The 52,740-nt window shown below is 30.1% G+C and overlaps 7 protein-coding genes and 1 long non-coding RNA gene across 11 annotated transcripts; 5 read left to right on the top strand and 3 right to left on the bottom strand.

Moving 5' to 3' along the window:
* Positions 1-10,726: 10,726 nt before the first annotated feature.
* LOC126670606 (cytochrome c oxidase subunit 6b-2) lies at positions 10,727-13,733 on the bottom strand. The gene is made up of 4 exons (XM_050364374.2): positions 13,633-13,733; positions 12,249-12,337; positions 12,064-12,145; positions 10,727-10,996 (listed from the first exon to the last, which is right to left on the bottom strand). Exons 1-4 carry the CDS (start codon positions 13,642-13,644, stop codon positions 10,943-10,945), a joined length of 237 nt encoding a protein of 78 aa, XP_050220331.1. The 5' UTR covers positions 13,645-13,733; the 3' UTR covers positions 10,727-10,942.
* Positions 13,734-15,489: 1,756 nt separating this feature from the next.
* LOC126669611 (protein FLX-like 4) lies at positions 15,490-19,201 on the bottom strand. Of its 4 annotated transcripts, none has more exons than XM_050363116.2 (5): positions 19,089-19,201; positions 17,657-18,228; positions 16,780-16,919; positions 16,427-16,691; positions 15,490-15,790 (listed from the first exon to the last, which is right to left on the bottom strand). In XM_050363116.2, the coding sequence occupies exons 2-4, from the start codon at positions 18,166-18,168 to the stop codon at positions 16,453-16,455; spliced, it is 891 nt and encodes a 296-aa protein (XP_050219073.1). In that variant the 5' UTR covers positions 18,169-18,228; positions 19,089-19,201; the 3' UTR covers positions 15,490-15,790; positions 16,427-16,452. The 4 variants fall into 4 exon arrangements, with proteins under 4 accessions (XP_050219073.1, XP_050219072.1, XP_050219074.1 ...); XM_050363115.2 differs by lacking the exon at positions 15,490-15,790 and adding an exon at positions 15,828-16,144; XM_050363117.2 differs by lacking the exon at positions 15,490-15,790 and adding an exon at positions 15,828-16,126.
* Positions 19,202-21,084: 1,883 nt separating this feature from the next.
* Positions 21,085-22,347, top strand: LOC126669752 (tetraspanin-15-like). The gene is made up of 2 exons (XM_050363299.2): positions 21,085-21,720; positions 21,907-22,347. The coding sequence occupies exons 1-2, from the start codon at positions 21,127-21,129 to the stop codon at positions 22,219-22,221; spliced, it is 909 nt and encodes a 302-aa protein (XP_050219256.1). The 5' UTR covers positions 21,085-21,126; the 3' UTR covers positions 22,222-22,347.
* A 1,430-nt stretch (positions 22,348-23,777) lies between these two features.
* Positions 23,778-24,479, bottom strand: LOC126669605 (uncharacterized). Its single transcript, XR_007638516.2, has 3 exons — positions 24,188-24,479; positions 24,003-24,067; positions 23,778-23,904 (listed from the first exon to the last, which is right to left on the bottom strand). It is a non-coding gene; the product is annotated as an uncharacterized LOC126669605 (long non-coding RNA).
* Positions 24,480-27,573: 3,094 nt separating this feature from the next.
* LOC130015163 (glycine-rich protein 5-like) lies at positions 27,574-28,147 on the top strand. Its single transcript, XM_056104817.1, has one exon. The coding sequence runs from the start codon at positions 27,610-27,612 to the stop codon at positions 28,108-28,110; it is 501 nt and encodes a 166-aa protein (XP_055960792.1). The 5' UTR covers positions 27,574-27,609; the 3' UTR covers positions 28,111-28,147.
* A 4,143-nt stretch (positions 28,148-32,290) lies between these two features.
* Positions 32,291-33,081, top strand: LOC126666914 (glycine-rich cell wall structural protein 2). Its single transcript, XM_050359831.2, has one exon. It carries the CDS (start codon positions 32,374-32,376, stop codon positions 32,872-32,874), a length of 501 nt encoding a protein of 166 aa, XP_050215788.1. The 5' UTR covers positions 32,291-32,373; the 3' UTR covers positions 32,875-33,081.
* Positions 33,082-37,201: 4,120 nt separating this feature from the next.
* Positions 37,202-37,922, top strand: LOC126669361 (cell wall protein IFF6-like). Its single transcript, XM_050362812.2, has one exon. It carries the CDS (start codon positions 37,307-37,309, stop codon positions 37,721-37,723), a length of 417 nt encoding a protein of 138 aa, XP_050218769.1. The 5' UTR covers positions 37,202-37,306; the 3' UTR covers positions 37,724-37,922.
* A 9,787-nt stretch (positions 37,923-47,709) lies between these two features.
* On the top strand, positions 47,710-48,395 carry LOC126669259 (glycine-rich cell wall structural protein 2-like). Its single transcript, XM_050362677.1, has one exon. It carries the CDS (start codon positions 47,814-47,816, stop codon positions 48,144-48,146), a length of 333 nt encoding a protein of 110 aa, XP_050218634.1. The 5' UTR covers positions 47,710-47,813; the 3' UTR covers positions 48,147-48,395.
* The last annotated feature ends 4,345 nt before the right edge of the window (positions 48,396-52,740 follow it).

Below are 52,740 nucleotides of genomic sequence, written 5' to 3'. Positions count from 1 at the left end.
TGATTCATAGCAGTATTAATTTAGTGATAATTAACGATTTTTTTTTCACCATCTGGATGGACTCATAGTGATAACCCTACTGAGGATCCTCTTTGTTCTAGGTCGGGGAAATCAAAGAATTCAAACAAGAAATTGATGAACTGAAAAGGTGAAAGAAAAAAATCAAATATATTTCTCTATAGTTTTTATACTTATCATTTTATTTTTATTTAATTAATTTGTTTATTCTACCTAATCAAATTAGCAATTAATTGTGTGTTTCTGTTTTTGATGTACAAAGCAATTTTTATTCTTTTAGTTTCCTTTTTTTTTCCTATCTGGATTCTTGATACTTTTTTCCATTGATTTTTAGGATATTTAATTTTTTACTATTTTCAAGTTCAACACTCCTATTCTCTATGTCAGTATCCTTGATTCTCTGATTTCTTAAAGGTATAATGTTTTTTAATCAATAATGGCTGCATCAAATCATGACTATAACATACACTTATTTGTCAATTGATATGTAGAAATTGTTTTCCGTTTTATTTAAAATTCGATTAATCAATTTCTGTTAGGTGCATTATATCAATTCTTAACTGCTCTTACTTTACATTTTTATTGTTTTTGAATGGTCCTTGATGTTCAAAGTTGTTTAATTTGAGATCCAAGAGCTAAAGTCCAATTATATTTTGCTCTGGTCAAACTTTGATAAAGGGTGGTATGTTTTTATTTTGAGGTTTTTTTAGCCTTTCTTTGTTTAATTTGATTCTTTTGGTGTTTAATCTCTCGCTTATGGAAATGATGATAATTGCTTTGGTCTGTTCATTTATATTTTTATGAGATTCTTTTACTTTGTTGTTTTGACTGATCCATGTTTAACTTTCAGCCGTTTAAGTTATATGCTAAGACCATGTTGTCAATTTTTCTGTTTTTTTTTAAATGTTTTTTTTCTTTTCGCTATGTTTTGTAGCTGTAGGCTATAGTTTGATGATATTAGATTTTGAAATGTCTCATTTGTCATTGATATCATAATTTGAAATATAGACACTTTCGGTTCACTACTTATTAATTACAGTATTTCATTTCATGTATAGGACTATTAATTTTGTAATTTGTGGGCAGATGGAACTGAAGCTTTCTGAAATAAAATACAAGATTGGAAGAGGTAGACACATGAAAATACTTTACATTGGACTGTATCTTACTGAAAAAAAAATAAAAACTGGATATGGATATAGTGAAGCTTGAACATCTAATACCTGTGTTGGAGTATCCAAATCAAATTAACCGTAACTGGACAATGGATGAAATTTCGTTATGTGCAAGTGTGAACTTGCATGGTCTCGGTTCCTAATTAATTAGTAGCTGAAAGTTCAATAATTAGTTGAAATATTTTGGAAATTATTTGTTTTTGTAGCCTTTTTGGGGTTTTTTTTTTAATAATTGTTAGAAATTGACAAGTGTTTTCTTACTAAAATGTCTTCCTGTTAGGCTTGATTTACATTGTTGGTCAAATATTTTTATTCATTTATAACAAAAAAAATCATTTAGGCTTACTAATCTAAAAAATTATCTATAAATGATTATACTCCTAAATTATTTTCATTACAAAATTTGAGTGCAAATTTTACACTAAGATAGTACAATTTTTAAAATCTAATATGGTTGACATTATTTTTTTATTTTTTTAAAATTATTTTTATATTTTTTATACAGTAGTGGATCATTGATCACTTTGTTTATTGACTTATTATTTTAATAATTTTTATTAAACTAACATAAAGAATTTAATAATTAATATTCATATTTGGAATTTTATGTATTTAACGTTATTACTTTTTATCTAACAAATTTAACATAATTCAAAATATTTAACGGTTATATAACGGTAAGGAAACTTAACGGTAATAAAACGGTTCTCTTTTTTACTATATATACTCACTTTACTATTTCTCTCCACTACACAATTTATTTCATTTTTTTTATATAAATTTTATATAGTCTTTAGAAACAATATGAAATTGTTATTAGTTTTAAATATTATAATTATTATTTTAATGTTAATTACTATGTTTAATATGTCATTAAAAGAATTCTATTTCTTATTAGTTTTTTTTGTATTTACTATTCTACCTTTATTAGTTATTGCAATATTTATAGATTACGTATTATAAATATAAAATATAATAATATATTTTTATTTTTATTACTCCCTCCATTCCATATTGTTTGACGTTTTAGTGTTGGATACGCAAATTAAGGAAGCAATTAATAGACTAGAAATTTCCTAAACTACCCTTAAGCCCATACGTTGTTTGCATTTGTTGTTTCTCTTTTGTTGCTCTCTCTGCAACAATTTTGCCAAAATCAAAACCAGTGAAAAGCAATCAAAACCAGTAAAAACGAATAGATTAAAACCAGCATTTTTTTGGATTCAAGTGCATCTGTTCAAAGCAGCCCAGATCTGAGCTGTTCTTCCTTGAAGAACAGCCCAGAGCTGTTCTTCTTTGAAGAACAGCCGCCATGGGCTGTTCTTCCTTAGAAAGAACAGTCCATGGAGGTTGTTCTTCCTCCTTAGGAAGAACAGCTGACCTGTTCTTCCTCCTTAGAAAGAACAGTCCACGGCGGCTGTTCTTCCTAAGGAGGAAAAACAGCCTAGCCGAGCTGTTCTTCCTTGAGAAGAACAGCCACCGTCGGAAAATTTTTCCGGCGGTCGGTTGGTGGTGGCTTTTTTTAAAAAAATCTAAAAGATATTTTGTTTCGGTTTAAAATCGAAGGATATATAATTTTTTTTAATTAGATTTAAATTTTAAATAATATAAAATTAAATTAAATTGATTTTACTGAGTAAAAGTGGGAAAATATGGTCCGATTTAAAATTAATTTTCTATTTAAAAATTAATTTTTAAATTTTTTTAATGATATTTTTAATTGATTTATATTTAATGTGAAATTTATTAACTTTTGAAATTTTAGGGAAGATGGTTTTATTGTTGAAATTTTAATGTTAGGTACTATTTAAAATATTTGTTGAAATATAAAGTATTGATTTGAACTTTTTCCTGTGAAAAGATGTCAATTTAATACCTTAAGGGTGCAATTGAAAGACGAAAGGTGAAAATTTGGGTAAAATTGAAGATTTTACAACGTGTGGGTGCAAACGAATTGGGGCTAAAAGGTGAGGTTTTTTTCCAGAGGATAAGCCTAAAAATAATATGAGTTAAACATTTGCGGCAGCGGAATGTATTTTAACTGCAATTAACACTTTTATTAAAACTATTTGTGTTTTCAATATTCGGAAAGTGGTAAATGATCACTATAGCATTTGAGTTACCTTTAAATGAAAAAATTAGTTTCGTCCGAAGCAACGCGAGGGTTTTGTACTAGTATAAATGAAAAGATAAATTTAACTATTAAAAAATATAGTCATTGCATATATATACTGCAATACTATGCCTATAATTACAAATTGTACAATTTTTATTACTTTTATATATTTTCATAAGTAATGCATATAAATTAGGGTAAAATAGATAAACGTATAGTTGAAATACATTATTATAAAAATATATAAATCCCAATAATTTTTTCATTTAAAATGTCAATTAATTAAGAAAGGATGGAGTATTTAACATTTGAGGTGATGTTTTATATACAAATGCATTTACATTTAAAATTTATTTTATTAAAAAAAGTACTCCCTCCATTCCGAATTAATAAGCCATCTTATTATTTTTTGCATTTTAAATTAGACTACCTTCTATTAATAATAAATAGTTTAGAAAATTAAAAGTCTTTTATATACCTAATAGATATGTATATTTATCCTTAAATAAATTAATTATTTCATATTTTTCAATATAAAACAAACATTTTTTAAATCAAAAATAAATAGGACTACTTAATTATTAAATCTATTTTTAAATATATAAGATAGTAAAATAATATAAGTTAAAAGCCAAATAAAAATTATTTTAATTAAATTAATTATTTTTTAAATATTTTTATATTTGTCTAAACCGTCTTGAAATAGAAAGAGTATTAGTTGTACAATAATACTAATAACAAAACAATATTGATAAAACAAATTTTAAATACATAGAGTCAAACATAAAAAGTAACCATGAAGAAGTCAATGTCGCCATGCAGTTTGATCATTGATGCTACAAAATACACTCCATGTGGAGTATAAACACTGTCCGAGATTAAACTTTAGTGCATGTGATTAAAAGTAAATAAATGGTTTTTAAATTTTATTAAGTATTACTTAAATGATTCAGATTATTACAAGTGAGTTTATGAGAAATTGCTTCTTTAGTACATCTTCGACGTAGGGCGACAGTCGTTGACATCGTAATTTTTTTTTGGCAAAGTAGTAATTGTATTAATTTCGGTAAATAGAAGTACATAATGTTTGTGAGAACTAGATAACAGAAATTACAATAATAACTCCTAAAAAGGAGGCTTTAAGGACTTTTTAGCCACTTCATGGGCCGTCCAAGTACACATTCGCTTAACATATGAAAGTAAGCGAACGGTATAAAATTAGGGCTAATTACCCAATATACCTAAATTTGGGCCAAGTTTACTTTTATACTGACCCAACTTATTGTTTACTTTTCACACCACCCAAAATAAGAATTATAACCTAATTGCTTTGAATTATAACTTTCTTACCGTTTTTTCTTTTTCCCTTTGATTTTGGCGGTTTCTTCTTCTTCTTCTCCGTGATTCTCGTTCTGCTCCTCCACGATCTCTGCGATCAAAGTTCTGGTGCTCCACGTTCTTACTCGCTTTCTTCCATTATCACATTCGTTTAAGTTTTCATCTCCATTATCTCATACATTTCAGTTATCTTCTTCATTATCTCCGCCATTCCGCCTTCGCCATTCCGTTTTTGCTGTTCCATCTCCGTCGTTTCGCCTCCGTCGTTCCACCTTTGTCGCCGCGCCATCTTTCTTTTCTCTTTTTGATTTTAGATCTGAATTTTTTTGTTCTTTATGTTTTCATTTTCAGATCTGTAATTTGATTATCTTTTACTGTTTATTCACCATTAAACATGTATAAAGAGTATTTTTAAAGAATTTCATACTTATTTCATGATATGTAGAATAATTTTATGATTTTATGTAATAAAATTCTGTTAACTCTGCATTTTTTTGTGTTTTGTTGTATTTCTGCGTTTTTTTATTCTGCAGAACGATTTGTAGATGATGATTGATTGCTGAATTACTGTAATGTTACAGTGTTGTTGATTTTATGTTGACTTTATGTTGATATCAACTAATTTTTTTTATTTTAACATTGACAAACAAGATAATATCGTCTATGAAATAAATGCCTCCTGTAAGTTTGCGGAATAGATGTTTATTAGAAAAGCAGCAGGATGGAATGTGGAGTGCACATATTTGTTTGAATGATTGATCTCTTTGTGTTTTTTTCTCGGTAAACGTTCTGAAATTCCCTACATAAACATATGTTATTGGTATTCAGCCATTTTTATATAACTTTCATTTTCTAGAGTGTTATTTTATTAGAATATACTAAATTCATTTCGGCATTTTTGAAATTTGGTTGGTTTTTTTGCTCCTTATATTATGTTCTACGTACAAACTTTTTATAAAATCAATGTTGAATTTTATTGATGTACAATTATTTAAGCTATATTAATCAAAATCAACGCAAAATCAACTCGATGTCAACCTAAAATCAACCTAAAATTAACATGCACATATCCCTATAATTAATTGAAGATCAACAGAAAATCAACATAAAATCAACATGTGTATACTATTTGTCATTAAAATTAATCAAATATCAACTCAAAATCAACACAAAATCAATATAAAATCAACATGTGTACATTATTTATTGTTGACATTTTTGTAGTTTTAATATCAACACAATATCAACATAATATCAACAACATTTAATAAACTGGATAGTATTAATTTTGTAAATCTTTTTAACACTAATTTTTATTTTTAATATTTATTTACCTTTATTTTGCTAATAATTAATCAAAATTTATTATTTATTATATATTTTATTTTTTATATATATCAATATAAAATCAACATTAAATTAATCAAAGATCAATAAATTATTTTTTCAATCTAAAATACCAACACAAAATCAACATAATATCAACATAAATTCAAATTTGTAATATAATAATAATTCAGAATCATTATTTATATTTTTTACCTATATCAAAATCAACACCATGTCAACACTATATCAACATAAGATCAACATTGTAACATTACAATAATTTAACATCATTATTGTCTTCTTCACCGATGCTAAAATCAACAAAATATCAACCGAAAATCAACACCATATCAACATTGTAACATTACAATAATGCAACATCATTATATGTCTTCTTCCCCGATGCTACCATATCATTATCTAGTCTCAATTTAATTTAATTTAATTTTTTTAGTTTATTTCACAGACAATGTTATCTTAGTTGTCAATGTAAAAATAAAAAAAATCAGTTGATATCAACATAAAGTCAACATAAAGTCAACAACACTGTAACATTACAATAATTCAGCAATTAATCATCATCTACAAAACGTTCTGCAGAATTAAAAAAAACGCAGAAACACAAGAAAAATGCAGAAATAACAGAATTTTATTCCATAAAATCACAAAATTATTCTACATTACATGAAATGAGTATTAGATTCTTTAAAGATAATCTTTATACATGTTTAATGGTTGAAAACAACAGTAAAAAATAAATAAATTACAGATCTGAAAATGAAAAAAAAAGAACAGCAAATTTCAGATCTAAAATCAAAAAGAGAAAAGAAAGATGGCGCGGCGAGATAAAGGTGGAACGACGGAGGCGAAACGACGAAGATGGAACAGCAAAAACGGAACGGCGGAGGCGGATTGGTGCGAAGAACAAATCTGAAATTTGTGTGAAAGGTGAATTGAAAGAGAAAGGAAAGAGAAATTTGAGGAGAGAGAAAATAATTGTAATTATGAAGATTTGTGTTATTAGGGTTTTATTTATATGGATGGTATAAAAGTAATAATTTCTCCCTTATATGGTAGTTTTAAAATGTCAAATATGTGTTGGTATAAAAGTAAATCAAACATGAATGTTGGTTATTTGAGTAAGAAGCCCATAAAATTATGACTTCTATTATTGACGGAATATCTTTCTCGACTTATTCCAGTGTCTTTGCAACTTCGGGTGATATTATTCCTGAAAGACAATGAGAACTAAAATAAGTGACAAAACTCAAAATTTTCATACAAATCATACCAACAACTGTTACTATATTATAGCTACATCAGAACTTATCTTGAACTTTGCTGTAGAGGCCTTCATCAACGTACTTTAACCTCACACGGAGTACAATATCCTCACAAGGAGTATGAAACCTCACAAGGAGTACTTTAACCTCACAAGGAGTACTTTAACTTCACAACTTGATATGACAATTTTATGTATAATTAATGAGATTTAAATAGAGTAAAAATTAATATATAATTACACAAATATTTAAAAATAATATATAGTAGGTAATTTAAATAATAAACTTTATTATAATGGATTTGATTTCAATTGAGTTTTCAATAGTAATAATCGTGACATTTAGACTGATTCACTACACCCATAAGGGGAAACTGCGGATGGAAGAGATTTATGTGATATGGAAGTTTTAAATTTAGAATCAAATCAAATTTGTTTGAAACAAATTTTCAAGAAAGTTTGACATAAATTCTCAATGAAATAGAAATATATATAAAATTATAAATAACTTTTAATATAAATAAATAAAAAAACCAACAATTAATCAAATTTTGGAATTGAACTCACGATTGCAACAATTAAATGAGGAATTGGATCCACACTAACCCATTATACTTGGTGCTGAATTTGAAGACCTTTAACTAATTGATCTTGTAGAACAAATGTAAATAATCCAAACACTGATATATTATTGTTGCTATAATTTATTTAGGCTTCTAAAAATAAAAATCTGCCTAAAACAATAGAAGATAAAATTGAGATTACAGAATAATATAAAATAATTCTAATTTTAAATAAAATTAATGCACTTTCCCTAATATTGACTGGACGAGTAAAAACTGATAAAAAAGAAAAATTCATAAGGAGTACTTTAACCTTACAAAAAGTATAATATTTCTTTGTTGGTTGGTAATTATATTTTAATGAAAAAACATTAATCATTTATTTAATAAAATAAATATTTTGTAATATTCAATTCATAGTTGCAAATATGATATAATAATCAAAAAGTATAAAAGTTATATTGATTAAGCAACTAATAATAAATTAAAAGAGACATGTTATAATTTTAATTAGTCATGAATACTAAAAATACTATTGAATTTTACTAAAAATAAAATGAAAGGTCTTTTGAGAATATATAAAAATATCTTACATCTGTTTTTTTTTTCTATTACATCTTTAAATTAATTAAATCAAGAGAAGAATAAAATACATAATGCTCTAGTAATACTCAAATAGCAAACAAGTTCACAAGTAGTTTTTACAACTATAATATTGCAAGACAGAGGAAAATATAATAAACAAAATAAATATGTTAAAAAGTATCTATTGATAGTTAGATATTAATGCAATTAGTGAATGGACATGGCATAAATTTGGGTCATGAATTAAGATTTTAGAAAAAAACAATTGCATTTTGAATTTTGTCTTTTAACCAACATTTTTTAATTGTTAACAGGGACAAACACATAATTAATAACCAATTAAGCAACCATACCTTAATACTTTGCGTAAAACGGTGTCACGGCGGCAGAGCAAGGAACGGGACAACAACAAGCGAGTTAATGCAAAGCATGAAATGATAAATGTTTCTAATTAATCTATAGGCCTTTTGAAATCAAAGAAATCCCGTGAAAACATTTCAGTTTGGAAGTGTGTGAAAAGTATAGTTTAATCATTTAAGGAGAGTTCCACAAACAATCTAGTAACTAGAAAATTCAATTAAATTTCAACACTTCCATTACATAACACAAATGATGTATGAAACCCACATGCTTCACATGGATAAAAATCTCGTCACAATAACCAAAAACAAATAGACCATGAAACTGTAATGCATAAACTTCCCTATTTCATTAATGTCTCTAGTGTGTAGGAGTATAGAATGAATTTTATGGAAAATCTATTTTAATTATCGACAATAGAAAACCAGGTTTGTTTGTTTATTTTTTAAGTTTCAGTTCATATGTGAAAAACTGAAAATTTTAAGTTCAATCAATAATGAAATTCAAACAATTGAAGTAGGATTAATAGAAACAAAACTTGCTATATATCATCGTTAATTGTTGAACTTGATGAGATTTTGATTATATCATGTGATATCATTGAAAACCGTTGTTAATCGCCGAATCTGTTTTAATCAATTGTAAACCTTACCTGCTTCCACCTTTTTGATGGTGCATTTTGCGAGTATCCTTCAAAACTTATTCTTGTCATAGTTTATAGAAGATTGGAGTTGACATCGTAATTAGATGAGGAAAAAAAAACTCTTGATACCATGAAAATTTATTGTACTGTTATATAATCAATAAGGCCTAATCACTCAAAAACCTCTCACCTTTAAACTTTTTTTCAATTCCACCCCGACGTTGAAAATTTGTCAATTTTATCCACTTTTGAATTTTTCGTTTTCAATTGTACCCCAATATTTTATTTTTTGTTAATTTTTTTACATAAATGATGAAATCATTCAATTAATTAAGTCTAAACATGAAATTAAATTCTTTTTTATTTAAAAAAGTACAAATAAGTCCTTTATTTTTAAAAACTAACTAAAAACCATAATCAAATTAACACTAATTTAAATTCTTAATTAATTTAACTAAATTTAAATAAATTTTAAAAATATACAATTAATATATGCGAGACATGGAGAATGTTTTAAACAAATTTCCAAATGCAAAAGACGTTAATTTAATTTTCCAGGGTACAATTGAAACACAAAAATGCAAAATAGAGTAAAATTGACAAATTTTCAACATCAGGGTATGATTGAAAAGGGACTAAAAGGTCGGGATTTTTTAAAACATTAGGCCCAATCAATAATGAACAAGTTACATATATTTGTGCAAGTGTTGTAGATAACTAACACTGAGTATAAGATGCTGACTATACATCTAAAAGACGACTAATTATCACGACAAACATTAATCTTTATCATTAGTTATTGTTATTAATTATTGGGTTAATTACATATAAAATCACCACCTTTACACGAAATTGCAAAAATAACACGACTTTTAAAACGTGGCAATTCAGAGCACCACCTTTCATTTCTTTTCAAAAATAACACGAGCATGTTTTTTGATAAAATTTTGCTGACTTGTACACTCAATGGGAGTGCCACGTGTCATGCCACGTCAACAAAAATGCCACTAAAAATGTGCCCGTGTTATTTTTGAAAAGAAATGAAAAGTGGTGTCCTGAATTGACACGTTTTAAAGGTCATGTTATTTTTGCAATTTCGTGTAAACGTGGTGATTTTATATGTAATTAATCCTTAATTATTTAATCTAGTTTTTATATTTCTAACCAAACAGAACAATTAATATTCCGTTTCAATTTTATTTTTTCGGAAAATATTCTATTTATTCAACTTTTTTATTGAATCGACCTAAAAGATGCACAACCAAAATATTAGAAAACATGTGAAGCACAAACATAGGTTAAACCTGAAGGCCACAGTGAAAGACAATATGAAGACATGAAATAAAAAGAATTACCAAAAAAAGGACAGAAACCAGAACATTGGTCAATAAATCCAGCACTTCATGAACTCAAAAAAATTCCCAGTGGTTCATTTATTAATTCATGGCCAAGTGATAACCACAATGAGCTAAACAAACAACAAAACAGAGCAATGTTGCCAGAGACATTCACTCCAATTCTTACTGCATTTTATCAAAGAGGACCTGGAAATGTTCCGCTCTCTCTCTGCTCATTCCACTTATCAACCTGCATCGAATTTAAAACAGCTAAGATTAGAATTCAAAAGTAACGGTACAAATCATCAAATTTTTAGTCAACTAACCAGAATGCCAATTTATTTAAGATGACTGGTTTGTTCAAATTCTCTACCCTCCATTAAGGGTTACATTAGCGGAAAGAAACGTAGATTGCTATCAAATCTTGGAAAAATTTGTTTACCGATTGATGTGGAAGAAAATTAGAAGGATAATGATTTGGAGGGTATGTTCACACAAGAAAAACTGTGCAAACGTACTCTCCAGCCATTAATTAACAATTTTTTTGATTCAACGGTTGGAAAGTGCGTTTGCACGTTTTTTTTCTCCAAACATACTCACAAATCATAATTATTGTTCTGCATTATGAGCTCAAGTAATTAACCGATCTCCCAAACATAGGATAAATGTAATAAGGATAATCATTTTAAGGAGGAAGCCTTCTAAACATAAGCATAAAGCTACTCATTATCTAACATAAATGTAAACAAAATGCACGAGAGATGTCTCATATTATGAGGGAGTTCTCAAATTCCAATTTTCCAGAGAAACAATGATACGGGAATCCTGATTCAGGTAATTAGACACCTGTGATTTTCTGGAAAGGATTATGGAGGATGGATGATATCCTACTACCACTAGAAGGCTTTTTGATACCTTTTTGTGGAGATTAATGAGGACACATGAGAGCTCAGTCTTGAAAAAATTGAGCTATTGTTGTGAAAAAGCATCATCGCAATCCCAAACCTACTTCATTATACATATACATACTCATACACATATAACGGTACAAACAAATGCATGGTAATCTTCTATAAAAATATATTTTTCTACTTTCAGAAAAGAAAGCTGAAAATGTTTCATCCTATTTTTTATTTTGGAGTTGAACAAATGAACAGATATGTTGCATTCCTCTTAACATATAGCAAAATGAGATATGAAACTCAAAACATGGAGAAAATAGGAATTGAAAAAATAAGTAAACAGTTAAAATATTAATTGCAATAGAGTGCATCCAAAGCTAAAAGCTAAGACTCAAAAATAGCATGGTTAACTCACCCATTCACCGGGGCAAAGAGAGCGATAATGTTTCGCAAATCGTTCGCATTCATTAGATTCTTCACCCTTTGCTGCCAAGCACCTGCAAATGATAATTCAAATTTAGAAAGGTGTTTTTTCCACTTTAACAATTTTCATTTGGAGGAGGTGAGGGGAACAATGCAATTCAACCAACAAAACTTTACCTGTGAAACTCAATGTACCGGGTAAAACAATGTCGACTTTGATTTGTTGTAGGAAATCGAAAATCCGCAGGGGCAGTTTTCAGTTCAATCTACCAGAAATATCAGTTCAGAAGTTTAACATTTAACAAAAACTGAGACAACAATAATCAGCTTAACATTTACTTGCTTTAAAATCAAGATCATCCAGAGATTATCCAGGTAACTATACCAGTTCTCCCACTGCCCCATGAGCTTTTTCTTTTTTCCAATGAGCATAAATTTCTTAACCAGATTCTCAAGGGCCAAGGCTAATCCCTCAAGAGATAAATCGAAACAGATGTATAACAGACAATGACCGAATTTAAATCTTTAAAGCCCTTTTAAACTGGTTTGCAAGGACAAGGTGTAACACAAGGCCTTCATCATCAAAAATAATTAAAACAATACTATATGCCATGAACAAGCAAAGTAAATAGTAACCAATACATACTACAAACAAAAAGAATCATTCTCAAAATTCTGAACCTTAGTACATAGATAAAGTTGCCTGTGTCTTTAAGTGCCGCCCTTAAAGGCTGAAAGTAAATTTAGCCGTGCATACTGCATACTGCGGTAGGAAAAGTCAATTCCAAATTTATCACTCCCTAAACAAGGGAATGCTATCAGAGGCAAGCTAAGCTCGGTAAGGAAAGACGAAATCTATGTGCCTCGACTATGTCCAAGTAAGTGACTTTACCATAACACTTGCCTAATCTAATTATTGCTTAGCGGGTTTATTCATTTTCTTCAAAGTACTCAAAGCCAAATGAATCTCGAGGCCAATACAGCAAGCAATGCGTCACCAACATCAACTACAAAATGTTTATACATAGCATCTATCCATTACTTTTCAAAAGAGAAACATAACAAAAGACAATATCACAATGCCTGTTCGCAAATCGTGATGCATATACGATGGCAATAAAAAATTCAACGGAAATCTTCATTTCGAGTCGACACGTACAGATTAATCGAAGCCTTTAGTTGTCAATTTGCTGTAAAAGAGTTATATATCTAACAGGTTATGTCATACTGAAAACCGTACATTTCGAGGTCGATATAAGGCCAGAAAATTCAATATGCAATATGCAGCAGCATATTAAATCAATGATTCAGGACTGTGAAATTGGATTAGTAACTGATTAACAATAATAATACTGTAACAGGAGCATATACATGAAATAAATAATTGATTTGAAATTCAATTTCACAATAAGAAATTTAAAAATCCCTAAAACAATGATTATTATTGCATGGAGGTAATGAAAATAATCTGAGATATACAAAACTTTTTGATTTATAATTAATTATCGCGGAAATCAAATAAAAAAGGAAAGGTGAGAAGATCAAAAGGTTTAAAATTTACCTCGTCGGCCATGGCTGTTTTAGCGATCGGAGAAACCAGGAAATGTGACTTTGTGCGCGTGCGTTTTGAAACTTCAAAGGAGAATATTTACTCTGACTTAAGTGGCAATTTACCCTTTCAATTTATAATTAATGGGCAATTAACATATAAATTAATTTTGTCGGCAAATTAGTCATGAACTAGTTGATTATGGACAATTAATCCTATTTTGGCAATTTGTCCCCTTAATTTGTAAACTAATTGATTCCTAAATTAAAAATTTGCCCCTGAACTTGTAAGTTAATTTGCCAAAATGGGGTTAATTGTCCATAACTACCAAGTTCGGGACTAATTTGCCCATAAAGTTAATTTATGTGTTAATTGCTCATTGCTTACAAGTTGAGGGAGCAAATTGCCACTTAAATCTATTTACTCTTGTACAAAACACTTATTTTTTCCGATTGATGTAAATATTATTTTATTTTGCTTATTTTCTACCTCCTAAATGAAGAGAGAAAATTTGTTAATTACTACTTTTTAAAAATATTATATTGCAAGTTATCGGAAACTGTTTGAAACGTTTTGAGCCGTTGGAAACTGTTTGAAACTATTTTTTTAAAAACTGTTTAAAACTTTTTTTTTAAAACCATTGAAAACTGTTTGAAATTTGTTGGAAACTATTTTTAGAGAAAGGTGTTTCGAAAAACCATTTATGTATAAACCTTTTTTTAAATCAGTTGCAAAACCGTGTTTCAGAAAAACTTTTCAAACGATTTGAGACTGTTTTAATATATTTTTAATTAGAAAGAGATAAACTAATTGTTTACCATTTTTTTGAGAAAGTGATGGTCGTTGTATTTGAATTTAAAGCAGAACTTAAAGTGATTTAATTATGAACTTAAAATTTAAGCGAAGTAATGATAGAATTACAATAATCAATTCCCGAGTTGTTATGAACTGAAAATTTTTATATATAAATTAATGAGCTCGATTTGCTGAATTGTTAGTTAGTTTTCTTTGAATGAGCTGAAAGAAAAGAAAAAGAAGTTTGTTTTCTAACATCTCATTGGATAGGTTCATGAGTTCTTTATAAACTGGGTCTAGGTAAGTATTTCCCCTGGAGTATGTATGGAGTATTAAAAAAAAGCAGCTAGTCGGAAAGTAAACGGGTGATGCGACTTGTGTACGAAAATCAAATTGGAGAATTGAGATTAAAAAATGCAAGTATTGCTCCTCTTTAAGTATTTCCTAAATATATGTTAAGCGTATCCAATTTTATATTATCGTGTTCATACCAGACTATGATTTTTAATGGATTTGTAGTAATATGAGAGGAAATAATTTTTAAATTAAATGCAATAATATTTGATCAACTGATAAAATTGTAATTGCCATCTAATATTCCCATTTATATAGAGTAAATTTTAATTGATTAACCATCAATGCCCAACTAATTCTGTCAATCATTTCGGTTAATCATTGTACATTAATCTGAATTTTAAAAGAAGTGTTGATTTATAATTATATACAAATTTAGAGGACAAAAAAAAGTCTAAATTCTATAGAAAGTATAAAAATACCTTAAATTTTTTTAGGTGCTAATTTGGACGATTTGGTTAATTTAATATTTCATACCAAAAATCAAACCGAACATAATCAAAAAATTTACAAAATCATTAACTATAACCGAACAAAATTACTAAAAACTGAACTAGAGTAAAATTTTACTTTGGTTCGATCGATATTTGTTTATGCCCATATACTGCACTTTCCTACCCCTTTAGTACCTTCATCACATATCTAGAAGAAGCACCATTTATTAATGGCAAAAAAAGACAATGAATATTTGGGAACAAACTATAAGAATTGAAGAAGAAGTAATAAAAAAGAAATCAATAAAATCTATAAGATTAAAACTAAGAGCGTCATTAAGCATGAGTTATGACAACAAAAAGAATATGTAGACCACCAATGCTCATGTTGTAAAGTCAGACCCAATGAGATAAGTTTATCAGCAACTCGATTGCTCTCTCGATAAATATGGCTAACATGGTACTGGAGAGCTGACAAACGATTGAGACAATGCTGCCACGCGAACTCGCCAAGGAACACAACAAGTTCTTGTCCGAAGAAGATGAAGCACATAAGCCAAATCAAACTCGATCTAAAAAGAAGATAACTGAAGGTCGAAAGCCCTATGAACCGCAAAAAGGACAACAAAGGTTTATGCTTCAAACGAAAAAATTTACTCCCTACTAGAGTACCAAATGAAGCTAACGCAAGTCCTCTACTGTCTCTGATTCTGATAACACCAACAACTGCAGCAGTACCAGGAGAATTGAAGAATCGAGAGCCACGCCTAGCGTTGTGCTCATGTTTGGAGATTTAATTAATCCCGTCACAACTCTCTTATCTGAACTATGTCTTTAAGGTTTTATACCATAATTTTATGTATCTTGTACTACTCATGCTTCAAGCAATGCAGTTAAACTTCTTGTTTAACAAAAAATTAAGGCTGGAAACATAGGCAACCCTAAGTAAAGATGAATAGTTAATCAAAATAACGTATAAAGAAGAAGAAATAAAGGACGGAATGCACAGAAAAAGTTACACTTGGACTTGATTTGCACAGTCTTCTGTTTCCTTATATTATTTCCCATCTTATAAATTTTACTATTTCTTTTTATGCAAAATAACAGCAAGTGTTGATAATCTTCAGGGATACCAATAATGAGAAGAATGCCACTAACCTATTATTTTACACAAAGCATTAACCTCAGGTCATCAACCATATGCAAACTAAAGATGGGCTAACCTCTAATGGAAGAAGCGAGTGATGGATCATGAAGTCCCTTCCCAGGTAGCAACACCATCATCACTAGGGAAAACTGCACCGTCAATCCCGCCGATGACTGCTGCATCATTACCACTACTATATAAAATCGTTCCATCAATTGTTGGTCCATTACTAGTCTGAACAAGAGGCATTCCATATGCTTCTACATTGGCAGCGCTGCCAGGTAAACTGTGCTGGTCGGGAAAATCAGGAGTTGCATATCCACCACCAGCATATTTCTTTGCTGCCAAAAAGCCAGGGCAAGCATTAATGGAAGAGAATAATTATAATCAAGATTTGGAAGAAAAAAAAAGTAGAGCAACTAGATTTACCATGGGCTTTCTTTTCAGCTATCAGGACTTCGGCATATAATTTCTCCATTTCTCTTGCCATCCCAATTAGATTCTGTTCCATGGCTTGCAAATGCTCCACCTTTTCTATGTTTAAACCTTTCTCAGACTCAAACATAACTCTTTTGGCGCGAACGATGCATTGAAATTATTTCATCAAAATCCAAGTCAGAATTTCTGAACAAACTGCCTACTTTGCCCATTACAAAATGCAAAAGTTGGACAAAGGAATATCATTTTCTGCTTAAATCAGCACTATTTTTGCAGTTTATAAGCAATTCAAGCATCAGCTAAAAGATCAGTAAGAAAGAGCGATGGAAATAAGAATTACATGGCACTATAATCCCCTAAATACTTGTCATACTTGTGAAGCCCCTAGCCCCATCTTCCACCAGCAGAAACAAAAAATAAAAAAATCTCACAACTTTTGTTTCTGCATCGCAACTTTTGTATGCATGTACTACGCATGCCATATCACGGTAGTCAGAACTAGTTTATATTTATAACAGGAATATGTGCTAAGTACGCCATATCATGGCAGTACGTACAAGTTTATTATTAGAGCATTTTGGTTCATACTTGCCATAAAAAAATTAAAATCTAATAAATAAACAGACATATTGAAGGAATTAGAACAATATAGTGTTATAACAAATCTGACAACAAGTTACTCTCAAATTTAAATGGTGATTGTGACCAGTCTCAACAGTACATAAAGGAGCAAATTTCTGAATAATTATTAATTCGTGTATCAGAATGGAGCATAATGAAGGGAACAATGGAGGGATTTACGTGCAGCTCTAAGGTTTGAGTGACAACAAAGATAATAATGAAAAGCTCAGGTTAGTGCATGACTTACCGCACCCGCTTGTATTCAAGCCTCAGACTGTCAAGCTCAGCTTGCAAATCTGGTAGACTTTTAGATTCACCTCGATATTTCTCCAACTCCTGAGAGGCTTGTTGGATTTGTCTAGTTAGCTCTTGCCCAGCTTTGACCAGGCTTTGCGCTTCCATATGAGCCTGTCTAAGTTCCTTCTTCACATTCTCACCAAGCCTAATTTCTGATTCCAATTTTGCAATCTTATCCAATAAAACCCTCATCTGGATATCACTTTCAGTCTGTATGCTTCTAATGTGTGCTTTGAGCTCTTCCACTTCTTGTTGCGCATCAGCATGATCCTGTCTCAATGCCAAATGTGCAGCAGCCAATCTACGATTATCCCCTGTTAGTTGTTCAATTTCACCTGCCTGTGCAGCAATTTTATTATCGAAAAAATCTGGAGGAGGAAGTCGATCCAACTGCCGTTGGCTGAGAGAATATTGACCTTGCCGTATAGAACGTTCTGATGGAATATGCCTTCTTCCAGCCATCAACTTGACAATTCGATGAAGCAAGGAAAAATATCAAGCTAGGCTTTAATGTTCAGAATCCTGTTTTAAGCATGAAAAGGAATCACATCTATGAGGCAATTAATTAACTACATGTAACGGGAGAAAAGTACGAAAGATATGGACTGTCACCACTTTACCATTTAACACCAAACGTTTTAATTCCAAAAGATACGGCTTGACATTACACATTTCCTTTAACCATAAATAAATGCAAAATCTTTTGAACAAGCATTATTCAATGATCATTTGATCACACATGTAGTACAAGCTTTTAATAAACCGCTAGAAATTCACCTAAAAGGATCCATATAAGGCTACAAAATTTCAGTAAGTGCACTTGAACCCATGAGAATACAAAGGCAAATCATACTATTGTTACTATTTAACTATAAATCCCCTAATTTCTCAAGTTTCTAATTCTACTATGTTACATAGTTATATTATATAATAGTTCTATTAGTTTCAATAATTAACCGATAAACTAGAAAAACACTATCGGAATCAGCATCTACAAACATACACTTGCAAACATCAAAAAATTTATAGCTTTATATTAATTATTTTTAACTTTTAACATGGTTTTCAACTCAATGTTATACTCACAATCAAGTGAACTAGGTTGTCTTCATATGATATTCATAGCCTAACAAAGCATTTCAAAACCTAACACTAATAACCAACATTTAATTTCTAACAATAATTGTTTAAAAAAGCTTAAAAGTAAAAATTACATAAACCAAATTAAGCAATTAGAAGTTCAAAACCAAAAAAAAAACATAATCAGAGATATATATCTAAGAGAATTATTGCATAAGTAAAGCTCTTTGATTTTCAATTCAGTTCACAAATTAAATGAAAGGATATTAAAAGAGACAAAAATAAAAAAAATTGAAGCTTACCTCGTCCGCCATTCACCATCGCTGTTTTAGCGATCGAGTCCAGACGGAGAAACTAAGAAGCGGGTGCGTGGGCTTTAGGATTAGGACTTGTTTGGTATCACAAAAATAAGATTAATTTATCTCTACGATTTTCAAATTTTACTAATTTGATTCTATCTTTTAAATCTCTACCACATATATTTAAACTTAAATGTATCAAAAAAACACAAATTTTTATGTATATTTAGTATTTAATATGAATTTTTAATTTTTAACATGAATTTTTTAATTTTTTTTTATCAGCTGAACTTTTTAATTTTCAATTATGTATCACATTTGTATTTTTTTTTATTAAAAATGGTGCCTTTTTTATATCCAAAGCGGTGCGGTTTTATATTTAAAACACGCCGTTTTACACCTAAAATGGTTTTGGTGTCATTATTGTAAAATTTGAAAATTCATATATTTGTATGTCAAAATTAAAAGTTCATATTAAATACGAAAAACATATGAAAATTGGTCATTTTTTGTGCATTTAAGCCATATATTTACGAGTCATGGCTAATTTAGAGATATCATGGCACAAATATGTATGCGTTATATAGGATAAATTTTGTATATATATATATATTTGATAAAAATAAAAGAATAATAAACTAAAATTTGAAAATTAAAAACTCATGATATTAAAATACTAAAATTGTAAATAAATAAGCTCTTTTTTTTTCTCTAAAAAGAAAAAGCAAAATAACATTAACATTGTTAAAGCCAGTAAATTAAACACCTCTTACAGACAATGTGAATTACATTAGAGCATCTTCATTATACATATTATAGTTTATGTTATTCTTAGCAAAAAATATAGTAAAATATTATATATAGCACAAATTTTAAATTTTAACTCTAACACATGATGTTATATTTAATGACAGATTTTTAATTTTATATTAATCTTATATATACAAGAAACAGAAAATATTTATTAATAATTTTAATTTTAATTTAATTTCTAAATTTTATTAATAATTACTAATTAAATATTAAAATATATTTTTAATAAAAAATAATATTATTTTTAAATTTAAATATACTATAATAAAAATAAAATAACGTATGAGAAAATTTATAAATTATTTTAATATTCCGTATATAATATATGTTAATTAATTATTTATCAGAATTACTATTTTTTAATAGTAATAATTAATTATTTTATAATTCATTTATTAATATTATTTATTTATTTATCATTTAATTTATATTAATAATAAAAAAATTATAAAATATTTTATCAAACAAAAATCAATAATATTTATTTTTGTTATAATTTATCAATTTTAAAAAAAATTGTTGGTACAATTAATGCTAAATAAAATTATCATTAATGGCATTTTTATAATAGTGGAGTACTTTTTTTTTTTTTTTTATAATTTGGGGAGGGGGGAGCGCTTGTGGGAGGAATCGAACCCACAATCTAGCAGTTTGCTACTTAGCGCTTATACCATTTGAGCTATAGCTCATTGGAGTACTCTTATATAGTCATATAAGGTAGATAATTTTCGTTGTCTTTGAATGATATTTCGCCCATGTACATAACAAGATAAACTCAAAGACTTCCAAAGCACATGTACATAACAAGATAAACTCAAAGACTTCCAAAATTTTATTTGCTTGTTAACCACTATAATGTTTAAGTCAGTCAAGTTCTATTATAAAATATAGTTGAGTGTAAATAAATGTTTAGAGCTTAGAAATATATCACTTGTTCTATAGAAATGTTTGGGTTGATCTCCAAAACCGTACACTCCTAGTTTTGAGCTCATCTACCCTAATAAAAAGCCATTGCTTATTCTTCCTAATATCTCTCAAATAAACATTGACTCTAACACTTAATTACCAGTACATCTAAATCTACTAATTTAATACTTTTTCTTCACAACCCATTCCTAAATTTACTACTAATTAAGTAAACACGTGACACTTTTTACACTATATAAAAACCTTCCTCTTTAACCCATTCTTTTATTCTTCTAATCTCATCATATCCCTTCAATGAAAAATGGCACACAACACTAAACTAAACCCTAACCCTAATCCTAACTCTAACCGTATCGAAACCCTAGCCATAACACTTACAGAAGAAGAAACGAAAGCTAATAAATCCGTATCAAAATTCAAATCAATCAAAATAAAAGATGTTGCATGGTTAATATCAATAGTAACTATCATTCTTTCTCTTCCAATTTTAGCCTCAGCCGTATCGTTACTTTACATGCAAGATTACGACTGTGAGAAGCTTTTAAGCTTACCCAAAGTTCAAACAGGGATAGCCGTCGGCTTGTTATTCGTATTCTTGATTAGTAATGGTGCCGTTTATGCGAGCCGTAAAATTCCGGTACCGGGATTTTTTATAGCTATGGTGTCTTTGCTTTTTATATTTACTATGGGGCTTGCACTCGTGGGATCTGATAAAATGGAGAGTAAAAGAGTAATGGCTACACCAAGGTGGTTTAAAGATAAAGTTGGTGATGAATATTATTGGACAAATATTAAATCTTGTATCTATAGCAAAGGTTTTTGTGATGATCTGGCTTATAGATCAGTAAATGTTAAAGCATATCAGTTCAGTTTAAAGAAATTATCATCTATTGAGGTACTTAAATTCTTCCTTTTATTATTTTTTTAGCATCACATAAAGTAATGGTTGTTTTTTTTCGCATATCTAATGTCGCGGAAAATTTAAATGTTTAGCGTAACTTATCAATGCATATATATATTTCGCGATTTCTTATTTATATTTACTGATTAAACGTATTTTTAAAATGGTGTTTGAATGAAGGATGGATGCTGCAAGCCCCCAGATTCATGCAGAATGGAGTATACAAATGCAACATATTGGACAAAAGGTGACAATAGGATATTTGAAGAAAGATCTCATAATAAAATATATAATGGAGACTGTGAAATATGGAATAACAGCAGAAACATGTTATGCTATGAATGTGAGTCTTGCAGACAAGGTTTTGTTCACATTCTTGAAACCAAATGGAAGAAATTAGGAGTTTTCCTCATTGTTATGCCATTATTTCTCATCATTGCTCATATTTTATTGTTCATTGTTGTCATGTGGAAGCGCTATTTAACACAAAGTTGATGATCAAGATTTTTGTACTTCTGTTAAATCATTTGTATTTCTTGTTTTTTGATAATTTGTTTTTTTTTATATGTAATAAAGAATATAAGGTATTTTTCCCATTATTCTTTGAGATTATCCTTTTCATTTCTTAATTTACATTTGGCATATATACACCCCATCTAATTTCTTGTCTTGTTTAATTACTTAAATCAATAACAAAGAATTTTCTTTTTCTCAGTAACTTATTCATCTAATCTTAAAGTTGGTAGTATTTGATTTTTTTTATGATTTTCATTTGATTTATAAAATATTTAAATTTAAAATTAAATACGGGTGTACTTTTCACTCTTAAAGTCTAATGAGCATTTACGTACAAATTGTATTTGAAATGATGAAATTATAGTGGCAGTTTCATTTAACAAATTTAACTTTTTTTTTCAAAAGATAAAACTTCCATTAATAATAATAATGTTAATTATAAAGATGAAAGATTTCTCAACAAACTAAGTGATAATGAGAGCTAAGTATATAGTTATTGAGTTCTAACCACCAAGCAGGTCACCCAAAAAGGATTAGACTTGATTTTATTAACATGCTCGCACAGTTTTTGAAATGTTCTACTAGAGCCAATAATCCCTGAACGTTCCACAATTTCGGAGGTTCTGCATCGCAAGAACCACTGTTTAAGTAACATCCACATAAACACCTTCCTCATTAGTCCTTTCTAAAACTCGAACATCAGAAGAAATATCAGTATTATTTTTAACTTTTCAATATATTAGTTATTTAACCTTTTCAATATAGAAATAATATACGATGTTAGGATAGTAAGATCAAATTTTCTACAGGCGTAAAAAATTCTCCCAGTTTAGACAATCAAGTGTGCTCTTTTGTGAGACATATTTTGGTGATTAAACTTTTTCTAAATGATAAGTCTTTTACTAATTTTATTTTTTCTTTAAATAGAAAATAATAATGTTATCAATACAACAATATTAATCTATTTACCAATGAGCTATAACTCAAATGTTCTAAATGTTGAGCATCAAACTGCAGGGTCATGGTTTAAATCCTTTCACAAACGTTCCGTTTCTTAATTATTAAAAATAAAAAACACTATTAGTCTATTTATAAAACAATTTTTAAAAAAAATTAGCTTCAATCCAAAAGAGAGACTTAAAATTTCCATTACGGATTTTCCACTATGGTTAGTGGAGCTAGATGAAATTGAGTAACATATTTGAAAATGTGTCAAAATTAGCCTTAAAAACCTCATATGTCAAAAAGATAAAATTGCACAACTCTGACTAGGGGTGAGCACGATTCGGTTCGGTTCGGTGTGCGAACTGCTAGAACCGAACCAAACCACCCCTATTAAAATAAAAACCAAACTCCACTGAAACGGTTCGCGGTTATTTCGGTTCGGTTAACCGAAATTTCGGTTTTAAACGGTTTGGTTCGGTCGGTTCTCATATAAAAAAAATTAAATAGAAACACATAAAATAGGGATGGTTTTCATGGTTCGATCGTTCGGTTCACCATTGAAAAAAAACATAAAAATCTAAATACAGATCTACATAAAAAGAGATAAAAATTAATATTAACATATGATTTAAATACATTACTAATTTCTCATATTATTTTACATTCTATTCAAAATATCAAAAACTAAAACAATATGAGAGTGGCCAAATGAAGATCCTGCAAAAATTTGAAACAAGAAATTAATTAAGATAAGTAATTGAAACGAGAAATAACCGAAAATCAAAATAAAAATCAATAAAATTTCAAATCTATACCTTGAAATGTTAAGAATTTAACTAAAACTTCCATATAATCCAGTGTTTTTGCTGAAATATCAAATCTCGTATCAAAAAACATAGCATAAAAGTTAGATCCATGGTAAAAACCCAATATTGATATAAAAAAAAGACATAAACAACAGTACATAAACTGATGCGATCTTAAAATAGTCAAAACTCACCGTAAAATGTAAAACATTAGCACGCTCGATGAGAAACGAAAAGTAGAGAAAAAGATAAGAATTAGCACGCTTGATAAGGAAGATAGATGGAAGGAGGAGCAAAAATAAGAGCAACAGAATATAAAAGAGGCAAATAAAAAAGAAAATAAAAGGGAAAGAGAGGAATTAGGGTTTGGGTAAGGGAAAGGGATGATGCGGCAGGGTAATGAATAGGGTTTCAGTGTTAAAAGGAGTATTTATAGTAGTGTGCATAAATGATAAAAACGGCGTAGTATTGATATTTCGGTTTTTCGGTTCGGTTCGGTTAACCGAGACCTATAACCAAACCAAAACCGAAAACCGCAAATTTTGAAAATCTTAAACCAAATCAAACCGTTTTAACCACTTTAACCACTCCACTCTCAATTTCGGTTCGGTTTAGTTCGGTTTTTCGATTTGGTTCGGTTTTTGCTCACCCCTAACTCTGACATTCCATTTTCTAATACTTTTTTTTCTTCTGAAATTTATTTATTATCAAGGAATCATTATCAATTGTGGAATTTAAAACAAAGTTAGTCGGAATTAAATTTTATTTTACTATTTAACTTTTTTTGGTAGGTCGAACTTAAACTTCTTAGCTCTAATTTTACTATAAATTTTATCTTATTTTTCTAAAAGAATTGCAAAAAAATTCGAAAACGAATAATTTAAAAAAATTCCGACTACAGTCCAGACTAAAAAACCTATCCAAAATTCACATAATTCTACCCCTCTACATCACTATATACATATGCATGTTCCTCTATATTTTCCTACTATATATAAGGAGCCAGGCTCTTGCGAGTTCATTCTTTTTACAAGGATTTATTTTCGCATGATCCCGTTATTAGTTTCTCTCTTGAAAGTCTACCTATTCGGTCATTATCAGTTGAGCAGGCTGATTTTATTTCGGTCCACTTCTCCGAGGAGGAAATTCATGCCACTTTATTAAGCTGTGATAGCAACAAAGCGCCGGGTCCGGATGGATTTAATTATTTCTTTTATAAGAAGGCTTGGAAATTATTTAAACATGACATCGTCACTCTTTTTCAGGAATTCTTTACTTCAGCTACTTTTCCTGTGGGCTTGAACACTGCCTTTTTAGTTTTGATTCCAAAGTTTCAGGGAGCTTCAGACATCAAGGATTTCAGACCAATAAGTTTGATTAACGGGATTGTCAAATTGATCTCAAAAGTTCTTGCAAACAGACTGTCACCAATTCTGCCGTTGGTAATCTCAGAAAATCAGTTTGGTTTCATCAAAGGACGGAGTATTCATGACTGCCATATGATTGCTACGGAAATTATTCATCTTGTGAAACGTCGAAGAGAACAAGTTTTCTTAATCAAACTGGATTTCAGGAAAGCTTTCGACACAGTCTCTTGGAATTTCATCTTGTCCACTCTCCGAAGAATGAATTTCAGTTCAAAATGGATCAATTGGGTTTCCTCTATTTTTGATTCTGCTCAACTTTCGGTGCTTCTTAATGGTTGTCCGACTGATAATTTCTTTATGGGCAAGGGTGTTCGTCAAGGGGATCCGATATCTCCTATGCTATTTGTTCTGGCAGTAGAAAATTTGAGGGCAATTTTTTCAAAAGCAACCGATTTGGGGCTGCTTAATGGGGTTCATGTTGACGGTTTTCAAGATCCAGTTTCTATCCTGCAGTTTGCGGACGACACGCTCCTTTTTGTTCCGAATGATTTGCTTATGATTCAGAACTTACTTCGTATCTTGAGATGTTTCGAGTTGATTTCAGGACTCAAAGTTAATTTCCAAAAGTCCTCTATTATAGGTATAAATATTGATCCCATCACTGTTTCGAGAGCGTCTGATATTTTGAATTGCAAAGTGGAACAACTTCCAATCACTTATCTGGGACTTCCGTTGATGGATAGATCGATGGGCATCAGAGTTTGGGACCCGGTGGTTAATAATTTTACCTCTCAGCTATCGTTATGGCGAGGTAATCTTTTGTCGCCTGCAGGTAGACTTACTCTTATTAAGTCTGTGCTATGCAGCTTACCGGTGTATTATCTTGGTTCTTTTTACATTCCACAATCTGTGGGGAATACTCTTGAGCGTATTATGCGGAGATTTTTGTGGAACGGTAATGTGGACAGTCAAGGCTATAGTAAAGTAGCATGGAATGATGTGTGTACTCCATTCATTGCAGGTGGTCTCAACATTACACCTCTATGTACCAAGAATATTAGCTTACTTTTGAAATGGTTGTGGAAATTGATGAACTGCGACAAGAATTCGCTCTGGTTTGTGGTTGTTTCGGCTAGCTCCACACTATCTTCTTGGTTTGATATTGAGTCGGCCAATGTCATTCGTTTTTCTCACATTTGGAAAGGAATTTACAAGTCTTGCGTGAAAGATAGGGCTGTTTGGAATTTGTTTTTAAATTCAGTCCAGTTAACTGTTGGTGATGGTCAATGTGCACGATTTTGGAAGGATCGCTGGTTGTCGGAGCCTCTTCATTTATTATTTCCGGACCTGTTCATTTTATGCAGAAAACGTGATGATTTTGTGGCCTCTTTCTATGATCAACAGCTTCAGAATTTCTGCCAATTTTCTTGGTACAGGCGGTTGCGAATCGGAGAACAAGAAAGGTTGGCTTCTTTGTTGAACTTGCTGCCACAATCCTTCAATTTACAGCAGATTCCAGACGCATTTTCTTGGCACAGAGACAAGCAATACACGGCAGCAGCTATGGTAACAGAAATTACCTCTATTCGGACGGCTTCTCGACCTCAGGTTTCATTCCTTGCTCAGTTTATATGGAAGGAAACTTTACCTCCACGGGTTCAATTTTTCGTTTGGCTTCTAGCCAGAGACCGTATTTCATCAAAGGCAGTATTGGTTCGACGTGGTATTCTTCAAGTTGAGCAGTCTTCCTGCACTCTTTGCGACAACAACGAAACAGGGATTCACATTGTGCTTCACTGCAGCTTTGCTTGGTCCTTCTGGTCTCTAATTATGCTTAAGTGCAACACATATTGGGTTGCTCCGTTTTCTCTTGAAAATTTCTTCTTGTTTTGGAATTCATTGGCAATTGGCAGGCATCGTATCTTGTGGCGGATTATTTGGTACTTTGGAGTTTGGCATCTTTGGAAGGCTAGAAATAAACGGGTATTTAAGGATGAAGTGGAAAATCTCCATAGTCTAGTTTTCACGACTATTTGCAAAGCGGTGGATTTCTATCGAGCTAGGAATCATAGTTTCCCTTATAGTGCGAATGATGTATTTCGTTCTATCGATTTTTTCTGTAATTCTTAGTTGATCTGTGACTTTTTTGCCTTCCACTTATTTTGTGGATGTGCTAATACACCTACCATTTATCTAAAAAAAATATATAAGAATTTCACATACTTACTTTAGCTTGAAACATCTTCAAAATGGCAGCCTTTAGATCCGCAGTTATAATTGCTTTGCTTCTCGCAATTTCAATAACAGTCTCTGAATCCAGAGTTCAAAGAAAGGACCTCAGTCTTGACCTTGGTGGCATAGGACTTGGTGTTGGAGCAGGTTTAGGCATTGGTTTAGGTGGCGGCGGCAGTGGTTCAGGAGCTGGTTCCGGTTCAGGTTCCTCCGGCTCGAGTTCGAGCTCAAGTTCAGCTTCATCTTCCTCTAGCTCAAGTTCAGGATCAGGTGCAGGTTCTGAAGCTGGCTCATCTGCAGGGTCACGAGCCGGGTCAGGATCTGGTGGAAGTCAAGGACTTGGGTCTGGTCAAGGACTTGGGTCTGGTCAAGGACAGGGTCGTGGTTCTGGAGGCGGAGGGGGTGGGGGCGCTGGCGGGGGAAGGGGATCAGGCGGTGGAAATGAACCAGGGCAAGGTGAAGGGTATGGTGAAGGGTATGGACATGGTGAAGGCTATGGCGGAGGTGATGGCAACTAGTGAAAGATTAGTGAATATTAATTAATCGGCCTAATGGTGAAAAAATTTAAACCTTTATGATTTGATGTACTTTAATCTACATTTTTAAATTTTTATAATAATAACCAAATTGTATTTTTTCGTTGCAATTATAGCTTAATAGTCTAATTGAATACAACAAGTTTGGCCACTGATTTGGCTATAATTACAACGGAAATACAAATTGACTATTATTAAAAAATTAATTTTTTTAATTAAATTACAATTAGTTGTACATAATTAATTCTTTTTACCATTAGACTCATTAATTACCACTCACTGTATTGACAAAGAATAAAAGTTTATAATTTTTTTTATTAATGTACTCTAATTTATTGTATCGAAATGAATAAGATCGGTGTTTTAAAAATCGAACGGGTGGCTGAACCGGTAAAGGTACCGGTTCACTCGGTTCAAACCAGTTTAATGAAATTTTTAAAATTAAAAGTAGCAACGAATTAAGTTATTAGCGACATATTTTTTCGTCACTAATTCTCTTCACCCGGTTTGAAACCCGCTCCGCTCATAATAACGGTCCATCCGATTCAATCCGGTCCAAACCGGTTCAATCAGATTTTTGGTTTTTTGTTTATTAAACTGGACTAATGACCAGATTTTGATTCGACCAGTCCGACCAACTGGTCCTATACAGGTTTTAAAACAGTGAGTTATGTGCTTGCGATGGTCCCTCTTTTTTTTTATAATTACCGAAGAAAGGGAACGTTTGTAGTTATTTTTTGCAAAGCACAATAACTATTAAAATAACAGGCATTTTATCAATGGGGGTTGGTTTAAGTGGGAAGCGGCTTGTTTTTAAGTAAGGTTTCGGATTTGAGTCTTGTAAATGCAGAAAATCCTCATTGACAGACTAAGCCACTATGCCAAGTGTCCAATACGGGTCGATCCGGATTAATCAGGGCGAAACCCTAAAAACCGGATGGGCTAAAAAAAATAAGAGGCACTTTGATACATGGTTAAACGAGTGTTGGCTTTTTCTAAACAACCTAGAAGCTTTTGCTACTACATGAGGTTACCTACTGCTGACTCAGAGAACTAAACCTACCATTATTCCACATCGTATCCAAGCAAACTCTATACCTAAAGTTCCATTTTCACAATTACGAATTTAAAGGAAATTTAAAATTAATTAGAGAAGTAAAACAAATAATTGGATTTGAATTGAAATTTAGCGTTTAAAGAAAACGATTTTAATAAAATACTGATGAAAGTTCTACCATTGGAATTATAGTCCATCTTTGCCTGTAGTGATCTAACAAATTATTACACTTATGTATGCTTTTGCAGTCTCAACAATATGCTTATTTGCTCATTTTTCTAAATAAATTTGATTGTTAAAATTAACCGTTTCAAAAACAAAAAAGCCAACTGTTTAGATCTAATTTTAATGTAATTATTTTATTTGGAGTGGCTCCCCTCAAGTCTTTAATTACTTCATTCCCTCCATTTGACCGTTAGATAATTAACACCACATTAAAATTTATCCAACGGTCCAAATCTTACGTAATAACTAGAGATTAAAATAATTACTATTACCCATTTTCATCTCTACTAAAAAAATTAGCACTCTAGGTAGCACGGAAACGGAAACGAGAAACGGAAACGATACGAAACGGACACGGGGAAACGAAAGTTTTTCAAAATGAAGGACACGAAACGTGGGGGAAACGTGTAAATAACAAAAATGTAGGGATATATTTATAAAAATATTATTTAAATATTTATGATAATTTATAAAATAATTCATTTTAATATACTAAATATTTAAAATTTTATAAATATATAAAAAAATATAATATAATTCAACACAAATAAGTATATTTGATGTATTGTGGGCAATGCGAATATAAAATTTATGTGTAACTAGTTAGATTTTTTTTATTTGTGGGTAATAATTTTAATTTTTTTTACAAATTTTAATTTTTATTATTTACAGAAACGGCCCGAAACGTTTCGTACGGGTGTCCAAGAGTTTCCGGTTTCCGAACGTTTCTGAAACGGGAAACGCAATTTTGTCGAAATTTCCGTGCTTCTTAGCTCCACTATATATGAATTCATGATAAAATTTCTCACCAACATTTTCCTTGCTATCTAATTATCTGGGCAACTAAGAAACAGATTGTCGACTAGGCAAAAAAATCGCTGAAATTTTGTAATTTTGCCTATGCTGCTTTCATCTTTACTACCCAAAATACAAGGCTCAACAGTTTCTCTAAACCAAGCAATGAAACCAAACTCTGCCACCAAGCAAAGAAATTAAAATCTGCTGCCTTGATATAAAGAAATTTCAAGGATTAGTTTTTTCAAGAAGGAAAAGAAATACTTTAAACATCTAAACATACAATTCAAATAATTATAAAATAAAATTTGACTTTTGAAGAAGAATGGAAAAAAAAAAAATTAGGCCAGAATATGAAACACAAGCCAATAATAAAAAATTCACTTCTTCAACTTGATTGGAATTTTGGCATTATAAATGAATCTCGACAATATATATTTCAGTGCTTAATTCCAGTAGAGATGGAAATATATTGTAGCAATTTTTTTATCTATAATTTTTAAATAATAATTACACTTTTAAATTTTAATATGATATGCTACTTATCTAATAGTGGTGAAATATAATTTTTGTAGTAGAGATAAAAATGAACAGTAATAATTATTTTAATCTCTAATTATTATGTTTAGACCGTTGGATAGAATTTTAATGTGGTGTCAGTTATCTAATAGTGGAATGGAGGAAAATGGAGGAAGTAGGGACTTGAGGGGAGCCGCTCCCATTTTATTTTGACTGTAGATTTTTAAAAATAAATTTGAATACTTACTAATTTTAAATAACAACCTTATAATTTTATATTCAAATTATTCTGTATCAATATAATAACTAGAAATCAAATGATTAATTTTCCGGAAGCTAATTTTTCAGGAAATATTTCATGAGTTGCTTGTTTCATTTTTTATATTTTAAAAAGTATAAGATTTTAACATAATTTATTAATATTAAAGACTTAAAATATCCTACTTGAGTAACATTTATTTACGCTTGCTAATATTAATTATTAAAATATTAATTGTTATTCAATTTAATATATAAAATTGAAATATGTCAAATAATTATGATTCAATCATTTGTCACAAGCTGGAGTTTAAATAAAAATTACATGCTCGAAACTAAAATTTAAATTGAGAGTTAGATATATTTGTTTTAATTTATAAAATTGATAAACCAATATATCAAAATAATTTTATATTTTTTATAAATAATACTCCAATAGAGTCATTCGTCTATTCGAGCATTTGTGGTGTAGTTCAATATTTCTCTTCTTTCCATTCTCAGTTCCGTAATCTAAGAATGATGTATTTAAATGTATAAATTATTTTATTAAATAACATTGACTTTTTTCACCTTTTTGAATTACTCTCCGCTTTTTATGGTTGATCTTATATAATAAAACAGAAGATCAAAATCGCCAAGCAATATAACAATGAATAATTATGTGAATTTCAGATTCATTTCCTCTGCAAATGAACATATGGACTGATTAATACCCCCTCACTGAGACCACATTAGAAGAAATATAAAAATTGTTATTTTGAATTTGTTGATTTTTTTTAGTACCATCCTTAACATTAAGACTTATTTAGAGTTTTGCCAAACATGAAAAGTTTGTTTGAATATTTTTTTGAGGGGAGAAAAGATTAATTTACAAAACTAGATACAACTAAAATTAAATATAGTGATTGAATAAAATTGATGATTTTAAAAGATAAGAATGTAATCGTAAAAAATGCAGAGGTCGTTTATTTCCGGAACGTTAGAATTTCAGTAAATTTTTTAAAATTATAGATATGAATTTTTATTTTGCCTTTGTCATTAAAAAATGTTGATCTATTTACAACAATTATTTTTCCAAAAATAGCGTCAACCACAAGATAGCCTTCAAACCATTATGGTTTTTCCACTATGGTTAGTGGAGATGAAATTGGGTACCATATTTGGACAAGTGTCAAAATTAGCCCTCAAAACCTCATACACATGCAGCTTCCTCTTACTATAGTTGGGCAACTCTGACATTCCATTTAATAATAATTAATAATCACTATATACACATGCTGATTTATATTTCCTAGCTATAAATAAGGAGCCAAGCTCTTGCATTTCTTGTATAAATCCATCTTCACTACAAAGTTTTCACAAATTTATATTCTGATTAAAACATCTTCAAAATGGCAGCCTCTAAATCTGCAGTTATTATTGCTTTGCTTCTCGCAATTTCAATAACAGTGTCCGAATCCAGAGTTCAAAGAAAAGACCTCAGTCTTGACCTTGGTGGCATAGGACTTGGTGTTGGGGCAGGTTTAGGCATTGGTTTAGGCGGCGGCGGCAGTGGTTCAGGAGCTGGAGCCGGTTCAGGTTCTTCTGGCTCGAGTTCGAGCTCAAGCTCAGCTTCATCCTCCTCTAGCTCGGGTTCAGGATCAGGTGCAGGTTCTGAAGCTGGCTCATCTGCAGGGTCACGGGCCGGATCAGGATCTGGTGGAAGTCAAGGACGTGGGTCTGGTCAAGGACGGGGTGGTGGTTCTGGAGGCGGTGGCGGTGGGGGAAGTGGAGGTGGCGGTGGGGGTGGCGGGGGAAGGGGATCAGGAGGAGGAAATGGATCAGGGCAAGGTGAAGGGTACGGTGAAGGATATGGACATGGTGAAGGCTATGGGAGAGGTGATGGCAACTGAGTGTATTAGCATGAAATTAGAAATAAAAGTGATATTAGTGAAAGAATAGTGATCAGAATTAATTAATCACCACTCGCTGTATTATAAAAATAATAATAGAAGTTTGTAATTTTGTCTAGTTAATGTACTTTAATTTTGTTGTATCAACATTAAGATTTATGCTTGTGATGATCTAATAAATTATTACAATTGCTTTTGTAGTCTCAATATACTTATAGTTTGATAATTTTTCTAAATAATTTTGATTGTACAATTAAAATCAAATGTTTTTTTTTCTTTTTTTTCACTGAATTTAGTTTTTTTCCCTGATGGATCAACAACTTGTTTTTGTAAATTTAAATCACACTATAAATGATAAAGACTACATAATCAATCATATATTATTATGTGCACGGAGAGCTTAATATTGATAAAGACTTGTTGGGTGTTAAGTCGATGGATATGGACAGAGTCTACCTTGGGTTACCTTTCATGAAAAGTGCTCTTTTTGGCATTGCGTAAAGGAAAAATCTGGAATAGAATTCAAGCTTAAAAGCATCAGCCCCTTCCAGTTGCAGGTAAAGAATTGCTTATTAATTCAGTCCTTCAAAGTCAAACCATCCCCAATTACTATTTCAGTGTTTTTTTTATTCCTGCTAGCATTTGTGGTGATATTGAAAAATATTAGAATGCTTTTTGGTGGGGTACTAAGAAGAATGTGGAGTCTAGAGGAATTAATTGGAGTGATTGGGATAAACTTTGCGTTCCTCATAAGTTTGGTGGGATAGGTTTTCGAAAACTTAGAAATTTTAACCTTGTTATGTTAAGTAAATAGGGTTTGAGATTTCTAAATTTCAAAAATTCTCTTGTTTATAATTTTTTTGAAGCAAAGTACTTTTATAACTCAGATTTTTTGAATGCGAATTTGGATTCAAATCCTAGTTACGTTTGAAGGAGTTTTATGGCAGTTCAAGATAGTGTTAGGAAAAGGACTAGGTGGAGAGTAGGTAGAAGGGATTGATTAGAATCGGAATCGATCAATGGCTTCCAGACGATAACTTCGGCATGGTTGAGTCAAATCTGCCAGATAATATTAGAATTGTTAAGGTTGAGTCCCTTATTATAACTAATAATGGCTTTAGAGATTGGAATGAGTCAAATCTTTAAAACCTGTTTTGTAATCATGACAGAGAGCTTATTAAGAAGATAACCTTGTTAGTCAATGCTTCCTTTAGTGACAAATTAATTTGGCAGCTTGAGATTAAAGGAGTGTTCACAGTCAAGAGTGCGTATAGACTGTCCTTTGGAGATAGAAGTGATGAAGGCGTAGGAGATTATTCGCTTTGGAACTACAAAATCCCAGAATGTAAAGTCTTTTTATGTAGAGGAACGCGAAATTGGTTACCTACTTTAGATGCTTTGAAAGCCAAAAAATGTGATGTTTCTAGCATGTGTCTCTTGTGTAAGAACGAAGCCGAATTTGTGCCCCATTTGTTTGCTAATTGTTCTTTTGTGTCTACTTGTATGTTGCTGATTGGGATTCCGAATCATAACCAGGTCTGGACTTGTCTGCTTGAAGTGTTTAGTTGGCTTATCAGATTTAAGAATGAGGATAAATTGTGTTTATGGATTATGTTGTTATGGAGTATGTGGATGGCTAGGAATAACATGTAGTGGAATAATGTAGAAGAATCCTCTAAGAAAGTGGTTAACAGAGCTAGTAGTATTCTTTATCAATGACAGTGTGTGCAAAGGGCCCCGTTGACAGATGTGTTGAATAAAAACTTCGAAGGTGGTTCAGCTATTTGGGAGCCTCCTCTACTAGCTTGGAAAAAGCTTAATGTCGATGCAACCTGTTTCAGTTCAGGGTCAGGTACTGGGTGTGGTCTGCTGCTATGTCGAACTCCATAGTGGATCACCTTTCTCCGGTGGTGGCAGAAGTTTGGGCGCTTAAGGAGGGGTTATCTTAGATCAAAGAGTGGGGGGAGCAGAAGATGGTTGTTGAAGTGGATTATTTGCAGATAGTCCAGATTCTGCATTTTGAGTTTAGTCCGACTTCGGTTCTTCTCTGTTTGTTATTTGATTGTTCTAGTTTATTGAAAACCTTGCATAATGTTAAGGTTATTTTTGTCTACCGTTCTGCGAATCGTGTTGCTCATTTTCTTGCTAGAGCCACGTATTCTAAGCCAGGACGAAGGCTTTGGTTGGATGAACCTCCGTAATTCTTGCATGATGTTCTGTTAGCTGATCTTTATTAATATAATCCTTATTTGATTGTCAAAAAAAAAGTCTAATAATGAAAAAGGCGATATGTCCTCATATATATTCTAGTGCTAAAAATATAATAACTAAATATAAATAATTCAAATTTGATTTAACCTCCTCTTATAATCAGAAAGGAGATATAACTTTATGCACTTTGCATGTTTATTGATTACTTACAATGTACTAATAAATAAATGAATTAGTTTATTTTATTAATGATATTTTTTTAATTTTAAAATGCAGGTGAGTTGGTGAAGCGCTCTTCTGACTTAATTGAAGTCACAGAATATTCATATATACAGCTGTTTAAAATTTAGGATGAGAGTTTTTTTTATGATGGATAAAAGTTTTATTAAAAGTCATAAGAAATGGAAAAATTACACTAGTCAAAGAATTTAGGCTACTTAAGATTATAATTTCAAAGGAGGAAATCGAAAACAAACTAAAAAAAAAAATACAATCCGAATTTTTATACAAATTTATATCCAAATAAACCAATTTTTTTTATATTTATAAAAGAAAACAACACTATACAAACATTTAAAAATCACGCTTTCAGAATTGGATTCCTGTTGCTGAGATCAAACCGGTAGAAAAACGGTGTGAATTGAAATTTTTTAGTCAACTGGAGGTATTTTTCGATCTTGTGAACGTCTTCAGATTTGTCATTTTGGTCTCTAAACTTTCTTTTTTCTCCTTCGGATCCTCACTTGCAAAAGCTAAAAGACCGAGTGATGAAGCAATGGCAGATTAAAGAATAATAGAAGTTTCTGGAGTGGGAAATGGAATACCAGGTGGCCACTTTGTAGAGTTGAAGGTGAAATGGAGTGGACATGAAATTGGAAACTAATGATTCATTGTGAGCATGCATCCCAAAAATGAGTCGGCAGCCTGAATAGCAAACACGTGTCCAGCTATATATATATATATGAGCAGGAATGTCACCCCATATTAGCCACAAGTCTCCACTTCCATTTCCACTTCAATCACAAACCTAAAGTCAAAACATAGTGCTCCACTTCTTAAACAACAAGTACTAGGTTAATATTTGTAGTAATATTAAAATAATAATTAAAATTTCATCCAACAGTAATACTATCTCTTTAATGAACACTTTTTACAGTCTAACTATAAAGATTTGTTATTCAATTAAGTGGATAGCTAAGGATTAATAAAATAACTAATGAACTCTTAAGTTCTGGTAGATGGTCGCTCTTTTTCTTATTGATGAATAAATTAAATATATTTACTCATATTTAAAATTTAATATAAAATAATTCCAACGCAAACGATTATCTAAAAATCTCTTCATTTTACATTGCTTTTCTTTTCTTTTTGACGGATTAGTCTTTTTTACTCTTTACTAGCTCAAACTTGAGACTAAAAAGAATATTTTACTCATTAATCCTATAGAAATAGATAATTTTCCTTTTGATGTTTTAAAATATATACACATTTACTATTTTAATTTTAATATTTAAGTTAAATGTTTTGCTCCATTCTACCACAAAAATAGATGAAATTAACCTCACATATATAAAACTTAAAATTAAAAAAATACTAATTAAATTAATTAAGTTTATATTATTATTTGATTTGAATAACTCACTTGTTATTAGTGCTAAGTCGTATTTTATTTATTAAAATTTTACGTATGTTAAAAAACAAATTAAAATACCAATATAATATAAATATTATTTATTATATTTATAAAAAACCAATAATTATTAACCGATGAGGTATAACTCAAATGGTATAAGTATTATGCAGTAAACTGCTAGGTCGTGGGTTCAATTTCTCCTACAAGCGCTACCTTCCCTGGTTATAATTTTTTTTAATATTTAAAACGAATTTAAAAAAAATAAATTTATTTTAAGTTCTTATATTGATAAAAAACGATAATTCATAATGAATAATAACTAGTTGAAATAAATGAAGATAATATTAATATTTAAAATTAATCATTTAAAATTAAATAATAATTTTACCTATATATTAAAACGCCTAAAACAAAGACTTTAATATTTGATGGATGATAAGGAGTAGGTAGAATCAACAAGTATAAATAGCTCATATCACTCCATAATATTTCTCCATCTAAAACATTTGATCTTCTGATATTTAGTTAAAACATCAACTAGCAGCATTTTACATTCAGATTCTCTTTTTTTTTCTTCCTAGAGAAAAGATGGCCGCATTTAAGTCTCTGGTATTCATTGCTTTGGTGGTTATGATTTCAGCTATACATCAATCTGAGAGCAGAATTGCAAGAAAGGATTTGGGAGTGGATCTAGGAGGCGGTCTAGGACTTGGGCTTGGAGTAGGCGCAGGACTAGGGTTAGGTGGGAGTGGAAGCGGCTCAGGAGCTGGAGCTGGATCCGGTTCAGGTTCAGGTTCAGCAGGTTCTGGTTCCAGCTCTGAATCAAGTTCCTCGTCAAGGTCTTCAAGTTCTGGAGGCTCCTCTGGTGCAGGTTCTGAAGCAGGTTCATCAGCTGGTTCCTATGCTGGCTCTCGGGCTGGCTCAGGCTCAGGTTCCGGTGCAGGCTCAGAAGCAGGTTCATCTGCTGGCTCTCGAGCTAGGTCAGGCTCAGGAGGAGGCAATTAAGCGATGACCATGCAGAAATAAAATTAAAATATAATGTTGTGTTTAAATAAATAAATATAAATACATATTTTGTTTCGGTGAGTGTTTAGTGTATGAGAAAAAGGGTTAATGAGTTGTATGTTCTGTATTATTATGTTCATGGTGCTCTACTACCATGTAAGATATATATTGTTGAATATAAGCAATAAATTGGAATTGATTCTTGAAGTTACTATACTTTAGATTTATTTCAAATTTATGATCGTACTTCAATTCGGTTTAATTTAGTTATAAATTATGATTTAGTGACATCGGAAGGTTTTTAAGCATTTTCGGCCATGCATATATGGCAATCGATTTTTTATTATTCATGCTAGATTATACTTTCTAATTATTTATGTATACATATTATTAACAAAAAATCAAATCAATAATTTTTTTAGTGACCAAATTTTGTTGTTGGAATAAAATTATATTCTAATCATTAAAATACAATTATCAAAACGAAAAAACTAAAAAAAGTAACATGACCCTGTAAACCAATCAATTATAAAATTATCTTATTTTCATGAATTAATAACCCAATTATTTGAATCTGTTTCATTCTTGGGAGGCTGCTTTCTTCATATCAGTATTTTAAATTCAACACACAGAAACTTTTTAGTCTTTTCCTTCGTCTGAGTTCATTGAGTGTATTGAACCTCGGAATGCGAATTTCCCAGCCAAGGAACAATATGTTTGGATTACTAATTCAGGAATGCCTTTAGTTGCATTGAACGAGGCTTAAATCGATTAGCAACAGCCTGAAAAAAATGCCTCGTATTTTTGGAAAGATTATATCGGTTCGCCCAATGTTTTTTTTTTCTAGAAAAAGCATGGATTCTATTTCAGTTTTGAACTCAGCAGATTATTCTCATATTGATTGCTCTATTCTTTGGTTGTTAATGGCCTGAATTTTACAATCTTTGTGCACGAGTATGATATTCCAACTATTATGACGAATTATTCTTTATTGGGTAATTGATCTTGAAGATCACTGAACTTTCGAATTTTTTCATTTCAGTCACTAAACTATTTTTTTTTCCATTTTGATCACTGAACTTTCATTTTTTTTTATTTTAGTATTTTCAGGCCAAAAATTCTTAGGTGGCAGCCGGAATTATTTTTTTTTAACCTGAAAACTTACCATATATGCAATATTTGATCCAAAAAGTCATTTTCAAAGTGAAATTATGTATGTGTGATAAATTTTCAAGGTAAAACTTGTAAAATCCGGTTGTCACATGTCAACTTCCGGCTGCCATCTAAGCATTTTTGGCCTGAAATACTAAAATGAAAAAAAATGAAAGTTCAGTGATCAAAATGAAAAAAAAATAGTTTAATGACTGAAATGAAAAAAATCAAAAGTTCAGTGATCTTCAGGATTAATTACCCAATTATTCTTCTATAGACACAGACTCGGTTTCATCGGATAATTCAGAATCTGACGGAGATTCGACGCTTTCTATTATGCCTTTTCCTTCGGATAATCTATCAATCAACTCCAAAGCAACATTTCCTAATTTCAACCTAACTATATAATATCACTAAACAAAGAACTATTCAGAAGATCAACCATGCAATCTGGTCACTCGCTCCAGTTCCTTTGCAGTGTTAGATAGTTTAATTTTGCATGGTAACATGGTTTTATCTAAACATGTTCTATCATCAGGTCCAAACTGTGAAATAAGCAAAACATGAAATGCGGGTCTGCACCTAGGAATTTTCTCCATCAATCATAAAGACGATATTATTAAGCTGCTTTCTCAAAACATACTCATGGATCACTATAAGAAACTTGACTTTTATATATACTTTATCAACGATTTAATTTTTATCGTTTTTTAATATTATCATTTTACAACGATAAATAATTTCATTACTAAAAGAAAAAAGAAAAAATTTAAAATTCCATATTGAAAATAAGTGAAATGGGAATGATTCTTTTTTATTATATAAAAATAAAATCATCTTCCACTACAAAAATAACTTTTTTTTCTTTTGTTGTAATTTTTTTTAATGAATATAAATTTTTAAAAAAGCCACAAGAAGTGGCAACACGAAACTTTTAGCTATCGCACAAGAAGTGGCGCACTCAAGGTGGCACACTAGAGGCTTAGGCTAAAAAGTAAAGATATTAAATTTTTAAATAATTTTATTTTAAATAATGAAAATAAATAAAAAATAACTGTTTCATAAAATTATATAAAATATTAAAATAATAACTAATATTATAATATTTTGACAACGAATTTTTATGATTATTAATATTTTTTAATATCCAATCACATAGACTTTGTAATATATATAGTAACGACCAATATTAAAAAAATTATTGTGAAAGGCATTACATTACGCCTACATGCACAACCGCGTTTATTATTGTTAAAAAAATTTAACAACCATATTTTTGAATTTTTATAATGATATTATTAGAAATCAATTTTCTAGTAGTGAACAGTGATCCACTATTGCTGAGTGACTTATATAATTGTGTACATTGAGGTCTTTTGATCCGATTCTTTAAAATAGTAGATCGCATGTTTTTCATTGAAGTCATTGTTAGGTTCATAATTAACTTTATGAAATGTTTTAAGAAATGTGAATTATGTTCTAATGTATGCCCGATATCTTAATTAGATATTGTCGATTCTCCACTACTTTTATACAGAAATATGTAGATGCAGTCCAAGTGGTATTTCCACAACCATTTATTTTTGTACTAAAATCTCGTGGTGGAAATTGATGATGGACCATACTCAGAATGCAGAAAAGATGGAATGGCTTACAATCCAAGACTGTATCATTATGCAAACACATGTGTTTTTTATTGAAAAAATGCATTTTTAAATTAACGTATTATTATATTTTTAAAAATTGAATCTTACTGGAGTTTATATAAGTTGAATTTTTATATTTTTAATTTGCATATTTTAGATTCCACCGTCATAAAAATGATGAATCCAATTTAAAAATATCAATAAATTGCATGCATAGACGATTTCGGGATAGAAAAATCTGATATTCTAATGTCTATAAAATTGAAAATATAGATACTCAATTATGATCTATATATATAGTATAAAAGCGAACCTTTTGGCTAAATATATTATTTAATCCCTAAACTTTATCACTTTATTCCATACGATTTCTAAACTAATTTTTTTGTTCTATTGAGCCTATTAACTATTTTCATTGTTCTATTGAACCCCAAAATTTTATCATTTTTTTCTTTATGACCTTTCAACTAATTTCTTGTTCTATTAGACCGTTTAACTATTTTTTTGGTTATATTAACTATTCTTTTTGCCTATTGCACATTTAAATTTTTAATTTTTACCCATTTAACCTCGGCTTAATACATCATTTGACCCCTAATCTATACCATTTTATTCTCTGCGACCTCTAAACTAATTTCGTGTTCTTTTGGACCTCTTAACTCTTTTTTTTGTTCTATTTAACCCCTCATTCGGAATGTGCACACCACACGCGATGACGTGGATAAAATTGCTGACATGGCTTTACTGACATGGGGTTAAATAGAATAAAAAAAATAGTTAAGAGGTCCAATGGAATACTAAAATAGTTTAGAGGTCATAGAGAATAAAAGGATAAGGTACAGGGGTCAAAAAATATATTAAGTCTAAATATTTTTTTTAATTTAAAATAAAAAGTGTTGTACTTTACAAATTATTTGAAAAAATCATTTGAGGCTTTAAAAATCATGAAATTTAGAGAGTTTTCCAATTTTAACATAAATTTTAAAAATTCAGAATTGATTTGAAAAGTTTGAAATTGCAAAAAATTAAAAGCTGATGTATTAAAACTTTTTAAAATTTAAAATTCGTGAAACACACTAAAAATTATTATTTTTTAAAAAATTTAGTTTTTTTAATATTACCACAGTATAGTAAATTTATATATTTTATAATATCGTTAAAAACAGACAAACTTCATTTATCATTATTGAAATGTAAACAAATATTTACATGTACAAGAAGTTATATTATGTAATTATTTGACTAAATTTTAATATTTTTTTTATTTTTTAGAAGATTAAATGGATAAATATTAAATAATTGTATTTTCGAGAAGGTTAAATGGGTAAAAATAAAAAGTTTGAAGGTGCAATAGGAAAATAAAATAAGTTCAGGGGTCAAATAGAATAAAATAGTGTAGTTCGGGGGTTCAATAGAATAATTTATGCATTTTAATTATTCTTCACGCGTTTCAAAGCGTTTGAAAACACGCGCTTTTACCACGTGGAGAAAAAGAGGTCAGATCGGTAAAAATGTTGCAGTTGACAGGTTAAATAGAACAAAAAATAAAGTTAAGAGGTCCAATAGAATATGAAATTAGTTTAAGAGTCTTAGAGAATAAAAGTGTATAGTTTAGGGGTCAAATAATGTATTAAGCCATTTAACCTCCTAAAAAATACAACTTTTCCAACCATATTATATTTAGAATAAATGCTTAAAAGCATATAAATTTATTATATTTAACCCCTTAACTATTCTTTTTGCCTATTGCACATTTAAATTTTTAATTTTTACTCATTTAACCTTCTAAAAATACAACTTTTTCAACCATATTATATTTAGAATAAATGCTTAAAAGCATATAAATAATTTATATACAATCATAGTATAAATGGCTTAATACATTATTTAACCCCTAAACTTTACCACTTTATTCCATACGACTTCTAAACTAATTTTTTGTTATATTGAGCCTTTTAACTATTTTCATTATTCTATTTAACCCCTAAATTTTATCATTTTGTTCTTTATGACCTTTGAACTAATTTCGTGTTCCATTATACCTTTTAACTATTTTTTTTTTGTTATATTTAACCTCTTAACTATTCTTTTTGCCTATTGCACATTTAAATTTTTAGTTTTTACCCATTTAACCTCTTAAAAAATACAACTTTTTCAACCATATTATATTCAGAATAAATGCTTGAAAGCATATAAATTAATTTATATGCAATGACATGTGATTTTTTAAAAAATATATCATTTTAATAATATTTTCGTAAATTGTTGACGACAGTATAAATTAAAAAGAAAATGGTAGAAATAAATAAAAAAATTAAAGTTGATCAAATAATTAAATGATATTACTTCTTGAACATGTAAATGTTTTTTACATTTCAACAATGATAAAAGGAGTTTGTATCTTTTGCTTAACGATATTTATAAAATACATAAATTTATTATACTTTGATAATATTAAATAAATATTTAATTGTTTAAAAAAACTATAAATTTTAGTGTGATTCGTAAATATAACTTGAATTTCTAATTTTAGAAATTTTAAAATACCAACTTTTAATTTTTTGCAATTTCAAACTTTTCAAATCAATTACGAATCTTCTAAGTTTGTGTTTAAATTGTAAAACACGCTAAAATATATAATTTTAAAGCAATTAATTCTTAAATAGATTTTTAAAAAATTTATAAAATATATCGCTCTTTAGTTTAAATGTAGGAAATATATTTAATTTTTTTTAAATTAATACATTGTGTGAGAGGTTAAATGACTAAAAAAGTAGTTTAGATATTAATTGCGGAAAACATTTAGTTGAGGGGTTAAATAGAACAAATAGTATAGTTTGAGGGGTCAAATAGAAAAAAAAAAGTTAAGAGGTCCAATGGAACAAAAAAATAGTTTAGAGGTCGCATTAAACAAAATGGTAAAGTTTAGGGGTTAAATAGAAAAAAAAAATAGTTAAAATGTCCAATGAAACAAAAAATTAGTTTATAAGTAACATGAAATAAAGTTGTAAAATTTAGGGGTTAAATAATGTATTAAGCCAACCCAAAATCATTGTTCATTGAACAGTGTTTTTGGGCTCAATTTTATTTAAAAAGAAGCTTAAAGGGTTAAAAAGCACATAAAAATATTTTGAGATACAAATCGGTGAATATAGTGAATTTAACTAAAAGACGACATGCTTTCTCAAGATATCAAATTAAATAATGTTATTTTGTTGATTGGAATTTCTAAACATTCATCACGTTTTTGGTTCGTTGGCTTTAAATTTATCGTGTGTAAAAATGCTTAAACATAAAATTGATCGTGTATAAAATCATCAAGTTGCAACCTTAATTTAATTGAACGAACTATTTTTTTATCTTCATGTTATGTTTAATTTTTATGTAACTTATTAATTTAGTTCAGTTGGCGAAAAGGAAATACATTACAGGGTATTGATATTCAGCTGACAACAATGCAAAGAATAATTTGAACTAGATTCAAGATTTTGAATAGAAAAAACAAAAATAATAATTAATAATTTAATTTAAAGTGTCAAGACCATCTCTATAATAAAATAAATCCTCTTAAACAATGCATCAAATAAATTTTCTATGCAAATTTTTAATAAATTGTTAATTTTTAAAATGTATCAAATTTATGAACTTTAAAATTTGAATCATTGAATTTAGCTAAAAACAAGTTGACATCTTTTGCTAATTTTTTTAATTATCAATTTGTTTATGTTAACCTAAATCTGTAAGACATCTAAAATTTACAGTTTAAAAATTTATAACAGTACAAAACTAATAATAATTGAATTGCACAATGCATTGATATTTAGTTAATTATTTGAAATGTTTTACTACAACATCATAAGGCTTTTAAATAATTTTTTTATATTATTAATTTATTTTACTACAAAACTTGTGGACACTTAATATATTTTACAAAATTTAATTTTTATACAGTTAATATCAATTTTAATATTAAAATAAACCTAAAACAAGCGTACATTCAATTTTAAATATCGAAACGACCATGATTTTTTTAAACAATTATTAGCATGTATATAATTTATATTTTTGAATTTAAATTTATATTTTAAATTAAACTGATCCAATCCCGAAGCGAAGCAAGGTACCTCACTAGTAACAAATATAGAAAAACCCAATTTAATAAAAAATTATAATACACAAATCAAAATATACATTTTGCTCTTTTTTATTCCCTGCAAAAGATATATAGGATAATTTGATAGCGAAGTTGACACAAAGAGCATTATTAGCATGATCAATGCCTATAATTTAAAGTAATAACGGCCAGTGCATGTGTCGTTTATCTTGTAAATTTGAGTTTATATGGCAGACAAGTGGGTTGGCTGATATATATTAAAAATGGCTGTAATTTGTTCCTTCAATTTATAAATAATTAGCGTATGGACAAATCAGTTTTAAAGTTGATGGTTCTAAAAAAAAGCGACAGGTTCTCTTTCCCTAAACCTTATCAAAACCCTAACCCTAACTGTGACAACAACCATGTTCATGCAAGTTTTTCTGGTGTCTGATTTACAGCTAGGAGGTCAAATTCATCTTTGATCATGGCGTTTCAGGATGTTATTTTTCAATTGAACATGGATTTTATAGGGTTTCTGAGAATTAAGGCTTGTATATCAAAATACCTTGAAACTGTTCCAAAAAATTCACTGCCTCATGCCATACATCTTTCTTTAAAGAAATCGACCGCAGCTGGACATATCTATAAGGATTTTTATAAGGGACTCACTCTCTTATACATTCAAGTTGTTAACAATCAACCACTGATCTTTAATTTTAAGTTACCAGATGATGTACCAATGCTGATTGATTGTTTTAGTCCAAGTTATCACCCATCTTATTGATACGCTTAAATTGTATATAATTCGTACTTTTCTAAATATAATGTGTGTATTATATATTATTTTGAGAAATTATGCTTGGAAAGGTGTTGTTTTGTAAATAATTTAAAGCCATGGACCAAGAATCAAAGGATATTGCAAAAAGAAAAAACAAATAAAATATATTGAATTGATCCTTGTTCATGAATTATATTTTTTCCTTTTTCAAAACCTCAAATGTGAAAATGTTCTCATATAAATTAAAGCAGACATCCTCAGCTTTTCGAAACATCAAGAATTACGTCATTCAGAGTTGTATAGCTCAACCAATGAAATTTTAAAGATTGATAAACTGCGCATTATATTTGCTTACTTGGATATTTGACCCTCTCTATTAATTGAATATTTCGGAATATTTAAAGATCTCTGATAAATTTATGTTCTTCATATCGTTTTTGCAAGAAGTGTTTGGTGTGGTGTGTGGTAGTTTGAGATATATGGAAAAGTAGAAATAGCAGAGTTTTTTGGAATGAGTATACAGCTAAGGAGGCGGTAATCTTTAGTTGTTTTATGAAATCTGCTTTTCTTTTAAATGTTGTAATAAGAGTTTCAATTATTCGGGTTTGCATTTCCTTAGAGGTTCATTCCGTATTTTGTATTCGAACGGTTGATTTTTTACTCGTTTTCTATAGACTACGCCTCTAATGTGCCATCTTAAATGCTAATGCGAAAGTTATGAGTTTTGGGTTGCCACTGACTTTTCTATAAATTTCTATTCATAAAAAAAATTGTCACTAATGAAATTGATGTTTATAATGCACGCTCTTGACTTCCATAAGTCAGGGACTCATAAATGATAAAGGTGGAAGTTTATAAATCCAAATAATAAAGTTAAAGATAATTTATCCAAAAAACAAAATTAAAGCTAGAGGACTCAATTATAAAAATAGTTAAAGATCAGGAACTCTGTTTAAATTTTGTCCTTCTCCAAATTGGAAATTAAAAATGAATAACCCCATTTTTGAAGTACTATTCATCTAGTTATATCGCATTATCTAATAAGCACATGTGCGTCAAAATATAATTTAGAGTAAAAGTATATATATGTTTCGTTAAATAGGTGTAGCAAATGAAATAATTCCATATTCCATGCTAAAAAAAGTTAAACATGCAAAAGCTTGTTCATTATTTTCCAATCTAAAGCATCTTCATCATATATTTATAAGCATTAAGTACCAAATGAAATAATTCTATTTTCCCAAACTTTTTTGTTTCATTCTGAATCCCATTCTAGAATATTGTTGGTGAAATAAAATAGTGTAGGTACGCACACTAATCATAGTCCACTATGTATTAGTGGGTCGGTAATCTGCACCTTCCCTCAATAATGTACTGTCCAACGTTATACATTGCAAAACCATCCTCATCATCATCATCGTCTCAGCCTGCACATTCCTTAACCTTTTCACATTTTCCCATTATCAAACTAAATCTATGTCCCACCACTATACTTGCAACAGTTTACCCCACTTACTTTCTAGTTTATACACACCACAAAAAACATTTCAATTAATTGCGGCTTATTAAACTGCCACATCATATTTTAATATATATTATAATATTAATTTGCATAATTAACTAGTTGGTAACGTTAAATTCTCAACATAACAGCATGCTAAAGGATTGCTACAACATGAGTTAATTATTTTTGCCCATGTCTAGTTATAACATTTTTATAAAATAGTCATCAAATCTTAAAATATTAAAAAAACGGTTATCGAAGTATATGTTTTTGACAAAATAATGGTTGAATTGATAAAAATTAACAAAATTGTTACCAAACGTGTATTTCTTTGCAAAATAGTTATCAAACTATTACTTTTTTTACAAAATGATTACAGAACTTCACTATAATTTTTTCCTCGTCCATAATAGCAAGCAAGTAATCGTTTTGTAAAAAATTATAGTTCGATAATCGCTTCGCAACTTTTTATAATTTGATAACCGTTTTATAAAAAATCTATAGCGGAATAACTATTTTATAACTTTTTTATAATTCAGTGACCGTTGTTTAAAAAAGTTATAAATTTGGTAACCGGAAAAATATTTAACCCCTACAACAGATTTTTGTAGTTTCTTATAACTTAGATAGTAAGAAAATTTTATTATATATATGTATCATTACTCTTATAAAAAAATATTTTACCATTTTTTATTTTAGTACTTTTCGTTTCACTATTTCCTTTTCCATACAAAATAGATATCCACATCTTTTTATAGTGTAATACTACATATACCGAACTTCACTACCTAGCTATTGCTATAAATATAGCCATATCTTTGAGACTTTCACTTACCCATCTAACAAAAACTTCAAAATCAATTTCCAAACTTGTTAATTTTTGGAGCTTTTATTTGTCTTGTTTACTTCAAAAAATGGCTAGTTTTAAGTGTTTGGCAATTCTTGTTTTGCTTGTTTCAGCACTGGCAGTGAGTGAAAGTAGGGTTGCAAGAAAGGACCTAGGGCTTGACCTTGGTGGACTTGGGGTTGGTTTAGGAGTTGGACTAGGGCTTGGAATTGGTGGCAGTGGCTCTGGCTCAGGTGCAGGAGCTGGGTCTGGTTCTGGATCAAGCTCTAGCTCTAGCTCAAGCTCGTCCTCCACATCGCGGTCTAATGGGGGTGGTTCTGCAGGCTCGGAAGCTGGCTCATCTGCTGGATCCTATGCTGGTTCCAGGGCTGGTTCAGGCTCAAATGGAAATGGAAAATGAGATTTAAACTAGCTCCTGGTTGATCAACAGAAATTAAAACAATACTTCACCATCTTTACAAGTAGATGGTGATTATCGTGTCTTAAAATTTCTTATATTTTATGTCGTTTATGTGTCGTGTTATGTCATGTCAGTGGTACTCTTCTAGCATGTTTGTTTTCTGTTTTGTGTTTTGATTATTAATGAATATGTGATTATGTAAAACCCATGGTTTTAATATGGTCGATCGTTTAATAAGTTTTTAAATTATCTTTTAATTCTATTATGCTATTCAAGTTAACTAATTATATCTGGACCTAACCAAAATTCAGCATAATTTTTCACAGTTAGTTCTTTAATCTGAAGGTTTTGTGGGAAAAAACATTTTATTTTTTACCACACAATTTGGGAAGTAAATTTAAATCATTATACTGTAAAGACAACTTTAAAAGCTAGACTATTTAAGAACTTCATAATTATTTCATCTCATCATGTTAAGATAGTATATATTAATGTCGGAATCTCATCCAACCGACTTTATGTTAAGATTTATTGAAAAATTTGTATAGATTTCGGTGTTGATAAACACTATTTAGATAATTAAGAAAATTACAAACACGACGTAAAGGCAAGCTGTGTATTTTTTGTTCACATCTCAAGTCTAATGAGCATTTGTGTGTGAGAGAATGCTAAAATAATATTATTATTGAACTTCTCCCAACAATCTGAACTATTTGAATGAATTGATTATTTGATATCACTCCCTAAAATTTGTATCCGTCCTGCTATATCTTATAATGACTAAGCTAATCTGTAATTAAGCCACGATTTCATCACACATCACAAAATAATTTAATATATATATGTGGGTTTTTCACTGTTACTCTAGTAGAGAAAAAAGATATATATATATACACACCAAATAAAAAAGAGCAAATTATTTTAAAGCCCCTCATATTTGTCATAATTCACAGTTTGGTATCCCTTATTTGAAAATCAAACGATTTGGTACCTCAATTTTGATTTTATAAACTATAAGGCCCTTCTGTTAAATATAGGTACCAAATCGTTAACGGAATGAAAAGTGAGGTACCAAATCATTTATATAATTAAAACTGAGGTACCAAATCGTTTAAAAGTAAATATCAAATTATTAACATAACTAATAGAAGGGTCTTATAGTTTAAAAAATTAAAACTGAGGTACCAAATCGTTTGATTTTCAAATAAGGGGTACCAAACTGTGAATTATGACAAACGTGAGGGGTCTTAGAGTAATTTGCTCATCAAAAATATTACAAAATCAAAACAAATGTGCTATTATGGGGGAAAGCATTAATTTTCAAAAATAAAGTAAAATAAAAGTACTAAAGGAAAAAACTGTGATTTTCATTTTTGTTTCCTCCCAAACGATTCCAATTAGAAATAAAGGATAAATTCACCCTCTCAATTTTGTATAGAATATCAAAAACATCATTTATAAAAAAAAAAAAAAAACTCAAAGACCTTATTGTTTTGTATTATTTCAACTCCTCTGCAAAAGGGTGTATTTCAAACACAAAAAAAAGAGAGTGGAACACCTAATAAAAATCTTAATAAAAATCTCTAATTAAAATTTTAATTGAACTCTAATTAATTTTTTTTATTAAAACCTAATTAAAACTTATATTCTTCAACTCACCGCCACAGTAGCAGTGCTCCACCAACCTTTTACATTTTATTATATGATATTTAGCCTTCGACAGGAAAAAAAGAGGTAACTTTTCTATCACAAATTATTACCTTGTGTTGCAAGGTGAAGCAAATAATGCTTGGTCGACTTTATGAAAGAAAATCTGGGCTCTTAAACTCCCATTGAAAGTATAACACTTTCTTTGAACAACTTGAGAGAAAAAAACTTATCTTTATTAATGACAAAATAACTGTTTTCTTATTACAGAAGAAAAGAGTCATCTGAGTTCTTATATATGAACTCGATGATCTCACTAATCTAATTCTACAATCAATCACAAGGAACAAACTCCCTTGTAACTGACTTTAACAAAAACAAATAACTGCCTCCTATCTAATCACACAATTCACATGACTTTGACAGCTAGAGTTGCTGAGCTGGATAAGTGAACACTGGAGTTGAGCTGGAGTAGCTGAGCTGAGCTGGATTTTGAATAACATGTCATATTACGCCCCCTCAAGCTGAAGCATAAAGATCAAGAATGCTCAGCTTGGAAATTGTTGTGGAAAAAGTAGTAGGAGCTAGAGACTTAGTAAAACAATCTGCTACTTGATTTTCTGTAGAGATTGGCAGCAAATGAATGAGATTGGATTGCAGCTTTTCCCTGACCACATGGCAATCAATCTCTATGTGCTTTGTCCTCTCATGATAGACAAGATTCTTAGCTAATTGAATTGCAAAATTATTGTCACAGTAAAGCTGGAATGGTAGAGAAACACACTGCTGTATATCATGAAGCAAATATGCAAACCATTGTAATTCACAAGTAAGAGAAGTTAAGGCTCTGTATTCTGCCTCTGAGCTTGACCTGGATATTGTGGTCTGCTTCTTTGACTTCCAGGAAACCAAAGAATCACCAATGAAGATACAATATCCAGAGAAACTGATTTTCTAGAATCAGGACAAGTTGCCCAGTCTGAATCAGAAAAAGCTGTGACTTTGAATTCTGGCTTTGAACTGAGAATAGACCTTGACCAGGAGGTTGTTTCAACTATCTCAGAACTCTATGAGCTTCTTGAAGATGATTGACAGTAGGGCAATCTACGAATTGTGACAGTTACTGGATAGAGAATGACAGGTCAGGTCTAGTGTTACATAAATACAGAAGTTTACCTATCAACTTTATGTAGTCTGAATTATCTTCTAGTAAAGCAGAATCATTTTTGTGTAATCTTTGAGCTGCAACAAGGGGAGTAGAGACAGATTTGGAATCAAGGAAACCAGTATCCTTCAAGAGATCGAAAGTGTATTTTCTTTGAGACAAATTAATGCCTGCAACTAATCTGGCTACCTCAAGACCTAAGAAATAAATTCACCCTCTCAATTTTGTATAGAATATCAAAAACATCATTAAAAAAAACTCAAAGACCTTATTGTTCTGTATTATTTCAACCCCTCTGGAAAAAGGTGTATTTCAAACACACAAAAAAGAGCGTGGAACACCTAATATAAATCTCTAATGAAAACCTTAATTGAACTCTAATTAATATTTTTATTAAAACCTAATTAAAACTTATATTCTTCAACTCACCGCCACAGTAGAAGTGCTCCACCAACCTTTTACATTTAATTATATGATATTTAGCCTTCGACAGGAAAAAAACAAGAGGTAACTTTTCTATCACAAATTATTACCGTGTGTTGCAAGGTGAAGAAATGATGCTTGGTCGACTTTATGGAAGAAAATCTGGGCTCTTAAGCTCCCATTGAAAGTATAACACTTTCTTTGAACAATTTGAGAGAAAAAATTTATCTTTATTAATGACAAAATAAATGTTTTCTTGTTACAGAAGAAAAGAGTCATCTGAGTTCTTATATATGAACTCGATGATCTCACTAATCTAATTCTACAATCAATCACAGAGAACAAACTCCGTTGTAACTGACTTTAACAGAAAACGAGTAATTGCCTCCTTCCTAAGCACACAATCCACATGACTTTGACAGCTGGAGTTGCTGAGCTGGATAAGTGACAACTGGAGTTGAGCTGGAGTTGCTGAGCTGAGCTGGATTTTGAATAACAGGTCATATTATTCTTTGGCGAGCATGTAGTGACTCCTTACCGTCTTTGCACAATTTGCTGAAAAGAAGAGTGGTACATATACATGACTACTCTTTTGCAAAGTCTGCAATAACGATAATGAATCTACCATCCACGTGCTATATGACTGCTCTATTGCAAGGGATCAATGGTATTTGCTGAAGTTTGAATCTTTCTTGGCAACTTCTGGGAACATGAAGGAGTGGCTACTTAATGGACTCATGATGCTATCAGGGTGTCTTTTCTCCAAGATTGCCCGAGTCAATAGCCATTAAAGAATCCCTTTCTTGGTTAAAGGATGATTCTAATATTATTATTGAACCGGACGCGTTTGAAGTTATATCAGATCTTCGTCTTCCTATTAAAATTGGGGTGGATGTTATTTTAGATGATTGTCTTTTTTAGCCAAGAAGTTACGTAACATTTTTTTTATTTTGTGAGACGGTCTGCGAACAATGCTGCGCGTTATTCTTGCAAAAACATCTTGTTCTTGGTTAGATCAACAGAATAGTTTTCTATATTCCCTGCTATTTTCAGTAGTGTAACTGCTGCCGAAGTGGCTTAATAAAGTTTATTTGAGTATCAAAATAAAAAAGATAAAAATGCCGTTTACAGACCCAACGAAAGAGAGTTGGTGGAAAAAAAACTTTCTCAAAACATGTTATTGAATTCATTTAAAGCAATCACAAAGAGACAAGGGCATTAATTGCCTCCATCATTTTTAAAAACAATAAAACCCTAAAAAAACACTAGAAACAATGTGTCCGAAAAAAGAAACATCATTAAGAGATCAAAAGAATCACCCGTCAAAGAACTATCCAGCAAGCATTGCCTAGAAATGGA

This window comes from Mercurialis annua, linkage group LG2 (assembly GCF_937616625.2).
Source record: "Mercurialis annua linkage group LG2, ddMerAnnu1.2, whole genome shotgun sequence".
Taxonomy (NCBI): Eukaryota; Viridiplantae; Streptophyta; class Magnoliopsida; order Malpighiales; family Euphorbiaceae; genus Mercurialis; species Mercurialis annua.
This window is presented reverse-complemented; position numbering and strand designations above follow the sequence as displayed.

Bases quoted from the DNA above. Each gene is read 5' to 3' on its own strand.
- LOC126669259 (XM_050362677.1), top strand. From the start codon at position 47,814: ATGGCTAGTTTTAAGTGTTTGGCAATTCTTGTTTTGCTTGTTTCAGCA.
- LOC126669361 (XM_050362812.2), top strand. From the start codon at position 37,307: ATGGCCGCATTTAAGTCTCTGGTATTCATTGCTTTGGTGGTTATGATT.
- LOC126669611 (XM_050363116.2), bottom strand. From the start codon at position 18,168: ATGGCTGGAAGAAGGCATATTCCATCAGAACGTTCTATACGGCAAGGT. The intron at 16,920-17,656 runs GTAAGTCATGCA...TCGCGCCAAAAG, and splicing joins CTTGAATACAAGCGGGTGCG to AGTTATGTTTGAGTCTGAGA. The intron at 16,692-16,779 runs GTAAATCTAGTT...GCTTTTTGGCAG, and splicing joins AGCTGAAAAGAAAGCCCATG to CAAAGAAATATGCTGGTGGT.
- LOC130015163 (XM_056104817.1), top strand. From the start codon at position 27,610: ATGGCAGCCTTTAGATCCGCAGTTATAATTGCTTTGCTTCTCGCAATT.
- LOC126669752 (XM_050363299.2), top strand. From the start codon at position 21,127: ATGGCACACAACACTAAACTAAACCCTAACCCTAATCCTAACTCTAAC. The intron at 21,721-21,906 runs GTACTTAAATTC...GTTTGAATGAAG, and splicing joins AGAAATTATCATCTATTGAG to GATGGATGCTGCAAGCCCCC.
- LOC126666914 (XM_050359831.2), top strand. From the start codon at position 32,374: ATGGCAGCCTCTAAATCTGCAGTTATTATTGCTTTGCTTCTCGCAATT.
- LOC126670606 (XM_050364374.2), bottom strand. The intron at 12,146-12,248 runs GTAAAGTTTTGT...TATCATTTGCAG, and splicing joins CGGTACATTGAGTTTCACAG to GTGCTTGGCAGCAAAGGGTG. The intron at 10,997-12,063 runs GTGAGTTAACCA...AATTCGATGCAG, and splicing joins CTCTTTGCCCCGGTGAATGG to GTTGATAAGTGGAATGAGCA.